The sequence below is a fragment of the Vicugna pacos genome, chromosome 25 (assembly GCF_048564905.1).
Source record: "Vicugna pacos chromosome 25, VicPac4, whole genome shotgun sequence".
NCBI classification, from domain to species: domain Eukaryota; kingdom Metazoa; phylum Chordata; class Mammalia; order Artiodactyla; family Camelidae; genus Vicugna; species Vicugna pacos.
The window spans coordinates 40216977-40267500 of record NC_133011.1 but is presented as its reverse complement, the minus strand read 5'-3'; the positions used below and the strand labels follow the sequence as shown (position 1 = coordinate 40267500).

The following is a 50524-nucleotide window of genomic DNA, read 5'->3' as shown; positions in this document are numbered from 1 at the left end:
CTCTTACCCATACTCTAATCCTATCCTGTACCCTAACCTCACACCTAAGCCATTCCCTAACCCTCACTCATACCCTGACACTGACCCTAACACTAACCCGTTCCTTTACCCTACCCCTAATTTTGACCCTGACCCTAATCCTTAATCCCATTTTCTTGTAACAACCTAGTACTATCCTGATGGTCAAATCCCATGAAGACATAAGAAAAACACATCAACTAACCTTAAAATAGAATCCTCCACTTACCTGTATATTACTACTTACCTGAAATTAACAGCACAATAGAAATGTGTGTGCACCTCCTGCAAATGTCTCCAAAGCAGATAATCCAATATTTTAACAATGTAAGCCAAGTAATGTCATAAATTATTACATAAAGCTAAGCAATGTGATAAACAGCAATTGTACAATACAGAAAACTCACATCATCCCATCCACTTGATTCACCACAAGCTTTAAACAAATTCCAATCCTACTTCATGGCATAAACACTCGTGAAAATAGGACTAGGAACAAATTATTCAGTTGATACAAAGCATTATAAAAATCACATAGTAAATGTCAATCATCTGGAACAAGGCCCAGAGAATTCCTTTCACCTCTGTTATTCACTATTGTTCAGGAAATTCCAGGCAAATCCAGGATGAAAGAGAATAAAGATAAAATTGTTACATATAAAAGGATGTCTATTCACAGGCACAGTTGACATCATTTTACATACACATCTTGAAAGCATGAGCAATTCATTGACTAGCTCAATTTTTAAAATGTGAGCAACTGAAGTACTTCAGCAAGTAGACAATACAAAATATCAATGTATAAAAATTTGTTTACATGGACACATTGACAATGAATAATCTCAAGAATTTAAGAGAATTGTACTTTACATGATGTCAATATTACTAAAATTAAGAATTAATTTAATCCAAGTACAAGACAAATAAATTGAAGTGTAAAAGATATCACTAAAAGAAATGAAATAAAACCTTAAAAAAGGAAGACATCCCATGTTGATAACAAAACTAAACATGGCACAAGTGCCCAAAGCAATTTAGGAGTCAATGTAATTTCTATGACAATTTTGGAATAAACACAGAAGTTGATTTTAGCATTTGTATATCATTTTAGGAACCCCAAAAGACAAAACAAACTTGAAAAAAGAAAACCAAAGATAGAGCTTTGTATTTTCAAATTTCATGTCAGTACAAAGCAATATAAAAAATATATTTTCATAAAAATGTATAGATAAATGACAATCCACAATTAGCCCACACATAATCCCATTCACTTAGGATCAATACATTTTTGACAAGCACAAATATTTAGGGGTTTTTTTTAATAGTCTTTTCCACAAATGGTGCTGGGTAACTAGCTAACCACAAGTGTGGGAATAAAACTGGACCCTTACCTCTCACCACATATACAATTAACTCAAACTACATACATTGGGATATGGCTGATGGTTTTATATTACTGATTGTAGTTAAAAAAAATTAAAACCACCAAGAATGAAAAGACACCTACTAAATACATGGAGGGCATGGATAGGTTGGCAGAGTCTCCTACGTGGCCAGATTGCCAGCTAGAGGTGGATATACGCATGGTTCAACAAGTGCTGGCACCCACTTCTACTTTTGATGATATGAGTAGGTGTAAGAATGATGGGAGGAATTGTGATAAGCTGCTATCATTCAGTCAGAGCAATGCTGTATTGAATGCCCCAATTATCAGTGGAACAAGTCAGTTTCTGGGTCCTCCAACTGTCCTTAGTATAACTAATAAACACATGCACAGGGTATGCATACTACAAATGCATATGCTGTTATGACTACATCACAGATTTCCTCATCTCTGAGGAGTGCTCCAGGTCTCTCTGTCTCAGCAGGGATTAATGAACTTACTGTAGTGCCTACTATTCCAGCTCAAATAATAATGTAGTGATATAAAATGCCAATCTTTGTGACTTGTTGAAAGTTGTCAGTGGTTTGTGAATATAGGTAAAGTGGTTGAGCAAGGCTTATACTGTAAATCTAAAGATAGAGGTTTTTCCCCTTTGGGGTCAACCCCCATGGTGACTCAACATATTTAAATGCAAGTTCTAAAAAAATCAGCTTCAATTTTGCTACAGCTTCTCCTGCAAAATTTTTCTAGATGGCTGGAGAAATACCTAGAAGCCAATTTACTGGAAGGTTTACCTGTTAACTAAAATGTCCTGTGGTGGAAGCCCACCGATCTACTAAGTATTTACCTTAATTAAAGTGTTTCTTTTGCATTCAACAGATGTAGTACAATCTCTTATTATCCATATTTTTAGAAATTAAATTGGACTTCCTTGAACATTTGAAAGCCCTGGGTGTATATTAAGCTGAACTCCTACCCCAGCTCTGATACAATGGGCGTTAAGGACAGTAATGGTGTGACTATCAGGATTAGTGATCATCAGACGGTTGTTTCCTATGTTTAAAATCTCATTTTTTAAATTTATTCATAAAATAGAGGAAGTGATATGGAGAATTTCAGCCAGATGTACAAATCTATGTTGAACAGCGCTGTGAGGATGGTTAGTGCCGGTGGGTTGATGTTACTGGGTTTTGTTGTATCTCAAATGATTGCTCATTTCAGGAAAAACCCTGATCCTGGTGAGAGGCCTCCTAATAAAATACGATGCCAGGGATGAGGATCGTGATGGGAAGGTTTATTCCATGTGTGTGATAACGACAGAGTTGTGGTCCACGAGCAGAGCATGGATAGCAAGACGACACTGTGGACTGATATAAGTTAGTACATTCAGGCTTGTCATGGTTGGACTACACACTGGAATAGCTGTCATCCGTCCTCTAGGGATGACTGACGAGCAGGCTATACACGTGGTAGTGGAGTTTTGTTAGTCTGCCTCGGCTGCTGATGATAATTCATAATACGCCTGTGAATAATAGTATGCTTGGGGGGCGGGTGCTGAGATTTGCTGTAACACTTGGGGGTACACATTCATCACATTAATTGCATTGGCCCTGCTGTGTGGGGGATGCCCTGTGTAGCTTCAGTCACTCAGGAAAGACATGTGAGAAGCCCAACTTTGTGACTAGGGCTGTTGTTTAAATGGTGGATCCTGTTGGATAAAAAAATTTTGTACTTGTCCATGGTTGGAGTATATTAGATTAAAAGTAAAATCCCACATGAATAGTATGGATGTGGTGGGGTTTGTTGGAGAACAGTTGTTGGGTGCTTCTATAACTTGTGCATTCAATTTTCTTATTAGAATGGAAATACTTGTACAATGTCAGCTTGCTAATAAAATCATGGAATGGTAAGTAGAATGATAGTGAAAATAGGGTTTATTAGCATAGTAAGGATATCAAACAACACTGATAGCAGAATGTGGTGTAATGTGGCAGCATGAACACTTTTAAGTTCTTAACGGAACGATCAATTCCTGTGATTCTAGGAATAAGAGTTCTTAAACCTCTTTTATTTACCGTTAAGATAACTCTTTTGTCAAACTTATCAATGTTTTGGTGGGATGACCGATGCACTGATGGGTAGTGAAACATACACAGGGCTACTGTTAGTGTTAATTTTTTTTCATAGGAGATGTATAAGTTGATCATCTCAAAATTGTGGGTAGGCTATTCAAAGCCCCAGGAAGGAGGTTGTTAGGAGGAGTGTTTGAATGACAACATGGGCTGCATGTAATTGGCCTGTATATAATTCTGTTATCTAGGGATTTGAGATGCTCCTAAAAATAGATTATGAAAATATTTATTATCATGATATAGACCTAACCTGCTATAAAGGCCAGAGAAAATAGACCTGCTACATACTCTACATTGAAGCTGGATACAACTTTTCAGTCTCCTTCTGTTAAGTCTAATGGAGCTCCATAGATTTTTGCTACAGTAGAGGTAAATAAAAATCTGACTAGGAGTTGGGAGAGGACAAATAATCAGATATCCTTGAGTAATAACTGAGAGTACAAATGATCTATTTATCAGTAGGAATGATAAACCAATAACTGCTAGTTTACTTCACATGAGATTGTCTGTGCTGCTGCCCACAGAGCTCCGGTGAGTGTGTATTTTTAATATGAAGGTAATGCAGATCAGGGGGTGGAATACATGGCTAGGCTTCATACAGCCAGTATGAGAAGTGTGCCTAGGTTCACATGAGCAGACAGTGGATAAGGAATGGGAAGAGGAGCTCCTAATGTGGAAGCCATGGTTAAGGCCAGCATTGGTGCAACTATATATATATAATGTACATTGATGTATTATATATAATTTAACACTGTGTGTGTGTGTGTGTGTGTGTGTGTGTGTATATATATATATATATATATATATATATATATATATATATATGATGATTGGGCCTCTCCAAATTTCCAGAACCTAGGACATCCCTTCAAATAATATGAGAAGTGAAACATGGATTAAAACTGTAATCATTAGTAAAGGAATGGAGGTTATAACCCTATTCTAAGGAAGAGGACTTAGACTTCAGGAAATAAAGGTTTTGTTTTCATGCAATTGTGAGATCTGCTACCCTAACAAACCATGTTCTACTGTAGAGTATGTAGAAATTATTTAAATTGTACTGTATTCCCAATTAATTTGAAGGTGTTTTTGTAAAGCGACCCTTAACTCTCCTGTCCTCTCATACTGGACAAATGTATAAAACAGAAACCAATCGAGATTACTCCAGTCTGAACTCACATCTCACAGAATTCTAATCATTGAATAAATCATTTACATCAGTTGCAACATTGGGATATTCCGATCCAGTTCTGAGGCTATAAACCCTATTGCTGAAATGAACTGTAAATTTGGATTGAACAGTTATCCCTAGAGCACCTCGTTCTGTTAATCAATGTACTGGATCAACACATGCCACAGCATTTTCAATAGCTGGTCTAAATGTTAGTCACTTGCAGTTTGGAGTTTGTTTTATTCACTGGGGCCTCCACAACCAAATATTCTAAGCCATTAAAAGCTGTGTTATTCCTTAATATTCAGTTACTTACTTTATAGGTTAAATGCCGAAAGCACCATAGGATCTTCTCATTTTATATGGCTCCCACCTCTTATTGGGAAGGTCAATTTCACTGATGAAAAGAGGTACTATAACCTTGTGGGGCCTTCCTCCCAACTCCTTATGTGGAAAACAAATGACCATGCTACCTTGGCAGGGTCGGGGAACCACAGCCACTAACCATGCCCGTGGTCAGGCAGTGCCTCTAAGACCAGAAGTGCTAGAGGAAATCTTCCTGGTAAACAGGCAGGACTTGTGATCACCACGTTCCTTTTACTTTTTTTTTTTAATCTTTCCTAGAAATTCATACCTGTGTTAGATTAAGAATTGCTTTTATAAATAATTAAATATAGATTAGCATTTTTTACTGTAAACTATCAGTAACTTACTCATTCTGATATAAGCTTATGCAAGGAGAAATATTTCTCACTGCCTATATGAAGAGTATTGCTTTTACTAACTAATAGATTAGTCCAGTATTAAATTATGAGGGTTTTCTTTTTTCTTCTTCTTTTTTCTTCTCTTTTCCTTTTTTTTTTTTTTGCTTTTGGTGTTGTGAATACTTTCTTAATGTGTGGCTGTTTTTAAGCCAGCTGCAACATTGTTTATACTGATTCTCTAGAGGTTTTATCCTGTAACTAAAAACCTGTATCTTTTAAAAAAAAACATTAAAAATTATATTAAAAGTTATATTCTTAATTAATAATTAAAACTGAATTAAAGTCTTTTCTGAACAACCTGCTGTCAGCAGCCTTGTTAGGTTTATTACCTCTACTCATAAATCTTCTATTTTACATATAGATGACTCCGTTCCACTGAACTGTTCATAATTACCTCATCTGGGTTCAAGGTACTTAACTTATTTCATCATTCCCTAGTGGTGCTTTATACAACCAGATTTAAATGTCTATCTTCTATACTTTAGATGTTAAATGAATCTTTAATTTAATTATGACAGTTAAATTTGGTAGGAAGCCGCAGCTAGTTTTAGTTCAAATCTTTCATAAAGTATGGAATTGACTGGGTGTAAATCAGGTGCTTTTCTTTAAACTACACTTTGATGTATCCAAGCACACTTTCCAGTGTGCCCACCTTGTAATGACTCCTCTCCTCTTTAATGTCTACTACTTGTTAATGGGTTATGAAAATTTATCTCTATTTGAGGAGGGTGACAGACTGAGTGTGTCTGCTTCGTGGCCTGACTGTATTAGGCACTCTTAAGTTACAGCTAAGTTCTCCTTTGGTATTTCATCACAATTTTTTATATATTATTTTGTACTCAAGGTAGAAAATGAAACACTTATCTTCCCATCCCGTAGGTTACACCTAGAGCTAATGTTTTTATACCTGGTCATTATGATCACTATTCCTCCTTTTGGGGGTTTGCTGAAGATGCTGGTACATAGACATTACAGACTGTGTTCACGAGAGTGGTGAGGTTTATCAGGTTTTGTGGATTATAAACACCATTGGAAGCACCACAAATCCTTTTAGTTTTTTTGGATTATGCTAGTATTCATTTGGCCAATAATTTTGTTATAATCATTTTATTTTGATCTAAAGATAAGTATAGTTGGATATCTACCCCCTTACTAACACAGGGATACGACTTTGAATCTTTACTAACCTGTAATAAGGAATGTTACAGTCATTTTAGTAGCTTATTTTCACTTTAGCCATGGCTTTGCACATCATAGCTAGGACTTAACTTTATTTTGCAATACTCTTTAGCACACGTCACACTAACTTTCTATTATTTGAGGTTCATGTTATGACAGTGGTACCTGGTGAGACAATTTACCAACCCTAATTAGTTATGATAACCTAGTCAAACTTTCATTTATGGCTTAATTATTATCACTGCCACTTCCCATAGGGGCATGGGTCAGTGAGGCATTGAAAGATGCATCCAGGGTGCTTGATATCTGCTGATTTTACTCTTTTAAAATATTTAAAGGGTGTTCTCATGGGAATGCAGAAACTTGCATGTGTAATTTTATTACAAGTTATTAGAAAGGCTGGAATGAAATCTATATGTTTATGGAGTTAGTAAATTCATCCAGGCATTTTCACTGCCTTGCTTTAATTATTAAAGCTACATCAACAGGTTGAGTAGGATTTTCGACATGAGATTTCTGTATTTATCTGAAATCTTGGTATTTGGTATAGTACTCCACATTGTGTTAAAATTAGTATTAAATATATAGTATTTCTTTTGGAGACTGTTACAGTGCACTGTGTTTTTAGTTTTGTTCAAAGTAAACAGCAGATCTAAGGGTATGCCTATCAATATAAGCCTTATATATCTAAGCAGTTGATGGATAGAGTTAAAAGGCTACTTTGTAGTTATAGTAACTGGGTGGGTGAAGTAAGGGCAGTATGTTTGTTAGGTGAGTCAGTTGAATCTTGCATAGTTACATCCTTTGCCTTGTTTGGAGGGGGTTGGCAAGGTGATAAGGACAGACAAAGTATGAGATTAAGCAGTAAGCAGGAGGTTGATACAGCAAGCTATGTGCTGATTTGCATGTGGACGTGGATGTGAAATTTCTGAATGTCCTGTGACCACTGACTCAACACATTATGATGGTCGATGACGTTGGTAAATACTATTCAATTTAAGCTGAGCTACAGGTTACTTGACTGTGTTAAGATCTCTGATGATCATAACTGAGTCACAGCTTTCCCCAATGACTATCACTTGGTTCAGCAACTTCCCTCTTATACATATACATATATGGCAAAAAATTTAACACAGGTGTCCAAACAAAAAATGCTGCACTACACTAATAGTCATGGCAGCATGATTTGAAACAGCTCAAAGGTAGAAACTATTCAAATGTCCATCAATGGATGAAAGGATATGCAAACTACAGTTCATCAATAAACTGTCATATAATTCTGCCATTGAAAGAAATAAAGTAAAATGGTGCAGCCACTGTGGAAAACATCTATCACCTGTTGATTCAACTTCAGAGTATAAACCCAAAAGATTTGAAAGCAGGGACTGAAAAACACATTTCTACAGCCATGTTCATACCAGCCCTATTCACACTGGCCAACAGACATAAGCAACCCAAGTGTCCATGGATGGATGATTCCATACACAAAATGTAGTATATACACATTGAAATAGGATTCAGCCTTTAAAACAAAGGTAATTCTGACACATGCTACAACGTGGATGAACCTTGCAGTGATTCAAGGGAAACAAATCAAATCAAACCAAAAAAGGACAAACGTTCTATGATTCTAAGATGAGGTATCCACATAAGTCTAATTCAATAACAAAACATACAATGTACTTGCCGGGAGATTAGGAATTCATGTCTGATGGATACAGTTTCACTTGGGGGAACTGAAAAAGTAGTGGAGATGAGTGCTGAGAATATTTCTACAACAATGTAAACGTAGTTAATATCCAAAAACAACATGACATGAATGTAATGAAACTATATACTTAAAGCAGTTTAAATGGTACATGTTATATGGAACAGATTTAATCACAATGAAAAACATGAAGTACTGATATTTGTTACAACATGGATGAACAATGAAAACATCCTAAGAAAAAGAAGCCACCCAGATCACACTCATCGTGTGCCCTTTAATTCAATCAAAGCTGGGGAAATAAGGGAAAGTCTCGAGAACAGTTCCAGGAAACAAAAAAACACTGGATCGGATTGGGAAAACCCATTGCCATACAGTTGGAGCAGGTGCCGACAGTGGAACTGAGCCTGTGGACTGCATTATGAAGTGAGAACCATAATGAATCCTCATTTGGGTGTTATGTGGTGACACAGAGAGAGTGTCTCTACTCAAGTTTAGAACACACTAGAGACTGTCATGAGAAGTGGCATACGTGCTACATCAGTGATGAGTGAGAAACCTGAGCTTACAGATGAAGAGGACATTGTACTACTTCTGCACATTTTCTGTACGGTTAACATTATCGGAAAGTAAATAATTTTCTAAATCAACCATGTCAAAATCAATACAGGAAAGCAGAGAAAATATCAAACTTCACTGTAGAGCCCAAGCCTTCTCCAGTTCCAGTTGATCCAAAATGGTTCAGCTGATCACCCTTGCAGAAATCTACATATTATTGAGAGACACCATAAGATAATATCATAACCCACTGTGTCTTGGTTGTTGTGAACGACTTGGATGTGATTTAAAAAAAAAAGCGGCAATTTTGAATTCTACTTTTCCACATCAGAATACAAAAAAAAACTGTTAAAAAATAATAAATAACTTTAATAAAGCTACATGATATAATATCTATACACAAAAATTGATTGACTTTCTATACACTAATACAGAAGTTTCAAAAAGAGAAATTAATATAGCAATCCCATTTAACAATTGCACCAAGAGAAGAAAAAAACCTAGGAATAAAATTAACCAAGAATGTGAAAAACCTGCACATGGAAAGTTAGAAAACACTGATAAAGAAATTGAAGAGGACGCACACAAAACAAAAGCTGTACTCGTGCACTAGAAGAACATCACTGCAACATTCACGAAGCCTAAGCAGTGCACACATCAACTGCAAACTCTACCAAACTCAAGTGGCATTTTTTTCACAGAAACAGGAAACAAGAAATCCTATCATTTGTGTAGAACAAAAAAGAACCTGGAATAGCCTGAGCAACCTCGAGAAGGGAGAACTCAGTTGGAGGCGTCTCCCTCCCTGGCTTCACACGACGTTAGGAAGCCACCGTCCCCAGCAGAGATACAGTAAGACATTGGCACAAAAACAGGCACATGGGCCAGAGGAACAGAACAGGGAGCACAGGAATAGACCCGCCTTTAGGCTGCCAGTTAGTCCACGGCAACGGAGCCCAGAACACAAAGTGGGAAAAGGACAGTCCCCTCCATAAAGGTGCCAAGAACATGGGACACCATACCCCAAAAATGACACCAGACACCATCAACACTAGACACAAAATCAAGTAAATCTGAAATTTTTCCACATCAAGCCCCTGCTGGATCCTCTGAAAACAGACCTCCTCAGTTGCAATCACACACAGGAGGCCTCCCCCCACTTTTTCCTCACCTTTTACTCCCACCGTGATGCCTCCTGGTGATTCTTGGAGACGTCTGGCTCCTGTCTGGGTGGACTTGGTTGGTCGAGTGTTGTCCTGAAGCTGAGACCATGGCAGGTCCTGAGGAGACCCAGCCTCCACCAGCCCCGCAAGGAGCCAAGTTCCCACAGGAGCCAAACCCCCCAGTGAGACACGTGCACCTTGAGGGTCAGAGAACATGCGTGTTGCCACCTGCTGGCCAGCTGGGGACTGCAGGCCACAACCACTCAGTTTTTACCACTTACACCAAAATGCACTCTAAATTGTCCAGACAATTATATAATGCACATCTGGAATTATTCTAAAAGAAGACATATAAGGAAATCAACATAACCTTGTCTAGGTGATAAACTTTTACAAAAATCCCCCAGTCTACCCACAGAAGTAAAATTTATATCATAGAATGTTTAAAAAATTAAAAATTTAAACTCTATTAATGACCTTATTCAGAAAACCTAAAGACAAGACACATACTGAGAAGCATTAATTTACAAAACACGTAACTGATTATGGATTTTGACTAAAATTACACCAAGAACTTTACAACAAACAGCCCCAATAAAAATAGGTAAAGATCTTAACAAACACCTCTCCAAAGAAAACACACAGATAGTAAATACGCATATAAAAATGTGCTCAAAAATCATATACCAGTAGGAAATTGCAAGTTAAAACAACGATGATGTAACACTGCACACTCATTAGAACCACTAAACTCCAAAAAGTGACATTACTTGTGATGGATGGAAGATGAAGAAAAACAGGAACTCTCCCTCACTGCAGGTGGAATGCGTGTGTGGCCACTTTGAAAGACAGTTGGGCAGTTTTTTCCAAAGCTAGCCAAGGCTCACGTGAGAATCCAACATGGCACCTCTAGTATTTAGACAATTGCTTTGAAAAAGGGTCCAAATAAAAACTAGCATGCAATTATGCACAGCAACTCTACTCATAATGGCTTAAAACTTTAAATCAGGAGGATGCCCTTCCGTGCACGAATACATAAGCAAGTTGGGATACACCCATGGAAAGAGGGCAAATGGCACCCTAAAATATATCTCTTTGGCATGAAGATTAGAATGGGCAAATTTCTTAAAAAAATAAGACACATGAGACTATGAAACCCAAGTCAAGTTTGCCTTTTGTGAGGCAAATTTACATTTATAAGGGAAATGTATATTTGAAAAGTAATCTCCCTTTCTGTACCAGGAATAGAAGGAAGGCTAAATCACAAAAAACTTATCCATAGAGAATGCTAAGATTTAAATCTATATGATGAACATAGCCTTCCTTTCTTTTGGTGTTAGAGAAAGATGGCATTTCAGGTGATGTCTTGGGCCACTTCAGGGAATTACTCAATTTCCTGGGCATCTCCCATGCTTAAAATAGGCACACAAGTTCTTGAACTTGTTTGTACAATTATGTAAAGCTAGTTAATACCACAAAAATGTGTACTTGAAATGATTTCAGTTAAAAGTGTCATATGTATTTTTAATCACACTGAAAATCATGTAGGGATCTAGAACGGATACAATTTACACCATTAACAAACACTGAAAATATCCCTAGTGAAAAGAGCCATAAAGAAAAGTTTCCCCAGATCACATGGTCATCGCGTGTGCTTTACATCCATCAAGGCTGTCACAGTGAGAGTCTCAGTAACAAACCCAGAAACAGAGAACAAGCAGCTGGACCAAGTGGTGACAGCTGAAGGGGCTGACGGGTCACACAGTAATGTGGAAGCCACACGGCTTCTTCACTGGTGGGTTATATGACGGCTCCTCAGGAGACTACCCCTGTTTGGGGTAAAGCACCCTACGGTATTTTGTATAAAGTGGCAACTGTGAGTAGCTTTTACCATCATAGAAATTACTGAAAAGTCCATAACTTTTCAAAACAACCATATCAATACCACGGCAGAGAAGTTGATAAGACAGACATCACACCTTGCTATAGAAGCCAAGACTCACCCAGACCAAGGTCAGTCAGAGTTGTGATGCTGATCACCCTTGTAGGACTCCACTTGTTATTAAGAGGCACTGTGGGATGAGTACACCAGGAGCCACTGAGTCTTGGATCCTGTGCACGACCTGGGATGCAGAAGAAACAGTGAGCTTTTAACATTACAATTTTCCACAACACTTAAACAGTTGTTAAAATAAATAAATTCAGTGAAGTTCAATTTGAAATCAATGTACAAAAATCAGTTGCATTTCTATTCACTAATAGTAACCCATCAGAAGGGAAATTTAAGGAAATAATCACATTTATAATTGTATCAAAAAGAAGAAAATAACTAGGAACAAATTTAACCAAGGATGTGAAAGACCTGTACTCAAAAAACTATATAGCATTGAGGAAGAAGTTAAAGACACAAATAAACAGAAAAATACTCTGTACTCATGAATTGGAAGAATTACTAGTATTAAATTATTGATTCTACCCAAAACTATCAACAAATTCACTGCAACATCAATATAATGTTCAATGATATGTTTCATTGAAATGGAAATAACAACCCTGCTATTAATATAGAACAAGTAAGGACCCTGAACAGCCAGGGAAGTTCTGAGAAAGAAGGACACAACTGGAGGCATCTCCCTCCCTAGCATCAAACTGTATCAGGGAGCTGTAGTAACCACAACAGTGAGGAATTGGCACAAACACAGACACACGGACGAGGGTAACAGCATAAAGAGCCCAGAGATAAACCCGCATGACTGTGGCCAGTTAATTCATGAAAATGGGGCCAAGGACATACAAAGAGGAAGGGACACTCCCCTCAATAAACATCACCAGGAAAATGGGGCACCAAGCACCAAAGAACATCGCTGGTCACCATCTCCACTGCACACAAAACTAACTAAAACCACACAGCTTTCCACATCAACCTCTTTCTGAGGTTCCTATGAAGACAGAACTCCCCTGAACAGTCAGCTGCACACAGGAAGCTTCTCCCCACTTGGTCTTTTTTTCCTCTTATTGTGCCTTTTCACAGCAATGCCCAAGAAAACTCAGCCCATGACAGCATGGACACAGCCCCACTGTCTAGAATACAAAGCCCTGATGGTCCTGAAGAGACCAGGCCCCTGTCGGCTGTGCAAGGGGACAACTCCATGGGCAGAATGCACCTGTGCCCTGTAGGTCACAGGTGGATTTGGCACCCCGCTGTGAACCATAAAAAAAAAAAAAAAAGTTCAGGGGATGCTGAGTTCACAAAGCCCAGAGACCTCATCCTGAATGCAGTTCTGCTCTACATAGTGCCTTTGGAAATCCAAACTGAAACATAGCCAAATAGCTCACTATGTTGTCTCAAAAACTGGTTAAGGAGCAATTAATTAAAAGATGTATAGAATGAAGAGAACATAGACACAAACTTTACAACTGATAGCAAAATACACTCAAGATTGCATATAGACAAATTTAAATGACAAAACTATACAAATCTTAAAAGAAAAAAGGAGAAAATCTGTAAGGCCTTGGGTCTGGTGATGAGTTTTAACTCACAACAACAAATGCCTACCTACACATCAACACAAAATTAATGACATGGACTTTATAGAACTATAGACATCTACTCTGTGAAAGGTCTTATTCATAAAGGCAAAAGAGAGACCACACACTAGGAGAAAGTATTTGCAAAATGCACATCTGATGAAGGATTTGTACTCAAGTTATACCAATAAAATCTAGAACAAACAACCCCATTAAAATGGGTAAAGATAGAAACAAACATCTGGCTAAAGAAGGTATACAGGTAGAAAACAATCATACAAAAGTACATTCAAGGTCCTGGTGGAAGACACGTGCAGCCAACTTTGGAAGACAGTTTGTCAGTTTCTTCCAAAGCCAAACTGTCTCAACTTAGAATCCAAAAAAATCATCTCTGGAATTTAAACAACTGCTTTGAAAAACTGTTCAAACAAAAATGAACATCATGTAATGCACAGGAGGTCTATTCATAATGCCTTAGAAACTCAAGTGATCAGTATGCCCTGAATTATTTGAGGCCAAGAGTACAATAAGTAGGTAGGTTTCTGGCAGACAGATAAGTTTCTGGCAGATGTCCTGGGTGGCTTCATCAGGTCTATACTCAGGATTTGATTCTGGCTGAGATGTGATAAGATAGGTCACAAGTTCTGAATGGGCTCCTGGCTCCATTTGACAGAGCTCTCTTCTCAATGCCAACTCCATGTGATTTTCCTTCAAAAAGAGAAAGAATCAGTCTGGAGAGGCTACCTATGCACAATGTGACCCAATTTATGTGAAACTTGGGGAAAGGGGAAACTAAGAGATGGTAAACAGGTCATGTGGGAGTTTTGAAATGTTCCATATGATACTTCGTGGTGGACATTTGCCATTATGCACTTGTCTAAACCCATAGGTCTGTATGGCCCAACAAGTCAGTTAAGTGATCGAGTAAGCGGTAGTGTCACAGGATGGAATGCAGGATGTAACACAGGCTCTGTATTAGAAATGTGTGAAAACACTCACTGCTGCTGGTGGAGCAGAAGTTGCCAGCCTCAGTGACTGCAGGAATGAACGGAATGTGCAGACTACAGGGAAAGCATACTGCACGCAAACAGTGGGATCTGTAAGATCCATCCCACAGGGGCAGGAGCTAAGAATGCTGAAACCACTCATCTGGAGCAGAATGAGAAATGAACTGAATGGGTGGAAGATGGTGGGAACCAGGGTTCTACTGTCTGACTGGGAGTTACAGATAAGCGGGGGGGGGGTGTACACTGTCCATACAATAATGGATCAAGTTGGAGGCATCAGTATAAACCCGTCTTCTGCTTAATTTGAATACAGATATTTCCACATAGAAATCTTCACAATTAGGAGTGTATACTATTGGGGAGAGGGAAATTTCACTCTCTATCCCTCTTGACTTCTTGTGGCTGGACTAATAATAAAACTAACACAACACAGAGCCACAGGAAAAAAAGAAATTTTAACTCCTACACACAAAAGTCTCATAGAAATGGGAAGTAAGAAGTAGTGAAAACAGGCAGATTTTATACATCTAGAAAACTATAAATTTGTTAGGAATTGACAGCCCAAAGAAGTGTAGCTTTGGGGTACTCAACGAAGAATCTAAACAGAGTCTGGGCTTGGGGTGGTAAATTAAAGAAGTTACAAGTTATGTTTACTGGCGCCTCTGAACCTTTCATGTGAGACTTATTTCTGCTTTTAGGGAGATAGAGCTGGGGTCAGAGTGTCCCTCTTGCTTTGGCCATTTCTAAGTAACTTTAATTTAAAACACTATGTGGTTGTGGCAGATTTGGGGGGGGTGCTCCCTGAGCAACAACAATACACTATGGTGGAAACACATGCACACATTTCCCTGCATTGTCAGCGGAGAACATTTTCCTCCCATACATAAATTCTTAATACCATTCTCTAATAAAAGGAATCAGGACTCTTTGAAGAAATGGCTCGTACTAGGACTGAGACAGTCAATGTATGAGCCAGTATAATCTTGAATCTTGTATCAGAAATCAAGTAAATACCAGGGGGGGGAAAAAACCCAAAATATGGAATGATCTCAAAGAAAACAGGAGCCAATGAAAGAGTTCTCACTAGCCAAAGCAGGAATAAACTGAGCAACCAAACCTGTAGTGCTGGATTATAACCAAAAGATTTAAATAGCTATCCAGGTGTCCACAATGGTGAAGTTAAATGATGACATAGTTTTTTTTTAATTTTAATAAATGGGATTGAATAGAAAACTCCTATGCAGAAGTGTTCCTAATAATCCATGACATCCATCAAGGAGGTGGAGCTAAAGCCCCATCTCCTGAAGTGTCCATTCCACATAGTGACCTCCTCCTGATTAGGTCAGAAGCAAGAAAAATCTGAGATCCCACTGCTGGGCGTGTATCCAGAGCAACACTCTAATATGAAAAGACACACACACTGACTGATTTTTTACCACAGTGGGCAACATTAAATAGCAGAGAAAATTGCTTTCAACAAGTGGTGCCAGGCAATTGTCTATCCAGTGAAATTTTTTCATTTCTAAGAGAAATGAAATTGGATCCCTGCTTCATACCACATGCAAAATTAACTCAAGATACATAAAAAGCTTAAATTTAAAGAATGGTAAAAATTAAAGACTTTTGTACATCAAAGATACTATCCAGAAACTGAAAAGACAGCACACAAAATCAAAGAAAATATTTGCACATTATATACTTCAAAAAAATTTTATCAAGAATGTATCAAGAACTTTTACAACTCATAAAAAGACAAAGCAAACCCATTTTTAACATGGTAAAAGGACTTAAATAGACCCTTCTCTATATGTAAGCTAAAAAGAAGTACAGTATATATGTATTTACATGCAATATAATGTGTACATGCAGTCAAACAGTAATAATTCTACCTGATAAAATGAAAAAGAAAAACACCACTAAATAAATAAAATTAAATATTTTATTAAAAAATAGATTCTTCTCCAGACAAGACAAATAGTCGACAAGCACATGAAAGGATGTTAAAAATCAGCCGTGATGGAAATGTAAATGAATACCATAATGCCGTCCCTCCCAAGCAAAGTGGAAGCCCTACAGTCAAGAAAACTAAAACAACAAATATTGGCCAAAATGTAGAGAAACTGAAACTTTTAAACATTACTTGAAAAATTGGAAAATGATGCAGCCCATATTTCCAGTTTGTCATTTCCTCAAACAGATAAAAATACAGTTACCTTATGGTTCAACAACTTCACTCCTAGATATAGACCCCGAAATATTAAAAACAGGTGTTCAAACGAAAAAAGGCACACAAATATTCACAGCAGCACTATGCGCAACGGCCCTGAAGGCAGAACAATTGAAATGTCCATCAAAGGCTAAACAGATAAACAAACAGGGTATATCCATAAACTGCCATATTATTCCGCCATATGAAGGAATAAAATGGTGCAGCCACGGTGGAGAACCACATGGGAGTTCCTCAAAAAATTACACTTGGGGTTGACATGTGATCCATCAATGCCACTTCAGGATAAATGTTCAAAATATTTGAAAGCAGGCACTGGAATAGAAATGGGTACACCCATACCCATGGCAGCACTAATCACAACAGCAAAAGGTGGAAACAACTCATCTGTCCCTCGGTGGATGAATGGATAAGCTCAATGTGGTGTATACACAGTGGGATACTGCACAGCCTTAAAAACTAAGGAAATTATGACACATGCTGCAACGTGGATAAATCTTGAAGTCACTATGCTCAGTGAAACAAGCCAGACACAGAAGGACAAATACTGTAGGATTCCCCTTATACAAGGCATCCAGAGAAGTCAAATGCAGAGACAGAGTGTCACTGCCAGGGGCTGAGGGGAGTCAGTGTTCACTGGTCACGGGGCTTCCTTCACTTGGGGAAAATGAGTAAGTTCTAGAGACGGATGGTGTGGTATCTGTACAACAATGTGAATTTAGTAAATACCATAGACCTGCATAGTTAAATGGTTTAAATGGTAAATGTTATGTTCTGTATTTTTAATGACAATGAAAAATGTGAATGAATCACTAATGATTCAACTCGGATAAAGATTGAAAACATTCTAAGTGAAAGGAGACACACAGAAGAGGCCACCCAGATCGTATTCATCTTGTGCTTTAAATCCATTAAGATTTTGAAAAAGAGGGAAACTCTCAGTAAGTTTCAGAAAAAGAAACCTGGCAACGATGAAAAAAAGGGATTTCCATAGTTGGGGCAACTGGGAAGGCTGAAGAGGGCCTGTGGATAGGGTTACAAGGTGAACCATAATATTTCTTTATTTGGGGTTTATGTGCTGGTTCCCTGGGGGATTATCCCAGTTTTAGGTAAAACCCACTGGAGTATTCCATGTAAGGTGGCAAATGTGAGTACTGTGAAATGCTATTTAAAGTATTTAATATGGAACTTCATAAGAAAACTTTGTAAGAAACTTCATGAGAAACGAAATTACTTTTGAAAACAACCATGTCAACACCACGCCAAAAAAAAGCAGAGAAGACATCAGATTTCCTTACAGAGGCAAACCCTTAACGCGATCCAGTTCACCCAAAGTGCTGATGCTCATCGCCCTTGCAGGAGTCTACATGTAACTTAGAGGCCCTGTGGGAAAATTAGGAGCCGTTGTGTTTTAGGTGCTGTGGATGACCTGGATGGAGTACAAACAGGGTGATTTCTGATTTCTAGTTTTCCACATCAAACCATCAAAAAACTCTTAGAACTAATAAATCATTTCAGTTAAGCTACAAGGTATGAAATCATCACACAAAAACCAGTTGTCTTTCTATACATTAATAATGAAACATCAGAAAGGGACATTTTAGAAAATCCCATTTACAACTGCATCCCCCCAAAAATACCTAGGAATAAATTTAACCAAGGGTGTGAAAGGCCTGCACACTGAAAATTCTAAGACACTAAGGAAAGAAACTGAACAGACAAAAATAAATGGAAAGATACCCTGTGCTCATGGACAGAAATAATTAATATTGTTAAAATGTCTATTCTACCCAAAGCAGTGCTCAAACTCAAAGCTAGCCTCGTCAAATCACTGTGCCCCATACCAGAAAATAACAGAACACTGTGAACTGACTACACTTCAATAAAATAAAATAAACTTCTGTGGCATTTTTCACAGAAACAGAACAAAGAATCCCAACATTCGTGTGGAAACACAAAGGACCCTGAACAGCCAAAAAGATTCTACAAAAGGGAAACAGGCTGGAGACATCTCCCTCCCTGACTTCACACTGCATTACAAAGGCACAGTCACCAAAAAATTCTGGAATTGGCACGACAACAGGGACATGGACGAGAGAAAGTCTGCAAACAAACCTACGGGGATGTGGTCAGTTAATTCACAAGAAAGGAGCCAGGAACCTGCACCAGGGAAAGGACAGTCCCCTCGATGAATGGTGCTGGGAAAACTGGGCACCACACACCAAAGGACATGGCACACTCTACACCACACACAAAACCTGACTAAAACCCACAGCTTCCCACATCCAGCCCTTCCTCTCCCGGGGCCTCTGAGGAGGGCCTCCCCTCAGCCGTCAGCCCCTCACGGGAAGCTTCTCCTCACTTTCCCTCACTTTTCCTTCCTCCTCACCTTCCCTCAGTGCAGCACCTCCTGTTGGGTCCTGAGGACTGGGCTCCTGTCAGTGGGGACATAACCCCCTGTTGTCCCAAAGCCCCAGCAGGTCCAGAGGAGACCCGGCTCCAGGTAGCTGCGCAGGACGCCAGATCCTCAGGCAGAACGCACGCACGTTCCCGCCGCAGCTGGGGGAGGCGGGCTCTGGGCCCTGCCAGCCAATGGGAAAGCGCAGACCCAGCCGCCCTCACAGCCAGCTAAGGCCCCGCCCTGACAGCGGCTCTGCTCAGTCCTTTAAACTGGAGATTCAAACTGAAATAGAGCCAAATACCTGTAACTTCTCCAAATACTTAGAAACAATTAATAGGAAGCCATATGGAATGAAGTGAATGGGGACACGAACTTTAAACCTTACACCCTTCTTTACTGAGCTTTCATGGTAACCTGTCATAAATGACTTCCTCCCTCCTCCTCCCTTGCTTTTGTTTTCAGCTGAAGGTGATATTTAAAGTGATGCTTCTGGCCATTTCAGGGAGGGAGTCAGTGTTCCTGGGTATCTCCCCTGTATACAGGAGGTATGCATGTTATTCAGCTTGTTTGTTTTTCTCCCGGTCATCTGTCCTATTAGGGGCTGGGAGGTCTCATCCAAGAGCCTAGAAGGATAGAGGGAAAACTAGTTTTCCTCCTGTACACACGCAATGGAATTCTTCTCAGCAACAGACATTAAACCATCAACCCACAGAAAGACACGGGTAAGTCTCACTTGTATGTTACTAAGTGAAAGAACCCAGTCTGAGGAGGCTGCACACAGTAGGACCCCACTGATGACAATCATGGAAAAGGCAAAGCTACGCACATGAGCAGATCATGGGGTGGGGGTGGGGGGGTTGAAGTGTTCCATGTCTTACTTTAGGATGGACACCTGTCACTATGCGTGTGTCTACACCCACACATTTGTACAGCCCAAAGGTCAATCATAATCTATTCAAACTTAGTTGTTTAGGATGTAGCAGGGTCACAGGATGGAACACACAGTGTGACACATAATCTATGAAATGCATTAGAAACGGGTGGAAAAAACAATTGATGGCGGGGCAACAGGTGTTGACGTAAGTTCACTTTGGAACTGAACAGACTTCTTTTGCAAAGGCAGAATGGACCATTGTTAAACTGTGGGCTTTCCATTATAAAGTTCTTTCCGGGATGTAGTAGTTAACAATTCTGAAACCACTGTGCATGTAACCAGCAACAGAGAATTTGGTTGATAAATGGCAGACGGTGGAAGCCAGGCTCCTAGCTGTGGGATTGGGAAGTCACAGACAAGCAAAGGGAGAGCCTTGGCCCTCATGCTTCTGGATCTGGATGGTGTGGGGAATGGACTGGGAGGGGAAGGCACAGCTGTTTACCCTGGGAAAGCCCTACCGATATAGGAACCTCACACCCCTTTCTTCTCCCCATACCTGCTGGAAACATTCAGACCTCCAAAATCAGCCAATGCAGCCTTTAAGACATTCTCACCCTCAGGCACATAAAGAAGTGTGAGGGTCTTGCCCTACCCACAAGCTGTCCCAGAATCCAGGCCCTAGAGGGTGGAGCCAGGACAAGCACCTGGGCCTCTGACCAGCAGGTGACAGCAAAGAGGACAACAGTCCTGAGGACCATGGTCTCCTGAAGTCTGTGAGCCCAGTGCCCTGATGGGGTTCATTCCCTGTGGGGACATGGATGGGTTTGCAGTGGTTCCGTTTTCCACCTGAGCCCCTTGGATGAAACCAGGGCAAAAATGCACTCAGGGGTCCCCTGGCAGTGTTGCAAACTCTGACACAGTGGCTTTACATAAGAACAGGAGAGTGAAGCTGAGCACCTGACAGCCAATCTTCTCTGGCTCTGAGCTGCTTCCATCAGGACCACAGTCCCCTGCATGGAGTCTGCTATAACTCACCTGCCCCAGCCTGGGCTCTCTCCTTCCTCCCTGGACCCATCCCCCAGGCCAGACGCATCTCTCCAAACCCTGCATCCCCCTCTCACCTTAGGGCTAACAGGCCCCTCACAAAACTGTGAGCCTGCTGCTCCCCACACTCCAGGAGTCAGCCCCACCTCCCCTGATTGCTGAGCCCAGACACCTGGGGCCTCCCAGTCCCCCACTTTCCTTGTGCTCCAGTGACTGTCAGCTCCTCCTCTGAAGTCTATGGCCAGTCCCCACAATAATGCCACTCTACAGCCACAGGCTTGATGGTGGCCCAACCTGATCTTGCACCCTGCTCCTCTATCAGGCCCTGACAAAGCTCCCACCCCCATGGTGCATCTCACATCCCATCCCAATGTGGCCTTCAGGAACCAGAAACGAGACCGTGACTCTCTCCCACCTGTAATTCCCCAAAGATTTCCTCACTTTGGCTAGGCTGTCTGCTGGAAGGGACATCCGCTGGGGCCCTGAGAGTCCCCAGCACCCTCACTAGGCTGCTGACTCCTGATTCTGGGAGGGGCCTGCCCACTTAAGCCCCATGCTCTGGGAGGGGTGTGTGAACAAGCGTCCTCTTTTTGCTGCCAGCACATAGTTGTTTAGCAAGCCACCCATAGGCAGTGCTGGGATGAGGTGAGAACCAGGAGATGCTGCATGTCCCTGAACCCCACCTGGGCCCACCCAGAGTGACCAGGTCAGTAGTTGGTTGCTGGCTGCTGTGCTGTGCTGTGTGAGGGTGCCTCCACAGGTACCTCCTGCTTCTTCTACCTTCTACCCGATGCCACAGAGGCCTCATCAGGACAGAGCAGACAGACTGCCTCAGGCAGGTGAGGGTTCCTGGTGATCCTGCAGGGGACACAGGAGAGGGACCTGGCAGAAGGGGAGTGTGGGCCCAGGCAGAGCTGTGGGTCTTGAGGCCCACAGGGGCCTTTCTGGGCCTGAGTTGGAAGTGGATGAGCAGATGGTGGGTGTGGGTGATGACCTAGGAAAGCCTTCCTAGTGACCTAGGAAGCCTTCCTAACCCTAACCCGAGTGCAGGCTCTGAGCACATCCATGCACTTGCCCAATTTCTGTCCAGGGGATAGTCAGCCTCAATTATGCTGGAATAAATTAGGGTTCCTTGGAGGCCCTGAGTGGGCTGTCCAAAGCTGCAGTCCTTGGAATGCAAAGAATCACTTTCCCTCTCTCTTTTTAAAAAAACTTTTTTTCATTGAGGTTACTTTGGTTTACAACACCTTATGTGTTCATGTGTACGACACAATAGTTGTACTTTTGTATACACTACAGCGAGCGCACCACCAGAAGTATATTTTCCTTCATCACCATACAGTACATCCCCTTCACCCATTTCTCCCTTTTCCCACCCCTTCCCCTCTGATAACCGCTACTCTGTATCTATCTGTTTGTTTTCATTTGGTTTGGTTTGTTCATGATTTTGTTTGTTGATATTCCACATGTGAGTGAAATCACTCAGTATTTGTCTTTCTCAGTCTGACTTATTTCACTTAGCATAATATCCACATGGTCCATTCATGTTGTCATAAATGGAAAGATTTCATTCTTCTTTATGGCTGAGTAGTATTCCATTGTGTGTATGTATACATACACCACATCTTCTTTATCCATTCTTCTATTGATGGACACTCAGGTTGCTTCCATATCTTGTCTGTTGTACACAACGCTGCAGTGAACATAGGGGTGCATGCATCTTTTCTAAATAGTGTTATTGTTTTCTTTGGATAAATATCCAGCAGTGGAATTGCTGGACCATATGATAGTTCTATTCTTAAATTTTTGAGCAATCTCCATACTGTTTTCCATAGCAGCTGCACCAATTTACATTCCCACCAATAGTGTATGAGGGTTCCCTTTTCTCCACATTCTTATCAGTGCTTGCTATTTCTTATCTTTTTGATAAGAACCATTCTGACAGGTGTGAGATGCTATCTCATTGTGTTTTTGACTTGCATTCCCTAGTAGTGATGTTAAATGTCTTTTCCTGTGCCTGTTGGCCATATGTAAGTCTTCTTTGGGAAAATGTCTATTCAGACCCTCTGGACATTTTTTAATTGGGTTGTTTGCTCTTTTGTTGTTGAGTTGTATGCATTCTTTCCATATTTTAGGTATTAACCCCTTATTGGACATATGACTTGCAAATATATTCTCCCATTCTGTAGGTTGTCTTTTCATTTTGTTGATGATTTTCTTTGCTGTGCAGAAGCTTTTTAGTCTGATGTAGTCCTACTCATTTATTTTTGCTTTTGAAGTGTTGGTTTCCTTCAAAGGCTGAGATTCCACTTTCATTTCTTCTCTTTAGAGGATCTAACCTAAGTTTGTGGATCCCAGTGCACCATCAGACTTGCCTCACTGGGGTGCTGGCAAGACATTGAGAAGCAAACCAGTAAGTCCAGCTCCGTCAGTGATGGGAGGCACATGTGCTGCTGGAGGGGTGCCCTGTGAGAACCGCCCGCATCCAGAGGGCAGACATGATGGGCGAGGCCCTGAGCCACAGCGCAGTGGGAGCGAGGCCTTGAGATAGGAGGCCTCAGCCTGGCCCATACGCAGCTCCTGCTTGCAGTGGCCGTGCCTCCTGCTCAGGGCCTCCCAGCCCTCTGTTCCCACCTCCTCTGCCAACGAGTTCTGCTGCACCTCATTCTCATCTTGTTAGGTCCCTCCAGACCCACAGGGTGATTCCAGCTGAGGGGTTTGTGGCTGAGAGGTTCAAACACCGCCCAGCCTGCTGTGGTCCCGGCCGACCAGGGCCCATCCAGCTAGGGTGCTGTAGCCTTGCCTCCACACCTGTCTGGGGGATGCCCTCAGCCTGCATGATCCAGCCAGTGTGTGGTTTCCTGGTGATGCTGCAGGGTCCCCGTGGAGCCCATGAGATGACACTGAGCTGAGGGAGAGGAGACACTACCCAACATGCACCCAGCGGCCAGCTCTGCTCTCAGCTGTCTAACACCTGGATCATACCAGCCCTAACCCTGAGCCCTAACCCTGACCCTGACCCTGACATTGTCCTTGACCCTGGCTTTGACCCTGAACCTGACCCTGACCCTAAATAGCCATGACCCTAACCCTAAGCCTAACTGTCTAAACTCAGATCGGCTAAACAGACATCATGACTACATGTGGTGCCCTGGATGGGATCCTGGGACAGAAAAGGCAGAATAAATGGAACTCCAATAAAATACGGATCTCAGTTAATGATGAGGTATCAATACTTGTTTATTAAATGTGACAGTTCTGTACAAAACAAGAGGGGGGAAATGAAAAGTTAAGTAGAGAAATTGATTGTATTAACTGGAAACCTAGAAGATACGAGTGATTTCCTAACAAAGCTACTATGTTAACAGAATGGACCCTAAAGTAAAGGAAATACAGACAGACCAATCAGCCACCCGGGGGCCACTCCCCCTGGGTCCTCCTTTCATTGTCCCGAGGTGTTCTTCTCCCCGGACAGAAGAACAGGGGCAGAGCCATCGGGCATTCCCCTCAGACCTGGGCCACCCAGTGTCTCCATCTTCCCCAGCCAGGCCCCACCCAATGAGGCATCCAAGGGAATTTCATGGATTATTGATTTTTATGTGTCGCCTAGGAATTTTTTAATGCAAAGGACTGGACACACTTATTGAAGTAAAATTAACACTTTTTAACTGGCAGAAATAAATTGAGTGGGTTGGGCCTGAAAAATCAAAGGTCTCACACTCTCATAGTGTGAACTGGTCACTCTCCAACATTCCATCCTACTCATTTCTCTTGGGTGACCCCATTCATAGACACAGTCTTTCTCAATACATCCTGGGTCTCCGGCAAATTCGTATAGTATAATTTGTAATACTTTTAAAACCCCTATTTGTCCTGGGTTCTTGGGTTCATCACAAATTCCTCAAGGGCAAGGATTTTGGTTTGGGCAACCCTGCTCCCAGAGCTCTCCAGATGGTAAGCACTGGCGACAGTGCTAACAGCTGAAGCCTTCTTGCTGCTGACATACTCCTTTCTCTACCAGCCTCAGCAGAAGTCTTCCTTCTCATCAGACAGGCCTAGAGGTTCTTCTGACCCTCTCCATATCCTTTTTACTCTTACCTGTGCTAAGCTATGCCCTAGGGGTCTGCCTCCCTGCAGAACCTTTGCCCAGACCATCTACTAGCTGGCAGCTGTACAGACAGGTGGGACCAAGGGGTCAGGCCTCCAGTGACTCCCCTATGATCTAAGACAAAGATAAAAATCAGACAAAATCAGTTCCCTTCCCTGGCAAGGGGTGGAGGCAAACAAAATCTCGGCGGGAGCGAGCAAAGGAGAAAAAGTGCGGGCGCCAAGGGGGAAATGAAGCGCACCAGTCCTCCAGGCGCAGGGCAAGGAATGGCGGTGTGTTCTCGGGGACCAGGTCCGCAAAGCTCGGGGACAGGTTGGTGAGGCACGGGCTGAGTACTCGGGGCACAGGGCGGCTCCTCGAACCTCGAGTGGTGGATCGTAAGGATATGAGGCGGGTCCTTGGGGCTAGTGGGGCAGGTCCTAGGGACGTGGGCCGGGCTTTCCCGTTGCGGGGCGGGTCCTCAGGGAACGGAGCAGGACATCGTGGGCGGGTCCAGGACGCAGGCTGAGACGTGGGTCCTAGGGGCTCGGAGGGGCTGGTCCTCGGGGCTGCGAGAGCCGGCGTCCCCTGCTCCTCCCGCGCGCGGCTCCTGGAGTCCCCAAGGCGCGCGGCCAGTCCAGCTCTGGCCGCTGCACTCAAAGCAGCCCGGCAACCTAGCGAGCGCGGGCCGGGGCTGCGGCGCGGGTCGCCGCACCCAGGGTCCTTCTGCAGCCCCGGTAGCGAGAAGCGAGGGCGAAGACGAGGCTGAGCGGGGCTGGAACCATGAACTCGAGTTTCCACAAGTCTCAGACCTTGCGCTTCTACGACTGCAGAGCGGTGAAAAGTCAAGAGCAAGGTGAGCTGAGGGCGGGCGGTCTGCGCTCCCTCCCACCTGCGAATGATTGGGCGCCCCGCAGGGGATTGGGCGGTGCGAGAGGGACCGGCATGGGAGACAACTTTGCAGCGTGGCGCCATCCAGGGGATGTGCAGGGGTCCGGCAGTCCTTCCCGCTCCTGCGCGCACACAAAGCCCGGCAGCCCCATAGGATCCAGCTGGAGCCCCGGCCCTCAGAGGGCCACACGGCCGACGGACCTTTTGTGGGAGAGGATCTTTGGTTCCACAAGCTGGAGGAGCCCCGGTGCGCCGCACGGTGGAGGAGCGACGTTTCCGGGGCGACCCTAGGGCTGCTAGGATTTGGGGCCGTGGAGGGGCCTCGGGAGCCCGGGCCGAGGGAGGGCCGTGACCGCGCCGCCTCCGTCCCTGCGAGACGAGCAGCGGGTCCCCGACCCCGAGCCCAGATCCCAGCCCGAGGCTCGCCCTACGTACCAGCCCCTGAGCCTCCTGGCGCGCCCCAGACGCAGATTCCCCGGGCGCGCCGGACCGGCGGCCTCTCCCGCTGCCCGCGCCCCTGCCCAAGCGTGCCCGAACTTGCGGGTAGCTGCGCGTTTAGGTAATTGGCTGATAGGACCTGGCGCTTCTGCCCTTTGCGGGGTTGGCTTCTTTGCTACAGGCGCTTTTGTCTGCGAGTGTCCCGGTGGTGGACCCCGCGGCAGAGGAAGAGCTGCAGTTGTTCAGGGTCCTGGAGGAGGGGGCCCTCGAACGGACAGTTGCCTGGGAGCCCGCTCTGGCTCTTTCTCTCTGTGCCCCCGGCCCCCTACCCCCCGCCCCGGTAAAGCAAGACAGAGGTGCAGGAGTGGTTGGAGAGGAGCCAGATCGGAGAGTGGGCTCTGACCTCCAATTCTACGCACACCTGGGTCGTGGGGTGGGTGTGCCCTGGCCAGGTCTCTGGGAAGAAGAGTCCAGAGGCCCTCCTGCCTGGGTTGCCCTGCCGGCCAAGCGGGGGTCCTTTGGTTTAGGATTTCCAGGGCTTCCTCCGAGGATGGGGGCGGTTCTCTGCAGAAACCCCACTGCAGCTGAGTTGAGGAGTTTCGTCACCATTTTATCGGACAGTCTGTTTTTTTGTTTTTTTTTTTGAACCCCTCATATCTAAATTCTCCGAATGCTAATTCTGTGACCTTCGCCGTGCACTCACCCTTCTTTTAGCCCCGGAGCGCCCCCACGCCCCCAAGTCACAGGTGCTTGCTATGAGGTGTGTGAGGGGAAGAGCCGACGAGCATGAGTGGAGCGCCAGGTAGTCGAGGTTTCTTTAGCTCAGTGAGAATGCGGCTTTTTAGAGCTCACTGGCCTCTGCAGTGCCCACTGAGCATGAGCGGTGTTTCATTGTATTTTAACATTTTACTTTGAGGCCATCATAGATTAACAGGCAGTTGTGAAAAAGAATACGAAAACGCCCCCGAAGGTAGCACCTTGTATCACAGTGTCACATCCAGGACCTCCCTGGACTCGTTCGCGGGTGTTTTCAGGCCTTGCACTTTTTGTCGTGTGCACGTCCCTGGGCTCAGCAGTCACCAGACAGAATGCTTCTATCACAAGGGGACCTCCTGCTGCCCTTTCCCAGTGGCTAGTCACTGTAAGTGTAAGTTGGCTCACATGAACATCAGAGACTCTTGCTGAGTCTCACTGGCCGCTTCCCTGTGCTCAGTGGCCATGTGTGGCTTGCAGCTGCCTGACCAGATGCACAATTGCAGAGGGACAGCCCTGGAGGAAGTGCCCTCACCAGGTCCTGTCCTGCAGTCTGGACTGTTGGCAGGGTGTGGACTGCTAGGGCTGGAGAGTAAGGGTCTGCCTTTTGCCTTTGCCTCTCCTCAGAGACTGGGTGGGGGCTGTGGGTGTTCTGGTGGCCTAGCAGGTTGACTCAGGCTGCCCCACCTCCTCCACTCCTTGAGCCTAGGTTCAAGTTCAGATGCAGTGAATATTCCCCTGGAAGCAATGGCACAGCCAGAGCTTTAGTTGAATTTGAGGGCACCCCTGGAAGGCCACAGCAACACAGCAACCTGGGCCCTGCTGGGCTGGCTGGTTACACACACACACACACACAGACACACACACTTTCAGACAACAGGGCTTCCCTTACTATTTGTCCAGAGGGTTCACGTGGCTCTTCCCTCTGTACATGCCCTCCAGCTGTCCCCCTGATTTCATACTTGCAGCCATGGAGTCCATCCCGACAGGGCTGCTGTTGTCAAAATACAGGAGGGGAAACTTTATGACAGTGATGTCTTTACTCAATCTAAGTGTAGCGCCAAAACACCTGGGTTTGTATGTGGAGAAAATGGTGCCCGGGAGCTGAGTCCAGCTGGTCCGCCACCGACCCTGTTGAGCTTTCAGGCAAGTTATTTAACTTTTCTGATCCTCAGTTATTTCCTCTGTAAAATGGCCACTGCCTATTTCTGCTTACCTCCCAGGACCACATGAGGTAATGAAGGTGAAAGTACTTTTAAACTGCAGGGCACCCACAGCTGTAACAGTTAAGCACAGCAGATCAGGGTTCTGTGTTCTTTCAGGATATTGGGTCTGAAAATCGCCTCTGATCCTCAGAACTTTTGCATTAGCTGTCTGCCACAGCTGCTCAGTTCCCAAAGCCCTGGAGACATTGTCTGGACCTGGTGGCCCTCCCCCATCCTGTAGCCGCTTACTCTTCCTGAGACATTTCTGCTGAAATACCTGTGATTCCTTGGTCCCACCCACAGCCAGCAGCATGCACTTCTGGCCTCCCAGCTCTCACTTCACACTCACTCTGACTTCTGCCTCTCTTCCCATAAGACCTGCAGTGGGGAGGGGCTGTGCAGCTATCTGGAGGAGCATGTTTCAGGCCAAGGGGAACAAGTCTTGGCCCATCAGAGGGACAACAGGAAGGCCAGTGCTGGGGGTGGTGGGTGTCCTACATGGGGCAGAGTAATTGGAGAAGACTGGTCATTTGAGGAGAAGACAGAAAGCTACACAGTGCCATTGTGAACCCTGCAATGACTTTAACTACATTAGTATTTTGTCAGTCCTCCCAGCATCTGCATATGCCTGAAAAAGTCTAAAGGAACACAGTTATCCTAGGTAGAGCAGTGTGCTATACCCTTAGCCCCCAACCTCTGGCTGGAGGACCCTGCATTAAACAAGCTCCCTGTTGTCCTGGTCTCTTTACCACTCAGGTCTCATCCGTGTCCTCTTTGACCTCTGGGCCCCTAGTTATGTGGCTTTCCCCCACCTTAAATGTTTTCTGTGAGAATGTGCCCTATCCTGATGACCCTCTCCGTCAAAGCCCATCCGATGCCTTCTCCAGGCCGAGCTTTCTCCATCCTCTGACCTCTTCCTGTCTTACTCTCATCTTATGGCCCTTGTCACAATGCTGGAGACAGGGACTGAGGACTATATTTAAACTTCCAGGGTTTGTTATGTCCAGTGTGTTTGGGGTAGAGTAACACTACTGAAAATTTTAATCCAGTTTTTGCTGCTTTGTTTAGATAATGTTGTAGGCTTTTTTATACTCTAAACAAATACATTGCCATTGTAGAAAATGTAGAACCCATAACAGACACAAAAGGGGGTAATTCTCACATCTAAAGATTAGCTACTATTCAGTCCTCCTGCCCTTTATTTGCAGGTATATAGGCAGACGTCTTGTTTTACAGAATCAGGGTCATATTTTATAGATGTGTTACCCAGAGCCTGCTTTCCCCCTTCAGCCTAACAGTGTATTGTAACTGTTTTCTCATGTCATTCATATTTTTAGAAAACATATTTTTGAAATGGATACATTGTATTCCTACATAATACACATATATCCCACGTGTAAACTGTAATTAATCTAACCAATGTCCTTTCTGGATTACTTCCAAATTTTTTCCTAGAGTAAACAATCTTGTGAATAACATCTTTGTATTTAAATTTTATATAAAGATTACATATAGATTATATATATATCTTTCAAAGTATATGGAATACTGATACCGTAATTCACTGCAGAAGTTTTATTTTTTTTTTTTAGTACAGATTCCTGGAAGTGAAATTGCTGAGTGAAAAGTATGCACATTTTTAAGGCTTTGAATACACACTGCTGAAAAAAAAACCCATAAAGAAAAGTTCTCCCAGATCACATGGTCATCATGTGTGCTTTAAATCCATCAAGGTTGTCAAAATGAGAGAAAGTCTCAGTAACAATTCCAGAAAAAGAAAACACGCCATTTGACCAACTGGTGAAAGTTGAAGTGGGCCTGCAGATTAAATAGTAATGTGGAAACCATATGACTTCTTCTTTTGCAGGTTACATGATGGTTCCTCAGGAGACTCCCTGTTTTGGGTAAAACACACTACAGTATATTGTGTAAAATAGTACTGTGAGTACTTTTTATCATTATAGAAGTTACTGGAAAGTCCATTACTGTTTGAAACAACCATATCAATACCATGCCAGAAAAGTGGATAAAATAGACATCAAACCTTGATATAGAGGCCAAGACTCACCCAGACCAAGGTCAACTACAGTTGTGATGCTAATCACCCTTGTAGGAGTACACTTGTTATTAAGAGGCACTGTGGGACAAGTATACTAGTAGCCACCAGGTCTTGGGTCGTGTGGATGACCCGGGATGCAGGGGAAACATTGAGATATTAAAAAGAACTTGTAAAATAAATAAATTCAGTACAGTTCAATATGACATCAATGTACAAAACTCAGTTGAATTTCTATACACTAATAATAACCCATCAGAAGGGAAATTCAAGGAACCAATCACATTCATAATTGTATCAAAAAGAACAAAATATCTAGGAACAAATTTAACCCAGGATGTAAAAGACCTGTACTCAAAAAAATAAACTATTGAAAAAGAAATTAAAGAAGACACAAATGAACAGAAAAGTATTCTGTACTCATGGATTGGAAGAATTACTAAGATACTGATTCTACCCAAAGCTATCAACAAATTCACTGCAACATCAATATAATATTCAATGATATGTTTCATCAAAATAGAAATAACAATCCTATTATTAATATAGAACAACTAAGGAAACTGAAGAGCCCACAGAGGTTCAGAGAAAGAAGGACACAGCTGGAGGCATCTCCCTCCCTAGTGTCAAACTGTATCACGGAGCTGTAGTAACCACAACAGTGAGGAACTGGCACAAACACAGACACACAGACGAGAGTAACAGCATAAAGAGCCCAGAAATAAACCTACATGACTGTGGTCAGTTAATTCATGAAAATGGGGCCAAGGACATACAAAGAGGGAGGGACACTCGCCTAAATAAACATTGCCAGGAAAGCGGGATACCATGCACCAAAGAACATCACTGGTTAACATCTCCACTGTGCACAAAACTAACTAAAACCCCCCAGTTTCCCACATCAATTTCATTCTGAGGTTCCTTTGAAGATAGAACACCCCTGAGCAGTCAGCTGCACACAGGAAGCTGCTCCCCAACTTGTCCTTTTCCTTTCCTATTGCAGCTCCTCACTAACGATGCCCAAGAAAACTCAGCCTGTGACAGCATGGACATAGCCCCATTGCCTAGAAGCTAAAGCCCTGATGGTCCTGAGGAAATCAAGCCCCTGCCAGCTGTTCAAAGGGCCAGGTCCGTGGGCAGAATGCACTGGTGCCCGTGGGTCAGAGAGATGGGTTTGGCGCCCCCCTGTGGGCCATCAGAGAAGTTCGGGGAACGCTAAGCTCACAAAACCCAGAGACCTCATCCAGGACACAGTTCTGCTCTATGTAGTGCCTTTGGAAATCCAAAATGAAACAGAGCCAAGTATCTCACTATGTTGTCTCAAAAAATGGTTAAGGGACAATTGATTTTAAAACATATAGAATGAAGAGAACACAGACACAAACTTGACAAGCGATAGTAAAATTCACTCAAAAATGCCCATAGACAACTTTAAATGACAAAACTAGAAATTTTTAAAAGAAATGGGAGAAAACCTGTAAGACCTTGGGCCTGGTGATGCATTTTAACACACAACACCAAATGACTATCTACAAAATAATACGAAATGTTACTAACACAGGCTTTATAAAATTATATGCTTCTACTCTGTGAAAGGCCTTATTCATAAAGCCAAAATACAACCCACAAACTGGGAGAAAGTATTTGCAAAACACAGTGCACACTCATGTCAAGGGGAGCAGAGTATGCCACTCCCAAAATAGGTTTGTAGCCTAATGACTATTTCAGTCTGATTAATTTTTTTAAAGACTCTCAGAAAACTGAGCATAGGTTGCCCTTTTGTGAGAGACATTTTCATTTCTTACAGGAATCTCCATTTGTAAGGGTGTGTTCCTCTTTCTGTACCAGATACAAGATCCTCAGGTAACTTATCAATGGCAAAATCCTGTCTTAAATCTGAGTATCAACCATATCATGTTTATTGTGCTCTGCACGACACCCTGACATAACTGGCTCCCTCCCTTCCTCAAGTCTACCTTTTGCTATTAGCTAAACATGCTATTTAAGGGGATGGCTCTGGCCATTTCTGGGAGTGATTCAGTGTTCCTGGGTATCTCTCAAGTGTACAGGAGGTATACATGTTATTAAACCTCTTTGTTTTTCTCTTCTTAATCTTTTATTGCAGAGGGGATATCAACCAAGATCCTAGAAGGGTAGAGGAAAAACTATTTTTCCTTCCATACACATGCAATGGAATACTGTTTACCAATGGAAAGAAATGGACTAACAACCTATGCAAAGACATGGGAGAATCTTACATATATAATGCTAAGTGTGCAAACAAAATTAATAAATAATAATAATAATAATAATACAGGAAACTGCAAATAGGAAAAGTGTTTATTTGGGGTTTTAAGAATTGCATTTGGGAAACACAGATTCAGGTAATTCTTACAGAGTGATCCAGGTAAGAATAAGAGTACAGAGGCTTATAAAGACAAAAGTCCATGACGTTGTTAAACTTGACTGGCCATAATTGTGATGGACTCTGATGTGGGCCAAAAAATATTTGTCCTTAAGAAATCATGATTTGATTTAGGGTAAGCATAAAATACATAGACAGACTGTCATGAGTTATTTGAGGCCAAGAGTACAATAAGTAGACAGGTTTCTGGCAGATGTTCTGGGTGACTTCATCAGGTCAAAACTTAGGATTTCATTCTGGCTGAGATATAATAGGTAGGTCACAATTTCTGAATGGGCTCCTGGCTCCATCTGACAGAGCTCTCTTATCAATACCAACTCCATGTTGCTTTTCTTTTCACAAGTGAAAGAATCAGTCTGGAGGGGCTATGTATGCACTGTACGAGCAAATTTATATGTATGTGAAATTCGGGGAAAGGGAAAACTAAGAGATGGTGAACAGATCATGTGGGAGTTTTGAAATATCCCATATAATAATACTTTAGTGACAGACATCTGCCAATATCTATTTGTCTAAACCCATAGTTCTCTATGGCCCAGCAAGTCAATTAAGTAATCAAGTAAGCGGTAGTGTTACAGGATGGAATACAGGATGTAAAAAAGAATCTGTCTTAGAAATGTATGAAAACACTCACTGATGCTGGTGGAGCAAAAGGTGCCAGCCTCAGTAACTGCAGGAATAAACAAAATGTGTAGACTAAAGGGAAAAAGTACTGCATAGAATGTATACAGTTCCATCTCACAGGAGTAGGAGCTAAAAATGGTGAAACCACTGATCTGGAATAGAATGAGCAATAAATTAGATGGAAGATGGTGGGAACAAGGATTCTGTCTGAGTGGGAGTTACAGATAAGCAGGGGGACATGTACACTGTCCATGTGATAATGGATCATGTTGGAGGCATCAGTATAAACTCATCTTTGGCTTATGAATACAGACAGTCCCACGTAGAAATCTTTATAACTATAATCTTTATAACTAGGAGTATATACTATTGGGGAGGGGAAAATTTAGTGTCCCATTGCTTTGACCACTTTCTAAGTAACTTAAATTTAAAACCATCACCGTGCTTGTGACAGATTTGGGGGTCAGTGCAACAACAATACACATCAGTGAGAAGACATGCATACATTTCCTTGCATTGTCACCCAAGCATATTTACCTCCCATATGCAAGTTCTTAATACCATTCTCTAATAAAAGGAATCAGGACTCTTTGAAAACATGGCTTACACTAGGACTGAGAGTCAATATATGAGCCAGGATAATCTTGAATCTTGCATCAGAAAGTGAGGAAGTATCAGGAAAAGAAAAACCCCCAAAGATGGAATGATCTCAAAGGAAACAGGAGCCAATGAAAGAATTCTCAATAGCCAAAGCTGGAATAAATTCAGCAACCAAAATCTGTAGTGCTGGATTATAACCAAAAGATTAAACTAACTGTCCAGTTATCTACAATGGTGAAGTTACATGATGACATAGGTGGGTTTTTTTTTTTAATAAATGGAATTGAATAGAAAACTCCTATGCAGAAGAATTCCTAATAATCCATGACATCCACCAAGGAAGTGGAGCTAAAGCCCCCTATCCTAAAGTGTAGGTTCCACATAGTGATCTCCTGTTTAGATCAGAAGCAAAAGTCTGAGATCCCACTGCTGGGCATGTATCCAGAGCAACACTCTAATGTGAAAAGACACATGCACTGACTTTTTTTTTTTTTTAACCACAGTGGGCAACATTAAATTGGAGAAAAAAAAATTGTGTTTTCAACAAATGTTGCCAGGCAATTGTCTATCTAGTGAAATTTTTTTCATTTCCAAGAGAAATGAAATTGGATCCTTGCTTCATACCACATGCAAAATTAACTCAAGATACATAAAAAGCTTAAATTTAAAGAGTGGTACAGTGACAATCAGCCCTCATCTGCTGATTCCACATTTGCAGAATCAGTCACCTTCAGATAAAAAAATTATAATTTGAGAACGTTCCATAAAGAAAAACTTTAATTTGTGGCATGCCAGAAACTATTCAAATAACATTATATTTTCTTCACAATTATTCACATATCATTTACATTGTATTATTTATTATAAGTGATCTAGAGGTGATTTTAAGTATACAAGAAGCTGTGCTTAGATTATTTGCAAATACTACCCCATTTTATATAATGGACTTGAGCATCGACAGATATTTAGTATCCACAGGGTGCCCTGGAAACAATACCTCACACATAGGGAAGGAAGCTGTATAAACTCTCAAAGAAACAATGGAGGTAAGTCATCACGACCTTGGATTTAGCAATTTTTTTTAGATCTGATAACAAACACAAGCAAGGAAAGAAAAAAATAAATTGCCTTTCCTCAAAATTAAAGCCTTTTGTACATCAAAGATGCTATCCAGAAACTGAAAACACAGCACACAAAAATCAAAGAAAATATTTGCACATTATATACTTGAAAAAAATTGATCAAGAATATATCTAGAACTTTTACAACTCATAAGAAGACAAAACAAACCCATTTTTTAACATGGTAAAAGGACTTAAATAGACCCTTCTCTATATGTAAACTAAAAAAAAATGTACAGTATATTGTATATATGTATTTACATGCAATATAAGGTATATGCAGTCGAACAGTAATAATTCTACCTAATAAAATTGAAAAATGAAAAAACACCAATAAATAAAACTAGATTAAAAAAATTTTTAAATAGACCCTTTTTTTAAACATTTTTTATAATCATTTTACAATGTTGTGTCAAATTCCAGTGTAGAGCACAATTTTTCAGTTATACATGAACATATATATATTCATTGTCACATTTTTCTCTCTGTGAGCTACCATAAGATCTTGTATATATTTTCCTGTGCTATACAGTATAATCTTGTTTATCTATTCTACAATTTTGAAATCCCAGTCTATCCCTTCCCACCCTCCTCCCTAAATAGACCCTTCTCCAGACAACACAAATAGTCAACAAGCACATGAAAAGATGTTAAAAATCTGTCGTGATGGAAATGCAAATTAATGCCAAATGCCATATCATTTCAAGCACACTAAAATCCCTGCAATCAAGAAAACTAAAAACAACAAATATTGACAATAATGTAGAGAAACTGAAACCTTACAACATTACTTGAAAAATTGGGAAATGGCACAACACATGTGTACAGTCTGCCATTTCTTCAAAAAGATAAAAATACAGTTACCTTATGGTTCAACAACTCCACTCCTAGATATAGACCCCAAAGCATTAAAAACAGGTGTTTGAACAAAAATAATTATATACAATTATTCATGGCAGCACTATTTGCAATGGCCCAAAAGGTAAAACAGTTGAAATGTCCATCAAAGGCTAAACAGATAAACAAATAGGGTACATTCATAAACTTGCCATATTATTCTGACATATAAAGGAATACAATGGTGCAACCATGGTTGAGAATCATATGGTAGTTCCTCAGAAACTTAAACACGGGGTTAGCATGTGACCCCATCAATTCCACTTCAGGGTATATATTCAAAATATTTGAAAGCAGGAACTGGAACAGAAATGGGTACACCCATATTCATAGTAGCACTAATCACAACAGCAAAAGATGGGAGCAATTCAACTGTCCATCAGCAGATGAATGGATAAACAAAATGTGGTGTATACACAATGGGATACTACACAGCCTGAAAAACTAAGGAAATTACGACACATGCTACAACATGGATAAACATTGAAATCACTATGCTAAGTGAAGTAAGCCAGACACAGAAGGACAAATGTTATATGATTCCACTTATATAAGGCATCCAGGGAAGCCAAATTCAGAGACAGAAAGAATGTCATTGCCAGGGGCAAAGGAGTTAGTGTTTACTGGATACACAGTTTCATTTGGGGAAAATGAGTAACTTTCTGGCGATGGATGGTGACTTATCTGTACAACAACATGAACTTAGTTAATACCACAGACTGTATATTTAAGTGGTTTAAATGTTAAGTGTTATGTTCTGTATTTTTAGTGACAATGAAAAATGTGAATGAATCACTAATGATATGTGTTACAACTTGGATTAAGATTAAAAATATTCTAAGTGAAAGAAGCCACACAGAAGAGGCCAACCAGATCATACTCATCTCATGCACTTCAATCCATTAAGATTTTGAAAAAGAGGGAAACTCTCAGTAATAGTTTCAGAAAAAGAAAACTGGCACAGAATGGAGGAAAGGATTCCTATAAGTTGGGGCAAAGGGGAAGGGCTGAAGTGGGCCTCTGGATGGGGTTACAAGATGAACCATAATATTTCTTCATTTGGGGTTTATGTGCTGGTTCCCTGGGAGAGATGCCAGTTTTAGGTAAAACTCACTGGAGTATTTTATGTGAGGTGGCAAAATACTGCGTAATGCTATTTAAAGTACTTTATATGTTTAAAATTACTAGAAACTAAGTTACTTTTGAAAACAACCATGTCAATGCCACACCAAAAAAGCAGAGAAGACATCAGATTTCCTTATAGAGGCCAACCCTTAACCTGGTCCAGTTCAACTAAAGTGCTGATGCTAATTGCCCTTGTAGGAGTCCAAAGGTAATTCAGAGGCACTGTGGGAAGATTAAGAGCTACTGTGTTTTAGGTGCTGTGGATGACCTGGATGGAGTCCAAACAGGGCGATTTCTGATTTCTAGTTTTCCACATCAAGCCATCAAAAAACTGTTAGGACTAATGAATGATTTCAGTAAAGCCACAAGGTACAAATCAAAACACAAAAGTCAGTTGTCTTTCTATACATTAATAATGAAACATCAGAAAGAGACTTTTTTTTAAATACCATTTACAATTGCATCCAAAAAATTACCTAGGAGTACATTTAATCAAGGATGTGAAAGACCTGCACACTGAAAATTCTAAGACACTAAGGAAAGAAACTGAACAGACACAAATAAATGGAAGGATACCCTCTGCTCACGGGCAGAAAGAGTTAATATTGTTAAAATGTCTTCTACCCAAAGCAGTGCTCAAACTCAAAGCAACCCTCGTCAAATCACTATGCCCTACACCAGAAAATAACAGAACACTGTGAATTGACTATACTTCAATAAAGTGAAGTAAACTTCAGTTGCATTTTTCACAGAAAAAGAACTTTCCTAACATTGGTGTGGAAACACAAAGGACCCTGAACAGCCAAAGAGATTCTACAGAAGGGAAACAGGCTGGAGGCATCTCCTTCCCAGACTTCACACTGCAGTAGGAAACTGAAGTCACCAAAGAGTGTGGAATTGGCACAGCAACAGGGACATGGACCAGAGAGAGCCCAGAAATAAACCTACAGGTATGTGGTCAGTAAATCCACAAGGAAGGAGCCAGGAACCTGCACCAGGGAAAGGACAGGCCCCTCAACAAAAGGTGCTTGGAAAATAAGACACCAGACACCAAAGAAGGACACGACACACTCTACACCACACACAAAAACTGACTAAAACCCAGTTTCCCACATCCAGCCCTTCCTCTCCTAGGGCCTCTGAGAAGGGACTCCCCTCAGCAGTCAGCCCCTCACAGGAAACTTCTCACTTTCCCTTCCTCCTCACATTTTCCTTCAGTGCAGCACCTCCTGTCGGGTGCTGAGGAGACTGGGCTCCCGTCAGCAGGGACATAACCCCCTGTTGTCCTGAAGCCCCAGCAGGTACAGAGGAGACCTGGCTCCAGTCTGCTATGGAGGAAGCCAAGTCCTTGGGCAGAAGGCATGTCTGTTCCCACCACAGGTCGGGGAGCCAGGCTCTGGACCCAGCTGCTCCCGCAGCCAGAGGTGGAGGGGGGAGGTGTGCCCTAAGGGCAGCTCTGCTCAGTCCACTACACTGTGGACAGGAGGGCAGGAACCAAGCCGCCCTCACAACCACTTTGTGGCTTGTCTTTTGGATTTCCGAATAAGGAGGCCCCGCCCCAAGGGCAGTTGTGCTGAATACTTTAAACTGGAAATTCAAACTGAAATATAGCCAAATATCCATAACTTCTCCAGATAGCTAAGAAACAATTAACTGGAAGCTATAAGGAATGATGTGAATGGAGACACAAACGTTAAAACTTAAAACAAATTCACTCAAATGTATTCATACACATTTAAAATCAAAAATATCAAAATTATACAAATAAGCCAAAAAATATCTACATGACCTTGGATTTGGTCCAGCAGATTATGATCTTTGAGTTTTATCACACTACACAAAAAGCCAACCCACAAAAAAAAATTAATATTAGGGACTTTATAAAAGATTTCTACTTGGAAAGATCTTATTCAGAAATCCAAAAGACAAGCCACAGACTGTGAGAAAACTATTTACAAAACACATAGATAATAAATGATCTGGACTCATAATATACAAAGAACTCCAAAATAAAAATGAGTAAAGAGCTGAATAGACACCCAGCAATAAAAGATGGAGTAAATAAGCATACAAAAAAAAAAAAAATGCTCAGTATCACATACAATTAGGGAATGATAACTTAAAATCACAAGATATCACAGCACACCTATTAGGGCCACTAAACCCCACAAGTACAATCCCATTGCTGGTGGTGAGGAACAACAGGCACCCTCCCTCATTGCCAGTGGAATGCATGCACAGCCACTAACAGATCTGCTGTAACCCACCTGCCGCTACTCGGCCTCTCCCCTTCCTCCCTGGACCCCTCTTCCAGGCCAGATGTATCTGTCCAACTACTGCATCCCCTCTCACCTTGGGGCTGACAGGCCCCTCACAGGACTGTGATCCTACCACTCTCCACACCCCAGGAGGCAGCCTCATCCTCCCTGGTTGCTAAGCCCAGACACTTGGGGCCTCCCAGTCCCTCACTTTCCTTGTGCATAAGTAGCTGTCAGTTCCTCCTCCAGAGCCAGTCCCCACAGGACTTCCCCTCTACAGCCCTGGCCCAAGCCTGATCTTGTGCCTGCCATCAGGCCTTGACAAAGATCCCACCTCCACGGTGCATCTCACATCCCATCCCAACATGGACTTTCTGAAGCATCAGTGAGATGGTGACTCTCTCCTACTGTAATCCCCCGAAGTTCCCCACTTTGGCTGGGCTGTCTGCTGCAAGGGACATTCACTGAGGCTATGAGTGTCCCCAGCACCCCTGCTAGGGTACTGGTTCCTGAGTTCCCTGACACTGAGCACCTCAGCAGGTCAGGTGACCCAGCCTGAAACCCCAGAACTGCTCACCTCAAGAGAGGGCTGGCACAGTGTCTGCTCCATTAAAGAGAGAAGAGAAGGGATCCCCTGCTGGCATACAAACACTCCTCCTTTGTCTTTACTGTTCAAAATCAAATCCCTCTCTCCATAAGGGCGAGAAGTTGATCTGTGAGCTAAGTTTCCACTTCTCCAGTCTTTGACCACTGAATAAACCTTGTGCTGCATTCGTATCAGCTTCAGTCTTGTCTTTTGGCTACACGAACCTGAACTAGCATCTATTCTACACTTTCTTTTAATTATTTTAATTCTTGTCCTTTTAACAATAACAAGCATTATTGAAAATAACCTCCTGAAATGAAAAGTCTTTCTTGCATATTTATTAGCCTGGTCTTATAAACAGTAAAAGGAGAACACGTCTCCCTGAGAGTCCAGTAAGAAGCTCCAGCACCGCCTTCAGCTTCCAAGGTTGAAATTCCACTTAAACTATTCCCTGAACAACTTTCTTAACTTGTTGCTTGAGTGCTGTCTACAAATACAACAAAGTGTAAGAAAATGACACCATAAAAACGAACATCACTGTGTACCTTGTGCATTACATGCCCTTCTACATATACAAGTACAACACAGACGTTTTATCATACATAATACTGATGTGTATAACCATGAATTAATTATCTAATCCATGTGCATAAGCATGCACGTCAGCCTATTGCTATTACAGGACACATCAAACAGTTCAATCCATATTGCATTCCAGTCCCTACAAATATTCACAGGGGTAATTGAACTGATTGATAGTACATGAACAAATGTTTACTAATCATTTAATAAACTAATTTTACTAATCAATTAGTAAACTAATGTTTACTAATCATACTACCACACTGAGTCCAAACATTTCCAGTCAACATGCTTATCATAACCAATAACCAGTGCTTAATCATCAAGCCTGGATAAGCCATCAGCCTGCCCACAAACGTGCCTCTCTCCTCATTCCAGGACCATGATCCATGGGGATTTCTGTAAATGAACCATAACTGGCATCTGGTTCTTACTTCAGGGCTCTCTTACCTAAAACTGCCCACTTTCCCCCTTAAATAAGACATCTCAGTGGCATTTTTCACAAAAATAGAACAAACCACCATAGTATTTGTGTGGACCCACAAAGGACTCCAAATAGCCATAGCGACCCTGAAAAAGGAGAACAAGCTGGAGGCGTCTCCCTCCCTGACTTCACACTATAGCACGAAGCTACAGTCACAAAAGCAGCATAGAATTGTCATAAAAACAGGGACGTGGACCAGAGGGACAGAACAGCAATTCCAGGAAAAAACCCATGCAGATGAGGTCAGTTAACGTATGACAAAGGGGCTCAGACACACCAAGGGGAAAGGACGGTCCCCATAGGAAGCAGTGCTGGGAAACCTGGACACCACATGCCATCTGCACTGCACACAGAACTGATAAAACCTGGTTTTCCACACCAAGCCCTTCCTGGTCATATGAAGCCCACCATCCCCCACCCAAGCCATCAGCCATGCATAGGGAGCTTCTCCCCACCTTTCCTCACCTATTCCTCCCAGCAATGCCTGGGTCATCGGGAAAATCAGCTCCTGTCCACATGGACGCTGCCCTGTGTGGTCCTGAAGCTGCAGCCTGGGTGGGTCCCAAAGAGACTGAGCTCCCGCTGCATAGACAATGACCCACCGCGCAACCCAACCTGCAGCCCTGGCGGTAAATGAGACAAACTCCTCTCAGCTGCGAACAGAGCCAAGGCCGCATGGAACGCGCATGCGCTGTGGGTCAGCGATGCAGCTCAGCGACCCTGTGGTCAGTGCGGAAGGTGCAGGCCCCATTCACAGTTCGCTGGAGACCACACCCCCTGCTGGGGGAACTGCTGAATCCATCTAACTGTGGAAATTCAAACTGAAATGGAGACAATATCCCTTACTTCGCCAAAACAGTTAGGGAACAATTAATGGAGATCATATGGAATGAAATGAATGCAGATGCAAACTTTACAACTTACACCATATTACTCAAAATTATTCACAGACAAATTTTAAATGCAAAACGATTCAAAATTATAGAAGAAACCAGGAGAGAATCAATATGAGCTTGGGTTTGGTCATGTAGATGATGAGCTTTGAGTTTTAACACAACACAAAAAGGCATTCCAGAAAGAAAATCAAGGAATACTGTTGCTGAATGATCAGCCCCCATCCCTGATGAGCCAAAGAATTCACAGACAGGGCCTTGGAGATTAGAAGAAAAGAGGCAGCTTTATTACTTTCCTGGGCAAAGGAGACACAGCAGGATAGTCCCTTCAAAACTGTGAAACCACCTTGGGGATAGGGTAGGGTGGTTATACAGCCATACTCAAAAAAAGCATTAATAACAATCAACAGAATCATTTTCTCATCAGAAGACTTAGAATGGTGTCTTGATGCCTCCAGGCAACCAATTCTATAGAGGCCAGCAGTTGTCACTTTTTCAATCTCTGTCTCATGAGCACTCAAGGTGTGGTCTTCTTAGTATATAGCCTACTTTGTAAGGTTACAGTTCTGTGATCCTCTCCCTGGAGACTCAGAGACCAAGCATGATTGTAGCTTTTGATTACTGGAATAAAGTAGCAACAGTGAGAGCAATAGCTTTAGTTTTAACCGTGGGCCTGGAACTGTGAGTAGCAACCGGTCAGTCAGGTCAGTTGACTATTTTAAGGGCAAGCGTAAGAATTAGCAATCTGTTAGCCTAAGTGTGGCCATTTTATTAATACTCCTGCAATATCATGAGCTTTATAAAATTAAAGACTTCTACTTGTGAAAGACCTTATTCAGAAAATCTAAAGGCAAGCCACAAACTGGAAGAAAAAGAGTTAAAAACACATCAAATAAAGGATTTGTCTCAAAATATATAAAGAGCTCTAACACAAACAACTCCATTAAAAATAGGAAAAGATCTAAATGGACATCTGCCCAAAGAAGATACACAGATAGGATACCAAAATATGCCCAGGACTCAGTGGGGAGGGAGGGGATGCAGAAAAAGCACTGGCCCAGCTCAACTCCCTGAGTCATATGTGACCCTGGACAGGTCCTGTCCTTCTGGGAGGCCTCAGAGAGATGGAGATGGAGGAAGGGGAAGAGGGCCAGTTATGCTTAAACCTAACTCTAGCCCTGACCCCTCTCACCGTCTTCATTTGACATGGTCTAGGAAGTCCCAGCCATAGTAAATATAAAAAAAAAGAAAAGAAATCAGATGGTTGATGAAAAAGTAAATTTGTCACTGTTTGTAGATGACATGATACTCTGTATAGAAAATCCTGAAGATAAGAATAAAGAATCAAGAATGAAAAAAAAAAAAAAAAGAAAGAAAATCCTGAAGATGACACACAAAAACTAACAGAACTCATCAGAAAATTCAATCACATTGCAGGATACAAAATTAACCTACAGAAATTGGTTGCATTTCTACACACTCACAACAAACTAGCTAATGAGAAATTAAGAAACCACCAACATCTACAACGACCTTTACCAAACTACAATACCCAGGAGCACACCCAACCCAGGAGGCACGGACCTGCACTCAGACAGCCGGGAGGCACTGATGAAGGAAACCAAAGATGACACAGACAATGGGAAGATACACTGTGCTCATGGATTGGAAGAAATTGTATTGTTAAAAGGATCCCACGCTCCAAGGCAATCTAGAGATTTGTTGACAGTCCTAGCAAAATACCAACGGAATGTTTCAGAGAACCAGAACAAAGGACTCTAAACTGTGTGTGGAAACACAAAAGAACGTGAATAATCAATACAATCTTAAGAAAGAAGCACAAAACTTTCATATCATGACCACTGCTGTCAAACTCTACCACACGCTCCCTGATGTCAAACCCTACTACAAACCGAGAACCATCAACACAGTATGCTATTGGCACAAAAGAAATACACATAAATACACAGAACAAAATTAAGAGGCCAGAAATAAACCCATGCTTGTGTGGTCAATTCACCTATGACAAAGGAGGTGAGAATAGACAACAGGGAAAAGACAGCATCTTCCATAAGTGGTGTTGGGAAAACTGGACAGCTACATGCACAGGAATCAAACTGGAATCCTTCCTCATTCCATCTACAAAAATAACCTCAAAATGAATCAAATACTTTAGTGTAGGACCTGAAGCCATAAAACTCCTAGAAGAAAACAAAGACAGTAAGTTCTTTCACATCAGTCTTAGCAATAATCTTTTGGCTCTGTCTCCTCAAGCAAGAGAAACAAAAAAAAAAACTAAACCAATGGGACACCATCCAACTGAAAATCTTTTGATAACAAAAGAAACCATTCACAAAATGAAAAGGCAGCCTACTGAATGTGAGAAAATATTCACAAAAGAATGCATCTGAAAGGGATTTATATCCAAAACAGACCAACAAAAAACTCACATAACTCAACCACCAAAATATATTTAAAAAAAAAACTAATAAAAAAAAAAATTGGGAGAAGACCAAACATTCTTCCACAGTATACAGATGGCCAACAGACACATGAAAGGATGATCAATATTGCTCATCATCAAAGAAATGCACATCAAAACCACAATGAGATGATCTCCCCACACCTGAAAGAATGGCTATCATCCAAAAGGCAATGAATGACAAGCACCGGTGAAGATGTGGAGGAAAGGAAACCCTCATGCACCTTTGTTGGGAACATCCATTGTTACAGCCACTGTGGCAAACAGTATGAAGGCTCCTCAAAAAATTGAAAATAGAACTACCATATGCTGCAGGAATTACACTCAGGGGTATCTTTCTGTGTGTAAAATGTATTTTTTAGACACACACACAGTGGAAAATGACTCAACCATAAAAGAGAACGAAATCTTGCAACAACATAAATGGACCTATAGGATATTAAGTGAGATATGTCAGACAGAGAAAGAGAGATAACTTTCGGTGTCACTTTCATGTAGAATCTACACAGCAGAACAAATGAACAAACAGGAAAACAGAAATGGACTCATAGATCCCAAGAACATGCTGGTGGTTGCAGAGGAGAGAGGGTTGGGGGCATGAGTGCAACAGTTGAGAAAGACTGACACACAGAAACTTCCAGTCACATAACAAATGTCACAGGGATGTCATGTGCAGCATAGGGAATAGAGTCCATAACACTCTGCTAACATTGTATGGTGACCAGTGGTAACTAGACTCACTGTGGTCATCATTTGGCCACGTATACAAATACCAAATCACTATGTTGTATACCAGAAAACTAATACTGAAGAAGGATTAATAAAATGGCCCCACTTAGGCTAATAGATTGCTTATTCTTATGCTCGCCCTTAAAATGGTCAACTGACCTGACTGACCACTTGCTACTCACAGTTCCAGGTCCATTGTTAAAGCTGAAGCTATTGACCTTACTGTTTCTACTTTATTCCAGTAAGTGAAAGTAATAATAAAGCTTGATCTCTGGGTCCTTCTCCAAGGAGGTCACAGAAAGTTAACCTTATAAAATAGCCTGAATTACCAAGAAGACCACACCTTATGAGATAAAGAGATCTAACCACTGGCCTCTATAGAATTGGTCACCTGGAGGCATCAAGTCCTCATTCTAAGTCTTCTGATAACAAAATGATTCTGTCACTTCTTATCAATGCTTTATTGTTTGAGCTATGGCTATATAACCACCCCACCCCATCTCCAAGGTGGGTTCACAGTTTTGAAGGCACTATCCTGCTGTGAGTCCCCTTTGCCTGACAAAGCAATAAAATTGCCTCTTTTCTTCTAAGCCCCAAGAACTTGTCCCTGGGTTATTTGGCTCATCAGCAACGGGGGCTGATCTTTTGGCAACAATACTGCCCGTCAGTTATACATCAATTTTTTTAAAGAAGAAGAAAAAACACTATTTTTAAAATAAGAAAAATGTAAGAGATAAAAAGCAGATGTCACATAAAACTTTAAAAGGATGCAGGGTGAAAAAAAAAATGATGTCAGCTGACATTCCACTCCCATGGCCCAGAAAACTTGAGGACTCGAAGAGGAGCAGCCATGGGATACTACTGGAATGTGTGTTTCTTTGTTTAAAGAGGCTTCTTTTTTTTAAGCAGTTTTGAGCTCACAACAAAGTTGGGCAGGGTACAGAGAGGTCCCATATGCCCCCTGATCTGCTCTTGCTGCTCCCCCTGAAACAGGAAGGGGGCAGGGCACAGCCATTCAAGGAATGCTACAGCAATTAATATCAAAATGGTGAAAGATTCAACCCCCAGTAGGCCTTGAGGCTCAGGATGATGAGAGATTTAACTTCTACCAGATCTTGAGCTTCATTATACGCCCACTATAATATAAGCATGGTAAATAACAAGCCCACAGGCACCATGGCAGGCCCAAGGCTGGGCGCAAAAGGTCAGAGTGGGAAATGGCCAACTTTCTGGGAATCCCAGCCCTTTCCCGTGGCTACTTAGACTGGCCCTTCCACTTATTAGCACATGAAGCCACTGAGCCCATAAAAACTTGGCACCACAGTTCCTCACCGCAGCTGCCTCTCACCATTCAGAGGTGGAGATGGCCCATGCTCTGTCTATGGTGTGTGTACCTACTTTTAATCTGAGCACCTAGCCCCTACACCTCGTGGCCTTTCTCCTGCCTTTCAATATACCTCTCTGAATAAATCTACCTTTACTCAACTGTGGCTCGATCTTGAATTCATTCCTGCACAAAGCCAAGGACCCATACTTGGCGGGGCATGTCCCAAGGGCTCAACCGAAGCCTGGGACACAGCCCTTCTCATGCCCCACATTTGTTTTTCCTGCATCAGCCCCATTCCCACCCCCAAACCCCAGACACACACACAGGATCGCAGAGCCTCCTACCCCCCAACTATCCTATTAGCATTCTGTGTGTTGGTCACGACTGCTGAATCTACATGGAGACATCATGATCACCAAAGTCCAGAGTTTACATCAGAGTTCACTCCTGGTGACGTACAATCTATGGGTTCTGGCAAACGCATCTCACCATGAATGTATCACACCACATAGTTTCACTGCCTTAAAAATCCTCTGTGCTCAACCAGTTAAGGATGTTGAGTTATGCTGTGTGAACAAAAAATACTGCAAGCCATACCAGTAAAAGAAGAATGCTGAAGATCTCAAGTCATCAGCCACTGCCACCACCCCTAGAGTGAAGATAAGCCTGCAGCTAGTCCTCATCAGCCTGAGGGGACTTAAAATATGAAAGGACAGGATACTGGCCCTAGATAGCTAGATGCTTGTAGAAGAAATAATTTCAGTAAGCCCTAATGTTTGCTCTCTCCCGTACACAGAACAGTGCTAAATTCTTTAACTTGAGATATCTGGCTTTCTTCCGTTAACAAGCAATCTTTTAATGTTCTTACTACCTGATCTTTGTTGTAAAATGTCTATATATCCTAGATCCTCCCCCATCTCTTTGGCGCACTCCTCAGAGCAATCTGAGAGGCTGTCACCCCTGCTCCAGTCCTCCCGCCAAGTAAAGCATAACTCTCGACTTTTAGGCTGTGCATTTATTTCATTCAACAGTTGCTAACGTACACAACTTTAATTTTGCTTAACAGTATCTCCCAAAATAAACTTTATTGCCTCCCCGAGAAAAAGGATTCTAAACAAAGATAAAATGCAGGACATGGTCAGGAAAACATATGTGACTGGAAACTCCTTTGTTAAGACAGCAGAAATATCAACGTGGTGCCTCAGAGGACATCACACAATGCAGTCAGACAAAAATCTCATTAAAAAGACCCACTCATATCAAATAAAGCGTTCTAAGTAGCTAGCTGAATATTCTTAAAGACTATAGACTGTCAACTTTCAATTTGCAAACACAAGCAATTCTGTATTTTTTCACACAACAGAATTCTGAATTTTTCATACAACAGAAGACAAAAGATACATCAAAATGTTGAAATATCAGACTCTGTTGTCCCGGGTTCATACCCCTGCCCCTCCCTTGAGTGGAACCCCATTACTCTTATCTAAGTTTCAGGAGGAAGCTGCATAGAGAAAAGCACAAAAACTGATTAGAACAGACTAGGGTCCAAAACTGCAGAATATATGACTTCCAGCCCACCTTGAGCCTTAGTACACGTTCATTGTAATATATTAGCATGCTAAACGACACACCCAACAGAATCATGCCGGGTTGACAATTCCCATGACAACAACCCAAAACTCCCATACAAGGACTGAAAAGGAGTTGCATCAGTGCCAGGTCCAACCACATCCCTGTTAAGACATGAGTACTCCTCCCACTCTTTCCAATTTCCACCCACCACATCCTGGCCAGACCCCTTCACCCCCTGACCCTGCCCCTTTACTTCGACCCTCCAGTATAGTTGGAGTCTCCAAGTGAATTGGGTCGACACAAGACTCAGTGACCAGCCAGGGACAGACCAATCCCACATCTGTCTGACAAAGCATCCCTGGAAAAGCTCTGCACTCAAGACAAACCCCTCTACCACCTGCAAAGGGGGACTGTCCTGGATGGGGAAGAGGCTAAAAGAAGTTGAACCTGAACTCTTCATGAGGAGTGTCTAGGATATCCTTGGCTCCCCTTGCTAGATGGGGCCTGCAGACCTTTCGGCTCTTCCTTCTGGTGGCCTCACCTACAGGCTGCACCTGGGCCGAGTGGGCTGCTATAGGCGAGGGGAGAGACAGCGTTAGGACTGAATACTAACAGAAACAGTGTCCATACAACTCCAACGCCTTTGTAAACACCAATTGATTTACTTCTCAAAATTATAAGGAAAGTACTAACATCACACCCCATTGAGAATCACAGACAGACTGACTCCTGTCCCTGCCTGCCTCCTGTCCCAGCCCGAGTTCTGTGAGAGATCCAAGCCTTCTACCTCCCTGCTCCCTGGGGCTTCACTGAGCCTTCTCGTATCCCCGCCAACCCTACTGCTCTGGGCTTCCTCTATCCACTCCCTAGGCTCTTCCTCCCCAACCCCTTGAACTAGGCAGTCCTGTATCAACCGGTTCCCAGCTCCTCACCGGTCCTGAGAGCCCGCAGGGCCTCGCGCCACTCAGCTTCCATCTGAGCCCTGTAGTCTCCAAACAAGGAGCGCATCAGCTGCCTCTTCCGGGGCAGGGGGGTTCTTTGGCTGCTCAGGGTTCGGATTGCCCCGAGAGCTTGCTCTTCTGCAGATAAAAATAAAGAACTGGTAACCTCCTCTATTCTCTCCTCCAGCTGCCCCACCGCAAAAGAAACAATTCCATCCCCTGGCAGCACCTGCAAGGCCTAGGACTATCACTGTTCACCTCCCCCTAATTCTACAGAAGGGCCCCTCACTCTGCTTAGGGTTGGGTCTCTGCGTCTTCAGCCCCAACTCCAGCTGCTCCACGCACCAGGCCAGTTCCCGGGACAGCTGCTCCGCCTGTGATGGATTGGGGATAAGGGTTGTGAGAGAGCACCAAGACCCCCGCGGCCTCCAGCCCCATCCTACAGGAACGCAAAATGCCCCATCTCACGCTCCATCCCTTAGCCCTGCTAATTCGAGACCACACCCACCGGCGGACTCCTACCCAAAATGCAACCAGGGGCTCCACCCTTCCCCACTGAGACCCGCCCTTGCCTGGGCCTCAGCGCTTAGCGGTGCTTCCTCTGCAGCGGGCTTCTCTGAGGCCTTCCCGCCTACATTCGCCACAGAGGCCCCATTCCGGTTTTTCTTCTTCTTATGTTTCATGGCCCTGGATGCGGCGTCACTGCACGTAGGCTGCCCTAAGCGGAGACAGACTGGATGGAACTTTACAGCTGAAGGACTCGGGACCCGGGGTCTGCAGGGTGCGCGGGCAGTACCTGGCCCTGGAGCTGCCGATGTCTCCCGAGCAGGATGTCCTGGAGCCTGGAGAAAGGGGGACACCACGAGGGTCAGGAGGGGTCGCCGATGGCCTAAGACCCCGCCACCGGCGCGTCCTCGCCAAACCGCTCACCGCCATGTGTCGCAGCAGCCGCGGAAGCCCGCGTAGCGCTTCCGGTCCCACGCTGAATTCCCTCCCCCGGAAACACGTCTGCGTCGCAGCGTTCCGCAGGGCGCGGGCGGGTCTGTGAATGTGGGCGGGGACCTAGATGGGCGGGGCCCTTTGCGGGCGGGGCCAGGGCTGCCTGGGCAGACCCAGTCGCACGCTCGCTGCGCTGCAAAGCTCTGGATGAAAGGGCGGCGCCCTAAACAAGGGCTGTGCCCTTCAGGCTCACCTTCTCGTAGGGAGGGAAAAGCAGGTAAATACACAAGAAACACTGTCACCCAGAGAGGCGTTGTGCGTAACAGCGGCCCCCACGCGGCGGGGAGTGGT

The 50524-nt window shown here is 42.8% G+C and overlaps 1 protein-coding gene and 1 long non-coding RNA gene across 3 annotated transcripts; one reads left to right on the top strand and one right to left on the bottom strand.

Annotated features, from left to right (window-relative positions):
* The first annotated feature begins 25198 nt into the window (after positions 1-25198).
* On the top strand, positions 25199-31703 carry LOC140689366 (uncharacterized). The gene is made up of 3 exons (XR_012064308.1): positions 25199-26101; positions 30400-30473; positions 31592-31703. It is a non-coding gene; the product is annotated as an uncharacterized lncRNA (long non-coding RNA).
* Positions 31704-32914: 1211 nt separating this feature from the next.
* Positions 32915-50220, bottom strand: C25H8orf33 (chromosome 25 C8orf33 homolog). Of its 2 annotated transcripts, XM_006202835.4 has the most exons (6): positions 50165-50220; positions 50031-50076; positions 49807-49952; positions 49524-49608; positions 49226-49372; positions 32915-48864 (listed from the first exon to the last, which is right to left on the bottom strand). In XM_006202835.4, the coding sequence occupies exons 1-6, from the start codon at positions 50168-50170 to the stop codon at positions 48725-48727; spliced, it is 570 nt and encodes a 189-aa protein (XP_006202897.2). In that variant the 5' UTR covers positions 50171-50220; the 3' UTR covers positions 32915-48724. The 2 variants fall into 2 exon arrangements, with proteins under 2 accessions (XP_006202897.2, XP_072806202.1); XM_072950101.1 differs by having other exon boundaries at positions 49807-50076.
* Positions 50221-50524: the final 304 nt, after the last annotated feature.

What these genes read in the sequence shown, in the direction of transcription:
- C25H8orf33 (XM_072950101.1), bottom strand. An exon ending in CGCTAAGCGCTGAGGCCCAG is followed by an intron (nt 49,609 to 49,806) that starts GCAAGGGCGGGT and finishes AATCCATCACAG; the next exon opens with GCGGAGCAGCTGTCCCGGGA. An exon ending in CCTGCGGGCTCTCAGGACCG is followed by an intron (nt 48,865 to 49,225) that starts GTGAGGAGCTGG and finishes CCTCGCCTATAG; the next exon opens with CAGCCCACTCGGCCCAGGTG.